Consider the following 72,089-nt stretch of genomic DNA (forward strand, 5'->3'; position numbering starts at 1 on the left):
GATGACGATTTTACTTATTTTTAATTATTGTGTAATTTTAGTTTGTAATTTGCCAGTAAAATAAAAGGTTCAAGAATATTAATTTAAGGAGCATTTTACAAAAATGGGATATGTATTTATTCCGCTTTAATATTTAAATTTTATATTATACAAATACATCTTTTCTTATACAGGGTGTTCGACAACTAGTGGGAAAAAATTTAAGGGATGATTCTTTGAGGCAAAATAAGACAAAAATGAAGAATAACGAAATTGCAAAAAATGTTTCGTTTGTTAGTTATAAGGGTTAAAAAATTGACCCAAATGACGGCAATCCGCGCGCACAGAGTGTCAGCGGATCACGGTTCGTCGGGGGCGTACAGTCACTTTAAAGACTCAACGACGTGCAGGGAAAGTCGGTGGAACTGCTGTCTACTTACCCCGTAGAAGATGTCGATAACTTGTGACCGTGGTATTTGAGTCGAATCCATTTGTATCGAATTAACTTTGATTACTCGATAAAATTCGCGAGAAATTAAAAAATCTTCTTAAGAATATTATCGAGTAGAGAGGGTTAATGCGCCCTCTAGATGTCACGTACAACAATTGTCCTATCCACGGGTATCCATGAAATTAATCCGCACATGCACGTACACCACAGAAGTCCGCAAAAAGTGTCCACACACACTGAGCGATTGTCCCGTCCGCGAAAAATGTCCATACACATTGCGCGATTGTCCCGACCGCGAAAAATGTACACACACTACGTGATTAATTAGACCCGCGAGCGGTTCCTCCGTTGGGTTTAACACTCTACACGTTATACAAAACTAACACTCAAAATAATTAATTCATAACTATTTAACACTAATGTTTAACCTACACTAATTAATTTATAACAACTATTTATACTAATTTTTAACACGCTATAATTAATAAAACCTACAATATTTAATAAAACCTGCAAAAATTAATAAAATCTACAATATTTACTAAAACCTGAAATAATTAAAAAAATCTACAATATTTAATAAAACCTACAATAATTAATAAAACCTACAATTATTAATTTGCACTATTTATAACGACGACATACGCGACACTACTAAATAATCACTACGTAATCGCTACATAAACTAAAACTTAGTTTTTCGAACATGAACTCTATTTGCTCGTAGAATGCAAAGGACACCATTCGGAAAGGACAACTGATATTGTTGAACTGATTCTCCCTCGTTAGGATCGATTTGGCGAATAGGTCGATCCTCACTCTTTCATGATCAATACTTTTTGGGAAGGAAGAGCTGCATGGGAAAGTGTCTTGGAGGTCGCGTTTCTTTTCGTATATGCTTAGAGCAACATCTGTATTTTTTTCTCATACACCATTCGGGGCCACTTGACCACAATGCCGAGGGTGTGCGAGTCTGGATATTATAAAACTGTTTCTTGTCTTCTGCAGTGCGATCACCTGCGGATTGCCTGCAACGTGTTGCTGCCATCGACGAAGACCTTGTCCATTGTGTTTTCGGCCGACCCTCTTGACATTAACTTGTAAAAAGAACTTTCAACGCCGAATGCAAACTCCATGTTAGAAACGGTTCATATTACACAGAATGTATGTGTGTTACAATATCCTTTATTTTATTTTATGTAGTTTCTTCATGCATCGTAGTGCAGGTGCGGCAAATTTCATCTTCGTTTCATTCTACTATCATTATAAGTTTTGTATGATCCATGTTAATTTCATATTATTTTTTTGCGGATACAAGAACCTCAAACGCTTGGAGTAAGAGCGAAGTGGTAATAAATTATGTAATGCACATAAAACATACAGTAAGTCAATATTCAATATGGTGTATGAGAAAAAAATACAGATGTTGCTCTAAGAATATACGAAAAGAAACGCGACCTCCAAGACACTTTCCCATGCAGCTCTTCCTTCCCAAAAAGTATTGACCATGCTAGTGGGGATCGACCTATTCGCCACATCGATCCTAACGAGGGAGAATCAGTTCAACAATATCAGTTGTCCTTTCCGAACGGTGTTCTTTGCATTCTACGAGCAAATAGAATTCATGTTCGGAAAACTAAGTTTTAATTTATTTAGCGATTACGTAGTGATTATTTAGTAGTGTCGCGTATGTCGTCGTTATAAATGGTGCAAATTAATTATTGTAGGTTTTATTAAGTATTGTAGATTTCATTAATTATTGCAGGTTTTTTAAATATTGTAGGTTTTATTAATTTTTGCAGGTTTTATTAAATATTGTAGGTTTTATTAATTATAGCATGTTAAAAATTAGTATAAATAGTTGTTATAAATTAATTAGTGTAGGTTAAACATTAGTGTTAGAGAGGGCATTAACCTTCTCTACTTGATAATATTCGTAAGCAGATATTTATATTTCTTGCGAATTTTATCGAGTAATCAGTATTAATGCGATACAAGTGGATTCGACTCAAATACCACACTCACAAGTTATCGACATCTTCTACGGGGTAAGTAGACAAGCTGTTCTACCTATTTTTCCTGCACGTCGTTGAGTCTTTAAAGTGACTGTACGCCCCTTGCGAACTGTGGTCCGCCGACACTCCGTGCGTGCGGATTGCCATCATTTGGGTGAATTTTATGAATGTTTGAAATAAAATGAATTTTCATTAAATTTTGTTTTACTGGAATAACATTTATCTATTCTCAACCACTATTCCTTACCTTACCTGTAAAACATCTGTGACACACGTCTATAAGACTTCTTGAAGCCATCTGTAAACCGTGTGTAACATATCTTTAATATGTCTATACGCCATAGCTAACACATCTATTAAACATCTATAAGACAGCCTTAACATGTCTACAAGATGTCTGTAACACATCTTCATTACCTACAAAGACGCCTCCTGAGACAGCTCCAACTTGTCTTTAAGATGGCCAGTTAGACCGTTTTAAGACATCTTCAAGACAACTCGGTTTTTCACAAGACACGCTCACAGGCTCTCGATAGGCTGTTCATAAGATATTACCAGACGTTTTTAAGATGACATGAACGTCTGAATACAAACATTTTCAAGACAGTCACAAGACGTACGTGTGCTATCTGTGTAGAAATACATTATTTTAAATGTGAATAATAACCTGTGTTTGTAATTTGTCAGAATCTAAATTGTAGCTTGTTTGGTCTCATTTCAATCAGAAAAATCTCACCAACATATTTATACCATTTTCATTAACAAGGAATCAAAAATGAAAGAACTTCATAGCAGCATTAGTTTTGCCTGACCAATACGCAAGCTTTTAATCTTTTTTGGCTGCCAAACTTCCAGTCGTCGGCTCATGAGAGGAAAATCGTAACACTAACGTGTTACATTATTCGTTTGACTGATTCCATGAAGGATCTCCCCCTCACTAGTGGAGATGAAGCAGAACTTTTAACGGACCAACTTGGCCCAGTCGGTATTATAGCGGAACATTAGTGCATGGACGCTTTAAGTTTCTCCGTATTTCCATTCTTCGCTTACGTTTTTATCTGCGTTTTTTTAATTGATTAAATATGAATGAGTAGACACTTGGCAAATATGTAATGATTTATGTAATCTCATTTACTGTTTACAGGTCAGGATGACGCTCTTACGTACTGCTGTTTTTCACTATGTATTATTCGAATAAAATTGTGCCCAACTGTGCTCTGTAATCATACACGCAAACCAGTGCCAGCTTTTCCCAAAAAAGAATAACACATCCGAAAGAGTATAATTGAGAGGAAAAAAAAATTCTGTTCAACTTGCGACCATGTTCTCTATGACACTGGCATTTATTTTAACTGATTCCGATATTAACATGAGTAGAAAAACAAAATTAAACCCAAGTGATTAGAATGTCATTCGGCCACGAAGGAAAAATATTCGATTTGACAATACTGTTAAGAACGAAGCGGAAGTGAAACAATACATAAGAGTATCTATAATTATACGTTAATTCGGTGCATCAGCATTTACATCTACAGGGTGTCCCGTAACTGGTGGTAAAACCAGATAGGGGGTGATTCTACATGAAAAAATAAGTCGAAAATATGGAATAACATATTTTTATTTAAGTGTGAATATTCATCTGTAACGTGTGTATTTGTGCTGGCAATAAGTAGAAACGGAATGCAATGAACAGACGCAGCAGCAGAGTCCTATGTATTCAATTGCACGCGTATCCAATAGATTTTCAAACATATTTTCCTCGAAAACAAAGCTTCTTATGAAAAAAATTTTATTCTACATTTTCGATTCAGTTTTACACGTAAAATCACCCCCTGCTCGATTGTACCGCCAGTTACGGGACACCTTGTATATTCCCCGGGGTTCTACGATAGTATATTTCAACGAGACCTACTAAAATTCATATATGTACACCTTCGATTGCAATCGTCAACCGAGACTCGGGTTACACTCACACTACACGTACACGCGATACACACACGCCGTTCACCATACAAAAGTCATGTAGGAAAATATAAAGGAAATTCAACTGTATATCTCTTTGTTTATCTTGAAATCTTTTTTCTCAGACTTTTGGGTTCGAAACAGTCGCACGTCTCTTCGAAGATCTTCTATTTTCTCACATCAGATCTCGCGCGTCCGAAGTTTATCTCATTTGTTCGTAGATATACTTATATCTATACGTACATATAGATATTCTTTTTTTGCCATTTTATATGCTTCCTTTTATTCATTTTTTTTTTTCGTTTACCATAGTACATTTGCTTTGCTCGCTCCATATTCTCGTACTACGTGTTAAATTGCCTAACCACGTTTTTTCCGTTAATAAAATAGAACAGTTTCGATTCTCTAGAATATAATATTATTTTCTTTGTCTCTGCATTTTTTTGTTTGCTCTGTTAAGTCATCCGCGTATTCTTACCTCGTAAAATATACAGGTTCGTATGTCTGATTTAATACTAATTATCGCATTAACATTACTGCCACGTGGTTTTTTTCGCGCGATCAATACAAATGGTAATCGCGTACGCAACGTGACAAAAAGTGAGTCCTCTTTTCGTGATGTTAAATCGACGAAATAGTCGCGTCTCCTCTTAAAAACAACAAGAAAAAAAGAAGAAAAACAAAGAAAAATGAAGCTACTGTGAACTTGACTGTTCAAGGCATAAAAAAAAGAAAACATAGTTTCAGACGTAAAATGTTTCGTTCGGTTTTTGGCTTCGTCGAACGCGGATATACGATCGTCTCGTCCATCCCTCAACCGACAAACTTACACTTACAAACTACCCTTACATAGCGGCTAGACTAGTTCCAACGGTATACGATTATCCCTTACAACATATCTCTCACCGAGCCTCGAATTTCGAATCTGTCGAAGCGAAGCAAACCGCGTGACGATTCTAATCCGATGGAAACATTGTCAATTCTCTCATCCTTGTACACGCAACACATCGAATCACTTCACCGATCGCAGACCTCTGAAACACGCCTCGATTAGATGGAAATTTAAAAAAGAGAGGAGCACGGGTGTGAAATGTCGGTATCTATGTCAGAAATTCATTCCGTGAATCGAGAGTATATACAATATGTTTAGAGGGAAAGGAACGTGCAAGAATGCCTCCATATATACATACACACTTTTATACGGTATGTACTACGTATCCACGCGAGAACAACTCTCGAATGTAACCGTTTCAAATCTATACGTAGCAGTAGTTCCGCTTGTTTGTTACGAGCGGATTTTGTTAAATGAAAACTGTAATATACCACAAACTGACCGAAACCATAACCGCATACGACGAAGGATACATTTTCCCCATGAATTGTTTCGTCGTTAAAACTACAGTAGTGTTTGGAAGCTCCAAGGACGAGCAATCTATATGAATATACCAATGTTACGAAAAATTTTTTAAAAATCATGGACACCTTGGTATTCAGTAAATTAAGATGTATATTAAATTGCACGTATGCCTTAATGAAAATTTGATTATAATGCTGAAAGGTGTGGAGAACCTTAAACTTTTGTTCGCGGGGCCATTTAGATATCGATTTTCACCATCTGTACTGATCTACACACTCTAGATACATACTTCCCTTCAATCGACGTCTTCGAAACCGATCGAACGACGAATAAAGGACAACGATTAATGAAGATGATATTGATAAGGATATATAAAAAAAAACCGATCGAAGACACCGACATTTCATTAGATTTACCTAATCTACATATTTACAAATCTACAAACGAACGTGCCTCATCTACGTTGTCTACGAGTAAGCACAATGTCGAAGCATCGAGAGAAAGTCATTGCAATGTAACCCCTAGGGGAAAGACAACTTCGCGTTACGAAATGTTGGCCTGTGAGCCGTTGTTCATTCCGACGGTCTACAAGCGTTTCTTTTCATTACTTTTTTCATTAAATTTGCCTCTGGATATATTATTTTTCTTCGAACGATTGGAAAAAATACGCTTGAGAGTGCGCTTCGGGGCTATTGGAAACCTCTGGTCAAATTACCAACAGCAAACGATTCCTGAATCAGCATTCTTTTTTTTCCTCGTGTTCGTTGCGCTTAATAGAAAAATACAATGAAATATATGTACAAATAATACTTAGTGCGCGCAATGGAACCGATCGCTCCTCATTAGATAGCGATTGTTATTGCCTTGAATGAACGACGAAGCTCGATTTCGTCGCGTTGTTGTGCATCTAACAATAATCGAACGTACACTAGAAGCCCTATTTATACACGCAAAAATCACACGCACTGCGATATAAGTACTTCCCTCCTTCATTGTGTTTATTCACCAACACCGAAAACGCACGGCCGATTATTGTAACTGCAATTTTGTAGTAAAATCGTGCCTCGTCTTGTTACGAGTGGGTATATTTCTGTGCTTGTTAGGTCCGTTCGCGTGAAAAACAAGAAACAAGTTTCGCATAAATAACACAAGCTTCGCTCGATAGTCGGTCAGGACTCGGATCAAGGGAGTACGGTTAATATTTTCCTCTTCAGAGGAACAAGCTCTGTCGGAATGAAGAAGAAAAGTCTCGGCAAATAAAGGAGAAAGCAAGCTCGCTGAAAATCGAACGTCGTGAAGTATAGAAAAAAAAAAAAAAAAAAATAATGCGCCAATAAAAAAAGGTCTTAATCCTAAAGAATTAAACGGCACCGTTTAATCCCGCGGCTCATTGAAATCAACGCTTAACGTGAACGCTTCAAACAACCGCTGAATCGACACATAGAAACAGTAACGCGCGCGTATCACACAAACAAATTATGTGTAGCACCTTGTCTCGTATCACCAGCGTACTTCTCCGTCGTGGACGCGACACCTCAAGCATCGAATCCACGGTGTCTCGGTTTGCATCGTTGAAAAATAAAAGAAAACGGACGCCTGCTCAAATCGATTCCTCCGACACGCTTCGGATCTTACGTAAAACGGACCAATACGTGGAACACAACAAAACTGTGATGGACGCGAGGGATAGACGCGAGCGGGCGATTCTTAACCTAAGTACACACACTGTAATCCCATTGTACGCGCGGGCGCAAGAGTATTGGAAATGAAGAGTCTCTACTCGGAAAGCTTGAAGTTCGAAATCTTGAACGATTTTCCACGATTTCTCCTGTTTAATTTATAGAGATCAGGTAGCAAGGCTTGCTCAGAATCTCTATTTGCTAACTGTTTGTTCTTACGGTTGGACGATAATAATAACACCGGTCTAATGATTAACAATCAGAGGCGAGTTTGATTATACTTAGAAGCGCGCGCACACACATTTCTCGCATCGTGTCGTAATGCCACACGTTATACTTATTGCATCTCTCCTGTACATAATAATGTAGCACGTATAGATTTGCATATATTTATATGTATCCGTTCTTTAACCGTCTGTCAACATCCGTCGAAATATAAGAGTGACAGAAATATCGATAACTGCAACCCGACTACAAGTTATAGCCACGTTTCTTTTTCTAACTCTGTTACACAAGGCACAAGCCTCCTCCTCCTCCTCCTCCTCCTCCTCTTCGTCGTCCTTCTCCTCCTCTTTCTCTTTCTCCTCCTATGACCAATTGAAATCCCTACAACGATTTTTTGCAAGAAAATATTGAAACCTCACCACCAAACGTCGTCTTACCGGTGTATCGTATAAATCTATCAACACCTGAACAATCTGGTATATCTCTTGAACAGTGAAACAACTTGTCATTGCACGTGTCTGAATAAGACGTTCACAATTATTGTTCGCTCATATCCCGCGAAATTCGGAAAACTATTGGTCACAACAGCAAAGAAGGATAGTCTCAAAATCTCGCGTCCATGAAGAAAGCGTTCCACCATTGGGAATTCATCGTTCAAACAAAAATTTCCGAAACTCGGATAAACAAAGTCCGCCTCATTTAATTTCTAACTATATAAAGAACGAGAGATGCTGGTTTCGACTGATTAATCAACAACCGTTTCTCGTGCCGAAAAAATGAATTCCAATCCACGTCGTATTCAATCAACACGATTAGAAGTAAATCAACGATCGTAACAATATATTATATTATATGATCGTAACCATTAAAAAAAGAAATGGATAGTAACGTAATTAAAACATATCCCATTTACTGTGATAATAAATCATGCCTGTGCCTTGAGATGATACATAACAAGTCTCGTCACGCGTTTCAACGCAAAACTTATTTTCTTCTGAAATCATCCAGTGACTTCGTGGTTCCGGCCAAAGCTTGATTGAGCCCAAGCTTGTCCTGTTGCAAATGACACGTTCGACCGTATAGCACCAGCGAGACCATGGTGCTTCAAGCTTATTTCGCGGATTTTCTTGGCTGACGACCATTAAGTAACGCCCGTTAACTTAATCGTCAGCTTTAGCTGTTCTCAAACAACCCCGGGTTGCATAGTCAATAAGTACGTGGTGGGGTCGTAGTAACCGGCCAAGTAATAAATATCATTGTTGTCGTAAATAGTTAGGTATCTGTGGGGCTCTTTGCCTAGCTTATCCGTGTACTCTGGAAGTGGTAGCACCTCGCACTTGTGAGAAATTGTTTGAACGTCGTTTTCGTCCATGTGTGGAGACTCGAAAAGGGCGCCCTAAATATTCATACAGAAAATATAATTAGTTAATAAGCGGCGAAAAGAATACGGTTGGGAAACGACAAGACTGCAATTTCACAGGTACATGCTACAAGTACTAAACAGTCGGCAAAATAGAATGGATGAACGTTTGATTCCATGCAGATTTTCTTGAAATTTGAGGAAACCATAAAGATTAAAATAATTATTTGCATTCTTACCGGATACTTTAAATTTGCTGGACATCCTACGGTCTCTTCCGGATGATAAAACCACTTGACTTTTACGATCATGTTGGAACTGGAAGTTTCCCACATGGACTCGATGCGTCCGATGTAAGGTCTGTCCGGTCTGCCGGTCGACAAAAATACTGCGCTATCACCTATCTGAATAGTTTCGCTTCCTCGTTGAATGGCCTTAAAGAATTGTTTTTTGGCTCTTCCTTTAGCTCCAGGTCGTCTGTAACCTTTCCCAGCCCATCCCCATAATTGTCTAGCTGGCAGAAAGGCTGCCATTTTACTTCGGCTTTCCACTGATTCCTGCCTCTCTCGCATTTTCGACTTCTTCTCTGATTTTTTGGGTTTCTCGAGTTTTTCCTCGCGTAGGGGTTCCTTAATCGGTTCCGGAACAATCTCTTCTTGCGATACTATTTCCTCCTCAACTTCTGCATCGTTATCCACTGTAGACACTACCTCCTTGGCCATTTCCTCTTCGCTTTTCTGGCCACAGGAACTCTCTCCACTGGTAAAAAACATTTCAAATAAACATTATGAATATTAAAAACGAGAATGATACCGTTTGTCAATTAGAAGAAACAAATCTTATGTTTAGACTAGCAGGTTCTGCAAATAGCAAGAGTTTATTAACTAAACGCTCAAAAGATACGATCACTATTTTATTTGAGGTAATAACTTCCAAAACTTTTACAAAACGAAAAGAATGATAACTCTTACAGATATACACATGTAGTTAAATCCGTCACTGTGATAACCACAATGATTAAACCAATATGATAAAATGCTTATTATAATGTTCTCCCTCCTAATTCTTTCACTCGAAGACGAAATTTAATGTAGGAAAACCATTATTCCATAATATTGTTATATGCTTTTCTCGTTACTATTGTATATAGAGTGTGTTACTTGTAATGAACATCTAAATTATTTCCGCTAGTACTGACAAGGGGGATACCGCGAAAGCTGACTCGCGGATTGGAATGCAACTTTGTGGGTTTATAGACTAATTCGAGACAAGAATAACGGCATGCGTTCATTCGTGCCTAATCGCTTTTTCACACTTGTTTTGACGTCGTCTAAAACGTCCCATCATAAAAGACAGAATGTAATGTGCAAAGAAAATTTTCGATGGCCTTGAAATGATAACTTTGGGGGGACTTTTTTTGTCATCACCAGATGCACGTCCTGAAATCGTATAAACTCTTCTTACTCTTGTTGTTCTCTTACTTTCAATACCAGTAGAAATAATTTAGACGTTCATTATGTATAATTGAGACACCCTATATAATTACTAGCTGACTATTTATAATTTCTGTAAGTCGAAAGAGGAGCCTACCTTACGTGACTTCCTTCGCTGTGGCTGCTATGGTGGCTGTGTTTGTGCTTGTGTTTACGGTGTTTCCTGTGTTTGTGCTTTCTGTGTTCCTCGCAACATTTGTGCCTTCTATGCTTTTTCTTTCCTTCCTGTGCCTCTTGCAACCTCTTCAACTTGTCTCTTCTTCTCTTCTTCATGCGTTTCCTCTCGCGATATTCTTCCAAATCTTTCGCGTCCATGTCGTCCGACTTATGTCGTTCCAGCGATTGTCCCTCAGACGACGAAACGTAACAACACGTTGTGGAGGTAACAGTGGGGATCGCATTATTTGTGTTCAACGAAGTCAATGGTTGATTGTTGCTCGATGAGCGTTTATCTTCCATCGACACCGACGTTTGCCTTCGACGCTTGCCCAGTGACAACAAAGGATTTGGATCGTACTCTGTAATTCGAAAGAAACTCACGTATACTAGAATAATAAGAATAACTAAAGACTGTATACAACAGCAATAATTATCGAATATTTCATTTGATTTCAATATCATAGCGTATCATACAGAATGTAGTACACGTTAATCATTACGTGAACGTTTGCCTACGTTGCTTTCGATAACAGAAAAAATTCCTTAAGGGGAGGTTACGGATCTTTTGGCTAAAAAATAGGCATTTTTAAGAAATTTGTTCAACAATGAAGCATTTCCATGTAGATGTTCGCCTTTTCAGATGATATTTACTTAAGTTTGAAGAAAAATTTCCAATACCATCAAGACAAAAAAACTGCATTATAGCCGAGTTAGAGCTGCTTGTTTGAGCGCGCCGCGCACGCCCGATTGGCGGGACAGATACAGACAAAACGGTATACGTGAAAAAGAAAATCGAGTTATTTTCTGAAAGTATATTAAATTTATTGGAGGATGAACTAAAAAAATCATGGTAAACTTCATCTTGTGCAAGGATTACGGCTTATCAAAGAAAAAGGGTTATGTTTAAGTAACGTTTTTTAAACTCTCGCGGGCCAGGAAAAATACTAATTTTGAATATTTTGTAAATATTTTTAGTTCATCCTCCAATAAAAACGATTAACTTTAAGAGGAAAAAATTCCGAAGTCGATAGCTTAATCGGTTGAAGAGTTATTTTTCCCGCCAATTCGAAAAATGTAGTTTCGAGAAAAACGCGTTTAAAGTTTTACTTAAATTTTTTTTGTATATAATAGTAATTTTTTTGAACTTAAGTCTAATCAGTTTCTGCAACCTCGTAGAATTCATGTTCTTCTCGATTTTGTGCATATCGGTCCATTCTTGCCTGTTTGCTGGAAGTTGACGCTCGTGACTCTGCTGCCGCTGTCCGCTGGAAATCTGTATTTATGGCGAAATTCTTCGCTTGAAAACCATTTCAATACCCAGAATTTCCATAACTTTCATCACGGGAGTGTATCCTTCGTTGAAGATACCAGCAGCTAAATATGTTGCCACTTCCACAGTCTTAGAGCCACAATGTAAATGTTTCGGAGCAAATAGCCAGACACACGCGTTGAAGCTCTCGTTACTATTTTGCGTGTTACCTCCAGTACATCATTCTAATAAATCCGGTTAAGATACCGCTTCGTAAACGGGTTTTATTGCTTTTTGAACCTCAGGAGCAAGTGGAGGATCATGTTCAAAAGAACGCAGTGTACCTCGTGCTTCTGCGACGCGCCACTTGCACTAGCTCTTTTCTCCTTCGGGGCAATGTACGTGTTCATATTTGTCGTTAGTGGAACATTTATGTAAAAACGTGGCCCAGATTGCTTTTCTCGTGTCCTCAGCAGAATCATGGTGTCTCTGAATTGCCAAGCCGTAAGAACTGCTCACAGTTGTTTGTTGTGTTATACATACACTCGACTGAACTATAACACAAGCCATAATTCTGAAAACTGACACTGACGCCAATTTTTTTACCGACTAACATGTTTCTAATACATCAGGTACTGCCATCTAAATGTTAGAATTCATATTTATACTTCACAATACCAATAAAAGTAGTTATGTGACCCTTGAAGCGGTTCTATACCAGCGCGTCAAATACAGCTAAATCTGGCCGGTGAAGCGTTACGCTTATGTCGCCATTTCCTGTTGAAATAATTCGACTTACGAAAAATCCTTTTAGAGGCGTATTGTAGACACTATAAGGATTCAAAATATATAAAAAAAAATCGATTTTTTGAACCAAAAGATCCGTAATCTCCCCTTAACACATTTCACCGTCGGACGTATTTCACCTGACCTTTCGTTCATGACTATAGAAATACTGTATATTAAAATGAAGGTTATACACGACTGATGAAAAGTAAACCGAAAACTCAGTGTGGTCATCGGTGACCGTCAGGACGGGGAATGTGTTAAAAAGGAATAAGCTCGTACAGCCTACAGTAATATGTACATATCTTTGAATGGTACGTATGTACCACCGAGTATCATGTGTAGCAATGTTACAGAAATCGCACGTTGAACAAACCCAGAAAAACCTACCAACAACAGGATAATCGGGTTGTAGTAATCTGATATCATCCAAGGCGATTCTGCCACTATCTCCGTCATCAAACTCCACGCTCACAAACTTTTCATCGAGCTCTGGGTCCGGTTCTGTCGGTTCGACAGAGGTGCCCGGATATAAGCACCGATACTGCTGGCTCCAGTAAGCACAGAGTCTTGTACCAGGCGGTAACTCTTTCGTCGAAGTAGGACATACTTCCACGATCTACGGCAATAGAACTTATAGAAATGAGGATTTACATCGATGAAGAAAACGTTAAGCAAACGAAACAACTAATGAATCGACATTAATTTACCGCGTCCCGTAGAATTTCCTCTCTGGAATGGATATGAGGTCTGTTGCCCCGTTCGCCGTCCAACGTAATCGCATAAACGTCAGGAGCTTGAACGGCGTTGAGTCTTCCCGCGTAAAATAGCCCACCCATCGCCGTAAGAACCCTCAGCTGGTCGATGGCCAAGTGTGCCGACGTTAATTTACACTTGTTAACGATTTCCGTCTTCTCGGCCTTTGCGGTTTTCGCGCATTCTCTGCACTCCTTGCATTCGAGCGATTTCCTTCGTTTCGATTCCTTTTTCTCGCGGTCGTTCGACTTGCGTCGCGACGGAGACGACGAACTGGACTTCCGTTTCTTCTTCTTCGACTTCTCGTGCCTACTCCTCTCGCATTCTTTTTCCACCGCCTCTGGTGTCTCAACGGGAATCTCCTAAAATATCAACGTATCATGTTACACATCTTGCGTAATAAATGGGCACAATTGATAACTAAAGTATCTCTGCCTCATTGTTAACCCGAGTTTTATAATAAATATTAAAGTTAATTTAATAAATATTAAACTCCGATTGGTTCCATTGATGATCCTTCAAATAATGTAATCTCTACCTACATCTCTACCCTGCCCTGTAATACATATGACGAAATTTCGTGTAATATCCTTTGAGGGTCTTCTTAAGAAATTTTTCGTGAAAAGAATATAACTGAGTAAACTCAGCATATCTTTCGTTACGTTACCTTTATTGGTTCCTGCACAGTAGATTCCGGCAACACACTCTCCGCAACACTACTCGATTCATCATCCTCCCATATTTTAACTTTCACCTCTGTTTTCAGTTTCGGCTTCGGTTTGCTCTGTTTCTCCAACTTGACGTCCTGACTCAGTTTCGCTTTTTCCGCGATTATCGAACTGATCACGTTCTTGTTATGCAGAGGTGTCTGTTTCGCGGGTTTGGATTTCGATTTCGTCGACTTATGATTCTTAGAGGACGATTTCATCAAGGACATTCCTCCGGTCTTGAAAGGCAACGGAGTGTACCCAGTTTTACCCACATACTACGGAGAAATTACAACATTTCCACCGTACCGAATCATGTTGATTATTAAACTGTTAAGTAGTTCACCTACCTTTGCTTGAAGATGTCTGTTCTTCGACGACAATAAATAGCCTACGAGGGAGCTCTTGCTTTTAGGTTTCTTTGCAACTATCGTTTCCGTCAGGTGTCTCACGTTTCCCGATGTGCACATCAGTTTCCTAGGCCGACCAACCTTTCGTTTTTTCGAAGCTGAACTGGAATTTGCTACGGTCGATGCAGGTGACGATGTGTCATATTCCAGCTAGAAATGATTTTGATAAAGTACATAAGACATTTAGGTAATCGTATTTATTCGATAACTACGACAGCACAATGTATGTAGGTACGCATAAATATTATTACATCAACTTATTCTATACATATATGTATGTATGTATGTATGTATACATAGTGTATACGTATAGATAGATATTATGATACAATGGTACGACTTTTATAGGAAATGTTAAAAATAAAAAATATTGAAAAACAATTGCACGCCGGTACAACGCCAACGAAATGTTGTTATATTAAAATACTTACCAAATGTGCGCATTGTATCGATAATGAAATTATCAGGTATTCCCATAATACACATACATACGTATAATGTTATACTTATAATACTTATAGGAATTATCTGACACGTTACCAAAAGAACGTGACCACGTGAGTCATGTGGTTTTTGCTTCTAAGAACTACGCGTAACCCGAATTAGAAATCATTCGAACCGGTCCAAGTTCCGCTTATCACGGCTTACAAGCAGCACTCTACTGTAATTGAAAGTGCAGCTCACCCTTCCTGTGCTTTTCTCATCGTCGTCCTGCGATGGTTTGTTCGATGGTGGAACAGTAATAGGTGAAGCGACCGGCGAAACGGGGATCGGAATGCTTGGTATACTATCCAACAGTTTAATGTGACTTCTTGGCTCACCCAGTTTCACCAAGTTCACGTTACACCGCGGCATGGCTAGGACAGTAGATGTCAATGGCGGTGGTGTTCCAGCAGGTGAATGCAAGGGGGATTTTTGTGGAGAAGGCGTAGGCTCTAACATTGGCGGCGACGCAAGAGGACCGTGATCAGAACTGTAAACATTGATTATAAAATATTAATTTCTTGCTGCTCGAACATTTGTGTTAGCTTCTCTTTGGAACTGACTTTAAACTAATTTTCTGCTAAATATTCCTTCTGTAAAAAAGAATGGTGCAAGAAGAATAATGGGGAACTACCATTACTTTAATCAAGCTGATGATCCTAAGAACTAAAATTCACAATATTTACCTCGATGAATGGCTCTTTTTGCGTGGCCTTCCAGGACTTTTCTTCTCATCTTTTTTCGGTGTTAACTTGAACAATTCCTTCTGTTTTTCTCTATATTGCCTCTGAATGTCAGCCAACCTGACTCTCATATCTAATTCCATGGCGTCCATGTTCGGCCAGTCTGCGTCATTGTCCGCGTGACCCTTTCGTGCAATAAATTTTTTTGCATCTAATTTTGCTTGTAAGTTTCTATAATCATGACAATCGCGATATTCTGCAGCAGACAGTTTTCTGTTTACGTCTCCATTGCTTTCTTCTATGGCTTGTGAAGCCAGATTTCGATTGTACGATTCCGTGTCAGAGTCCGACAGATTGTCTTCAGCAGACTCTTTTCGATAGCACGTACCGTTCGCTTGTTGATACTCAACGTAGCGATATTTGTATTCTTCGAAAGCTTCGCTCCTTTCGTAATCCGAGTCCTTGTACGGTCTGTTTTTGCCAGCAGATTTGTCCTTCGCCGTTTCCTCGTCACCATCAACTCTGACACCGTTCCTTTCAGAGAAGTCTATACTCCTTCTTGTCTTTCCCTTTGTCCTGAAGGTCGTTCCATTTTGCAATCTCTCTGCACACGGTTTACTAGTATCGTTCCTTTCATCATAGTTGAACGTGTCGCACTTTGATTCTTCGTCCTCGAACTCTACGTCGCTCTTAAATCTTTTCGAGTTCTCATTCTCTGTATCTGTCTGGGCATACTTTCGTTTGTGCGATTCTTTTCCTGCCTCCTTCTCGCGATGATTTCCTCTCCCCAAGTTCAGTAACAGTCTGCCAGCGTGAGATATCTCTTCAGAGCTTTCGAGGTTGAGCCTTCTGGGTACTTTGTCGCCTACTTCTTCCATAAACCTTTGCTCCGCGAGGGCGCACAACAAACCCAATGGGCTATCCACGTTGTTATTGTTATTACTCTCTCCTTGGGGAGAAATCAGCTTGGCTTTGATGGGTGATGTTTCAAGATCGGTTGATACGGCGACATTGTCCGTATCCGGCTTTAGATGTTCCAGTTGTTCGATGCTGTTCGAAAGAAGCTCCAGTCCGCTTATATCAACCGCAGGCTTTTGTTTGAAACTGACTCGTGACTTGGAACTTTGATTGTCCGGCGACGACGCATACGTCCCTTCTTCTACCTTTCGTTGCTTCTTAGGTGTTGCGGGGTCGTCGAAACATTTCACTTCTTCCACCTCGCGCACATCTACCGATAACGCTTTTTCATTCCTTAAATCCAAATCCTTCTTCTCGGTCACTTTAATATTGTTGTTGCTACTCCTAGTGTCGTTATTGTTATCGTTTAAAAAGAATTCTGCTGTTTCCAAACACTTGAGTCGATGATGCTGAGGCTCGTGTCCAGATCCCGTTGCCTCTGCCGAAGAAGAAACCTCAGGCACCCTTGGAATTTCATGTCTGTCGTCGAACAGCGTGTTCCCACAGGATCTGAGGATGTGCTTCTTCAAACCGCTCTCCAATGTCCTTGGCGTTGCATCTAAACGGTTCTTCGAGCACTGGATATCCGCGCCGTTGTCTTTCGGATCCTCGACCTTCTGAAGTACCGTCTCCTGCAAAGCCGCGGCCGCGTTCTTCTTCAATTTTTCCACCACATTCTCTATCCCAGGATGAAACTTCTCCACCGAGTGCCTCTTCGCCGAATCCTGACACTTTGTTGGCTTTTCTATCGCCGATGTCGCTTCACCATTGTACATGTAATCTTCGTACGCAGTCTCATCGACCTCTTGCTTTATTACTATTTTTTCGACCTCTTGGTCATCGCAATCGATGCTTGGCATGTCGAACGACTTCGCCGTGATCTGCGGACAAGCACTCGACTGATGAGTTAGCGAATAATCATCTCGATTCTTCCCCCAACTATTGCAATTCGAGGCAATCACTACCTTTGGTCCGTTTGATTCTTCCGTCTGCTTTTGCGCGACCTCAGGAATTTCTGTGGACGCGAAGATCGCGTGTCTGTGTACGTTCGCAGCTTTTCCGTCTTCGGTTTTAGGTAACTCAGTCTAGAAGATATTAAAGAAAAAGTGTTGTGGCTACGATCTGATAACGAATATCGAAATATCAATAAAAGAAATAGCACTAGGTGTCTTGGATGACTTTTCTCATTTATGAATGGTTAGACGACTTAGAGTAACAACTTAAAATATCTACGCGCATAAGTTACGTCGCGAATGAAGAAAATTTGGCTAAATGTTTACTTTTGATTGGCTCTGAAATTTGTTTTTTATCCAGAAGTAAATTTCATTTTAACCGGTTATAGGACCCTAAAAGTCAACTTTTTTTTCATAACTTTCGAGACTAAGGTCTTTAAAAATCTATGCATTTGGTTGTACACCAAAACTGGCTTTATTCGGCATATTATAGCCCGTTGTTACTTGTACTGCACAACTTGAGAGTCTTTAATTAAAGTATGCAATGTATTCAACATTGTAACAAATGTGTACTTTGCCAATATCTTTTAAGTAGATTGAAAATGAGTGACCAGACGCTATTTTGCTCACGAAATATTTTTCTTAAAACATCATTTTTAAAGTGGTGTACACCGTAACTACTAATCTTATTGTTAGTAGAAATAATATTTATATGATTCCACGTTGGGTTATGTGCAGCTTTTAAAATTGTTAATTTAGAAAAGTAGACAACACTACGCGAAAAGTGAACTTTCAACCAACAATCTAGTGTTCTCAAAAACAAGACACTGGAATGAATATGTATAATTCCATAATCCGATAATTATGAGTAAGGGGAGATGGGGCACTTTGATGTAACAGGGCACAACGAAACATCAATAGTTATCTCGAAATATCCATAAACGTTGTAAAGTTCAATATATGTATATAAGCACCTATACCCACATATGTACATATGTATATGCTATCCTATGGTCATATATTGGACATTTAAATGTTAATGGATATCGAAATACTATTGATGTTTCGTTGTGCTGTGGTGCATCAAAGTGACCAAACTCCCTCTACAAGTTATGATAAAACATTTGCTTCTATTACTTTACGTACGTTTTACAGGTCACAGAATGTTCACCGTACGGAGAGCCGAGATTAGAGGAGGCAACATTAACAACGTCAACTATTAATAGTTTTAGAGTTATGACTTGGTTGGTCATTAATAGCTTTAGATTATAAAGGTGAAAATGTTTGTCAAATGAACTTTTAAATGTAAAAATAAACAAGGTTATTTTGTAACATACGGTTTGTGTGCACTTTACTAACTCGCTATACTTTAACTGTCTTCTAGGGTCCTATACTCCCATAATCTACATATGTACACCGACGAGCAAACACGGCTTCCACTAGGGGAAAAAAAGACGTAGAAGAAAACTCTCCTATTACTTGGTAAATTTATCCTAGGTATTGAAATAAATGTTAAGTCAAATATTAATTTGGCATAAATTTCAGTAATTCCAAATACTAAATACCAAGAGGTAGGAGCATAGTAGGAGGCCCTTCTCTACATCCCTTTTCCCCTAGCGGAAGCCGAGTTTGCTCGCGAGGATACACATGTATTCCAAGTCAGTTCGTACAACTGGAGAATATGGTAACGCCACAAACATATTAGACATTATTAGGACGTTATACCGTACGTGTGTAAAATATCAATAAAAGTCCAAATTAAACAATACTGATTTGATCCTCACCTCACACTTCTCAACAGCCTTCGTGTCATCCTTAATTTCCTGATCAGTCAGAACAGACTCTGCAGCATAGATCCTCTTCCTGTCCCTGTGACGGTCCATCGAGTGATCTTTCCTCCTTCCGAAAAATTCCAGATTCTCATGAAAACTGTCACAATTTTCCTCGGTGATCTCAATGATCCTTGGTCCGCTTCTCATGTCCCTAGACGATAACCGGTCTTCTTCGTTCTTTTCGTTCTCCTCGACCGCGTGTCCTCTGTCGTCGTGTTGTCTGTCCGTCTGCTTGACCACGTGTTCTATGGTTCTGTCAATGGCCGTGACGCTCCTGCAGTCCTTCGTGATAGAGTATTTCGGACAGTCGGCCATATTAATAATAGTGTTTTCTGCTTTGTCCACTTTGCCAACGAAGCTGCAGACGGCCGGATTGACGGTGGTCGTCGTAGTTGTTATTCGAACTACGTTGCACACCTTGTCTGGCGAGGCGGCCACGATCTCGAAGTTAGTCAGGTTTGTCAGATTGGTAGTGGTCGTGGTCAAATTGTTTGAATTCTGTAGCTGACAAGGAGTAAAATTTTCTTCCTGCTTCACGCACGTATCTACCAGCGGTGGAGGGGGCGGTGGTGGTAGCGGTAGCGGTAGCGGTAGCGGTGGCGGTGGTGGTTCCTGATCCTCGGGTTCCGGCGCGTCTGTCTGGTTCGATGCATCTTGAACACCGACTATCGGCGCAACTTCCGGCGGCTCGACCGCGTGAATCGTTGTTACCTCGGGCGGCGGCGTCAAGCACGACACAGGGGAGGTCGCCTTCGACAAAAACGAATTTCGCTGCTACGCGCAGGATATTCAAGAGTCAAATACTGGCTAGTTAGGCGATGTCGAATTTCAACCAAGTTAAAGAAAGTAAGGAAAAAACTATCTTTAAACCGAACCGACTAATTATAAGAAGTCTTAAAGTGGGTCCTCATTGCCGCAGCTTTACCATGCGACAAGTAACGCGTTTTTAGATATTTCAGCACAGCCGACGTAATTATCATTAGATACATGTATTTCAGCATAGCGAAAGACACTTATGTTGTGCTGAAATGTTTAAAATGGCGTTGCCATAGATGCGGCAATGAAGACACACCTGTACAAGCAACACCGCCTAATCGGTAATCACCAGTCTTAATGACACATTACACGATAACAATGCACCGGCAAATATACGATATGTATTTTTATTGCCGAGGAGTCAAACCACCCTTGAAAAGCTTTTTTACACAAAGACAACTCCAAGCTAATGATAAAAAACAAGAGTACAGAGGAGGGGCCTTCAAGGCCACCTAGACAAACTGCAAGAACTAAATCAAGCGAGTAGAAGGCAAGGGACCACAGCTGTATACACGCAATAATAGACAGCAATAGCGAGGCGTTGCAGACTTGTACTATTTCGAACAAGATGGTAGTTCTGTTGTTGCGTTAGTCCGCGAATCTCCGTATTTGGATCGCAACTTGGATGCATTGCCTCTGACGAGACCTCGAAGTATAGGTACCAAAGAAAACTCGAAAATATAAGACTCGGCTTTTACCGACTTGGGATTACTTCGCTTGTTGTAACGATGTAGCTTGTAAGGAATTTGGAGGGTCGTGATTGACGCGCTTTTCGCAGTTTTTGATACGCGTGGTTATGCTTTTTAACTATTTCACACAGGGTTAGGTTGTTGGACGTTTACAAATAAGACAGTTGAAGGAGACGAATGTTTGTATAGAATAGGAGTTGAGCCGCGTATTTAGAGAAATTCTCTGATTATAAGTCATGTGCTTCACGAAGTTCTGATGATTAAACATGTGCTTTTCAAATGAGCGTTTTTGGCCACTCGAATATAGTAGGTATTGGATTGTGATATGTCTCAGGCAACATATGAGGCTATGTAGTCGGTATATCCGACCGTAGGTCCTCGAAAATCTCTTGACCAGGATCTGGATGACCATGTAATTTTATTGCGAACATTTTTCCGATAACAAAGGATGTGAACTGAAACAGAGGGAGATTCAAGGGAAACAAGGAAAACGAGAAGGTGCGGTGATCAACACGAACATGAAGAACGAAATGAAACGCAAAACAAAACGACACTGCGACAAAAATATGCCGATAAGAAACGTTCAATGTCAAAAGCATCAAAGAAACCACTGCGAGTTGGTTCATAATATGTATCTATGGATATAGCGATGCAAATCGGTTTGCGCGTGATCAATACAATCTGCCACAACACAACGTTTCCGCATTATGCGAACGGCTGGACCGCACTCTAAGCATGGCATAAATACCAGGGATGTGCGGGTACTCGAAATCATGGGATTCTCGAGACTCGGGTCGGGTCGGGACAACTCGCGCGAGAGCGGCCGGAATCCCGACAGTATAAATCGCATCGGGATCCCGACGGATGTCGGGTCCCGAATGATATTTTCAAGAACTTTTCCGTCTAACGGCAAAAAATTATACTATACGATACGATGCCATATTGAATCTTCAGGTTCATGATATGAACTATAAATGTTAAATAAGTTAACGAATCCAAATGGAATCCTCCGGTTGGACAGGGTTAATAATACAATCTTCAGTACACATTTCTTCGTACGTTATGTTTTTATTAAGTAAAATAAATAAAGTGGCAGTAGTAGGGACATTTAATCTATCATACAACATACAGGCATATATAATATTATTTTAAATTATAATGTAAAAAGCATAATTATTTCCGGACAATGTCGAGGAATGATGTTTTAATACATTATAATTTAAAATAATATTATACATGCCTGTATGTTGTATGATAGATTAAATGTCCCTAATACTGCCATTTTATTTATTTTACTTAATAAAAACATAACGCACGAAGAAATGTGTACTGAAGATTGTATTATTAACCCTGTCCAACCGGAGGATTCCATTTGGAATCGTCAACTTATTAGCATTTATAGTTCATATCATGAATCTGAAGATTCAATATGGCATCGTATCGTATAGTATAATTTTTTGCCGTTAGACGGAAAAGTTCTTGAAAATATCATTCGGGACCCGAAGATGTTACGGGACCCGAATATGTTTCGAGACCTGAATACGTTACGTGACCCGACATCTGTCGGGATGCGATTTATACTGTCGGCATCCCAGTCGTTCTCGCCCGACTTGTCCCGACCCGACCCGATCCCGAAATGTCGGGTACCCGCACACCCCTGATAAATACTATCGTCCCTGCACTTTGTTCGCGACGTTTGCGTTTCTCGCTATCGAAACAGGGAGTTGATTCATACGATCGACAAACATAGAGTGCACAGAGCAAATAAGAACAAAAAACCTGAAGGAAAAATGGCTTTACCTGCGATCTGCAATGCGTGGGCTCGGCCTGGCTAATTTGGACCAGTGCAGGTGCGTGAGGGTAATAGTGCAGTGTAGTCACCAGAGGTGTATCCGGCACGATGGCTCCTGTCATCGATGTTACAGTCTGCAAGGCTTTCGTTGATTCAGTCGACGCTGTGGATTTACGATTTTGACGTTATCTAGGGAACCATTCGCGTCATAGTTCATCGAATCTTGATACGCGAACGCTAATTAATCTCCGATTATTTACCATTTCTCGTTGGGCGTGCATCTTAACGGGTAGATTTTAGAGAAATGTGATAAGTGCCGATGCTGATAAATTATAATTTTAACATAACTTCAATTCACTCTGTTAGGAGCTATATATGTATCATTGCCACGTGTATGTATAACATTACAGTAAATATTAGGCTGAGTAATAATAAGTTCGTTCACTTTCCGATGACATGCCTATACGAGCCGTTCGCGGACCAAAGTGACCAAATAACTCCACTTTTCGGAATTTTCTCAAATTTTAGCGTCGAACCATTTGATTGACCCAAAACTTTTTTAAATGTATGTATGTGATTTGTAGAAAGATCTTCAAAGATGAACGCATGTATACAATGTTCATTTTTGTCACGTAATACAGTTTCATTTTCGGACTAAGACAAGTGTAAAAATAAGGAAAACTGTCATGTATATGGCCACAATACAATTAACAAGCGTTTTAATTTCGAACCGTTTAATGGTTCAGAAACAAAGACTTCTGTTCGAAAGGCAAGGAACGAACTGGTGAGTCAATAAAGATATGGAAATGTTTCAGAAAAATCAGATTCATTACGGTTAAACGAACTTACAGTAGAAGAAAAGCAGTACATGTCCATGTCCACCGTGATAACGACCGACCACACTCCACTTGGACGATACGACAAAAATGGTATCAATTTGATAAAAATTGTTAGCTCATTCATCATATTCACCGAACATTGTCCCGTCTAATTTTTATTTATTTCAAACTCTATCAAATTCTCTCAGTGGAAAATCACTAAAATATGCAGAAATTATTTCATAGATGGTACAAAATAACAGCACATCCAACGAAATGTGAAAGAACCTATTACTAAATCTAATACACATGTGTAATATGTAAATGACATTAAGTGTTATTTAAGGATAATACAATTTTGTACGAGCCATTCTCATTTCAGGAGGCCCACTGTCAAAGCGCCCTTTTTGATTATAATAATATTTAAAAAAAAAAAAAAAAAAAACATACAGTACTCACTGATTATGGCGGTAGGACTCGTGCCACAGTCGGCCTCTATCTTGACAATAGGTAGGGCACTTTGTTGCTTTCTCTTGCTTTCAGTGAGAACCAACCTTGCTCCGCCCATGTCGCTCAAAAGCTGAAGAGACGGCGGTGGCGGTGGTGGAAATAAAAGAGGTGGCGGCGCGATGTTTCCATTATTGTGATTCGAGTAATTTGGCCACACTACAGCTTGCTGCATTTGTTCTGCTGGTAAATAATTGCAAATACTTCTGATAACATTTTTTCAAATAATTATTTTTTATCGTGAAGAGAGCTATGTACTTCGGTGTACCTATACTACATAATATGTACATAGAATTCTGGTTTACTTCATTCTAATAAAGCAAAATAACTGTACGAGGTTGTTGTACATTTTTTTATACGATGTTCTTACTAGTATTGTAAATAAACAGGTAGAAAGTCTTTTATTTGTGAATATAATTACGCGCTGTTATGAAACACAAATACTCTACGCTGCACAAAAAGATGGTATAAGTTACACAGCTTTGATAACGATTGAAATACATGAAAATCTTCCGCTGTGCTTGTATGCTTTTGGAGTCTATGCATGTTTTATACATGAATTTTCGTACGTACCGGCGGCATGAATCAGAAGAAGATGACCCGTTGTTGGATCTCTGACCAACTGCAGACCACCTTGAAGTCCGACACCCATTTGTGGAAACCCAACTGGTTCCATTGGCATTGCTGTAACATCCATTTCATGAATGACAAAATTAATGTAGGTAAAGGATTAAGGTTTTCATGGTGAAACTTAATTTTCTAAATTCGAATGTTTAATTAGCATTGAACGAAACGTATCTTGCAGATTGTGTCGCGTAAATAAAATTAAAAAAAAAAAACAAATCGCGTTGATCCCGTACTTTTCACGGCTCTAAAATATTTTCTGACGATGAATCTGCTGACGGCGCGAGAATGGGCACCATTGTATATTAACCCTTTGCACTCGACTGTCACCTCTGAAGCGACAAAATGTATGGAAAATTAGAAATTCCGAGTGCAAAGGGTTAAAAATCACGTTTTTTTTTTTCAGATTCAGAACTCTCACGAAAGTATTCCCATGCTACTGCTGTTTCCTCGAATATGATGAAGGAACGGATAGATAGCTGAAATAAATACAACAAAGAGCTGAAAATCGACTATTCGAATGGAAGGATACATGAATGATTTAGGTAACCCGTGAATGCACGAATAACACGAATGTAGATCCTTGTTATTCGACTAAATGTTATTCGATCACCGAAGAGCTCGACCATCCTCGGATATAACGAACGAATACACAAAGAATGCATACTGATAAATCATTAATGCATAACTATCATTACAGAAAAAGATGTGGTTCAGATGGTTAACAATACCGAATGAATCACATACATAACTCGGCCATACCGAATAACTTCTAAATTGTATGTTCTACAAAAAAACATACATAGATGAGTTACACGGAATGGAGAGTAACATACGATGCAAAAACTATTTTTCTGAATAGCCTATTTTTATACAAGATTTTAAGGTGATCTTGAATTAGGATGCTGAACTTTTGCATAAAATATTTTATTTAGTATTTCAATTTGTATATTCATCAAAGTCGCTTGAATTTTCTCCGATATTTCTAACCGATTATCTCATTTAAAGAGTATCCGAAAACTCCGAACATACTATGCAGAGCTGGATACATGATTACTGTAACGGCACAGAGGCAAGAGGGGTATTCCGTTCGCTCTGCGACGGACCCACCGACCAACAGTTAAGTAACTGATTGTCAGACGCTGCGGCATTACATATCTACCTACTTTGAAGTTCGACGGATCGCTCGCGTTATCGCTCTATCCCACTCTGTTTCGATGTGTCCGGTTCGCTACCTACGCCACGCGGACTTATATGATCCGATTGTGCGAATGACCAATAGTAACTTAGGCTAAAAGATCGCTAGAGCCGAAAATGCGTATGAAACGAGATCATATTTCCATCTCTGCAAAATACACATACATACTGACAAACTTGCAAAGGAATGTGCAGTATGTATCCAGAGACTTAGTGACGTCGGAAGACTAGTAACTTTGTTGATTGTTCAGACAGTGGGCAAATATATCAAAAGCAATTTCTTAAGGTCTAATGTTTGATGAAAACGCTAAAAGAACGGCAATTATTTTACCTTAAAGGGTAGAAGTGTTGAGAAACGGAACACCAAAGAAACATTTTTTTTTTTCCGTAGAAAATGGACAGTGTTTACTCAACGCGACGAAAAGACGGAACAAAGAAAAACCAGGAATGGGACTCACCTGCAGCTGCAGCTGCAGCGGCCGCGGCCGCCGCGGGGTACTGCCATAAGGTAGGCGGCCATGCGGTCGTGGCAGCGGTGGCTGCGCTCGCCGCGGCTCCGATGCTACCCAGCGTGGAATTTAGGCTGGAATTCAGGCTCGAGCCGAGAGTAGCGTTCAAGGAGGGTGCTAGAGCTCCCGAAGGAATGGCAAGGTGGGCCGGACGATCCTCCCCTCCAGGTCCTCCGCAATGCATCAGGGTCGCACCGCCTACTGTCATGGCCGTGCTTGAACCTAAGAACAGGTTCGGTGTAGACACCTAATGTATTCCGCCTTTATGATAGAATTAGAACATTGTCCACTGATGCATCAACGTTTAACCGCCAGTTTAAAAACATACTATAGTCTGCTACTCGGTTTTGCAGCTGCCCAACTATATAAGTTTAACCGAAATCGGTCAATTTAGACTGTCAGTTTAGACTCGAGAATAAAAATATGAATGGTAACCATCCTTTGCTTGCCCAGGACCAACCAACCATGCTTCGGTATACCTAAATCTTCCCAAGTCTACTATTGTAGGAATAATATTAAGTGGTGGTTGTATTTGGTAGAAATAAAAGGTTTATTCTAAAATATGTATAAAGAATTCGTTAGGACACGCTTGCAACAGTCTAGCTCTTAAGACACACCCGTTCTGACTAACTTCCCTCTTATATATCCCCTTTCATACATGGTCACACTCGGTCATAGGTTCACACACGCATTCACGCATTCTCGCCTCGTGTCGATTTTCGATCACGACGTTCGACGCAGTTCCTTTCATTCAATCTTATCTAGCACGCACTCTCGTTCGAACAAAACTGTCATACGGCCTAAACACTCTTCACTCGCACCGCACTCGCTCGATCTAAAACTAAACTCACGCATCTCACACCCTACACTATCAATGCAATTCTAGACCAAGTAATCGTCAGTAACTGGCATCAGTTTCCAAAAATACAGATCACTTGCTGCACGCAAATGGTGGATAGCGATAGAATACTATGGCAGCTCTACTATTTTCTACCAAAATAGTCCTACATCGCAGAAAACTTCAGATACGAATATACATACATATAGTATATCTACCTGCCAATCGCGATTCATGTAGAAAATCATGCACGTTTCCGAAATTCTTGGTGCAGGTCTCTCATCTGGCTACCATTCTCGGCCAAATGGTCCGTTATCGTGTGTTGATCGCGCGAAAAACTATCGACACATGTACACCGACGAGTAAACTCGGCTTCGACCAAGGGGAAAAAGTGACGTAGAGAAAAGACCTTCTGCCACTTGGTTTCGGGAATTATTGAAATTTATGTCAAGTTAACATTCAATTTAACATTTATTTCAGTAATTGGAATAAGTTTACCAAGTGGTAGGAGATCCTTCTCCTACGTCATTTTTTGCCCTAGCGGAAGCCGAGTTTGCTCGCGAGGCTACACTCGCAGTGCAGAAGGGCCTTCTATCGCTTGGTCTCGGGAATTATTGAAATTTATGTCAAATTAACATTCAATTTAACATTTATTTCGGTACTTGAAATAAATTTACCAAGTGGTAGGAGGCGTTTCTCTTACGCCACTTTTTCCCCTAGCGGAAGCCGAGTTTGCTCGTGGGTGTACATACCGTGTTACGATTGGACATCCTCCGATAGGGAATCGATCGCAATGGAAACGATCGCGAGGGAAACGCAATAATTACGACAGCACGATCTGGTCGCCGTAAAGGAACTCGAGGCGGCAACGAGCGATGATTATGAATAGAAGCTCGCTCTTCTCCGTGATGTGCCAAATCATTTGTATGAGGTATATGTATGTACATATGTATACTATATTCGTGACCGCGTGTTTCTCGAAGGATCGTTCGAGGCAACGTGAAGTTACGAGACGCATCAGAGGCCAAGGTACACCGACGAGCATACTCGCTTCCGCTAGGGGAAAATGTGAGGTTGGCGAAAGACCTCCTACCATTTAGTTTTGGGAGTTATTGAAATTTATGCCAAATTAATATTCGCTTCAACATTTATTTCTGTACTTGAAATTAATTTACGAAGTGGTAGAAGACGTTTCTTCTGCGCCACTTGTTCCTCTAGCGGAAGCCGAGTTTGCTCGTGGGGGTACATATCGCGAAATACCGACAAATATCGATTCCCTTCCACGTCGCTTGCTTCAGCGATTCGGTGACAAGTGTTTTTAATATTCTATCGGTAATTTTTCTCTTTCTAACCGCAGCCAAAAAGACAGTTCGAAAGGCAGTCGCGATCGAACATTGGTATGGCAAAGACACGGATTCGAAGATCCAGGAAGTATCAATTTTCCAAGGTCCTCATCAGCGGCAACAGATCCAGAAGGATAGAGGACTTCGTAGCTAGAAACAGAAATAACATCGACTTACCAAGACTGTCAGGCTGGAAGTGATGATAGCTCGCATGATGCGAGGTGTGATGACTCAGGGAAAGATTGCGCATCGAAGTCGAAGTTTCTTGATGCTGTAATCTCTGCCTTGCCACAGCGATTCCAACTGGTACACCACCGGCCCCTGCGTTCGATACCACGATTCCTGAAAGACAGATATGAACATGCAGAGAGATGTCGAGTTTCATTACTGGTGTTCATTCTTTGCCGTGCATAGTTCGCATTCTTCGCTCTTTCCTTGTCGTCGATGAAAAGAAAATGACAAACTGTAGGTAATACAAGCGTGGCGCTACCTACGCTGGCTAATTCGGATGAATGGGAGCAAATATTCGATGTTTCAACATAATAATATGTCTGATTATGGGGTCAATGTGATCGAAATCATTTGTCCATGTTTTGCATCGTCCCCGAGTGACTAAAATATACGAATGGGAGAATTGAACGAAGGAATTCCGATCACAGGCTGGCATCGGATCTACAATATGATTTCTCATGACGGCTCACCCAGCCTCCGCCGCGTTCACGTTTTCCTCGTTACTTGCCGCGCGATTCGCATGACGTAACCGCGTACGGACAAGCGTAGGCCGGTGATCGTTCCATTCGCGAGTGTACTTACAAGTATGTATATGTATATACCTGCATACTTTGGTGTATATCGGGGATAGACATAGGGTCGAGACTCTTTCGAGCCACGCCTTGTGTTTGCGTCGCCATGCGTGCCACGCACCTCCTACTCAACGAGCCTGTTTCCTCTCTACCCACCCGACTTCAACCACTGTTTTCTTTTTCGTTATCCCCCTACCTCGCCGCTGCCTGTTGTGTAGCCTGTATAAGCGCTCCCGTTTCTGACTTCCTTAATTCCTTCTCACCTTTCATCGTTTTCGTTTTGCTCCTCCTTTTTACACCTTCCTCGCCGTGTCCAGCTTTTCTCCTTAAAACGATTACGACATCTTATGCGACGTATTGTAACGATCGGGACAATTGTTTCCGGTTGTAATCGACGATTTCGACGTTGTTAGCGCAAGGCTATTTCAATTTCATCCATTCGTTGTCCCCAAGACCGTACACCGTTCGCAATGTTCAGAAATATCAACACAAGTTGCAGTAGTCAGAAATAAATATCCACGACACCCAAGTACGTATTCAGCGTTAGTAAGCATTTACAAGGAACGTTCAAAATCGAGTTTCTTCGAAACGAAGTTCCGTACAAAGTAAAGCCTAAAATGGCGAATGTTGAACAATAATTTTCCAGTTTCTCACTTTTATTAAATATAAATTTACTGTTCTCTTCTAGGCGCCGGATCAAGGGAGGGGCTACGGGACGGCTGTAGTCCCGGGCCCCGCTTTCTAGGGGGCCCCCTTCTAAGCCTTCCATTTCGTTATGATTAAATGTGATTTAATTTTATTTAGAATAACTTTTTATTTTTTAAGATATTTATGTACTTTATTGTATTTTTCATTACAAAAATGTATCCCCTCCACCGTCAACCAAGGGGGCCCTAGAAGGTTAGATAGCCTCGGGCCCCAAAAATCTTAATCCAGGCCTGACTCTTTTCAAACGATTTTCGTAATGACCTGGTAAATGATTACTTTACCGGTACACTTTCGTTCGAAGAAAATAAAACTAAAAAAAAAAAAAACATTTACATAAATGTGTTACGTTCACGATTATATTTTTGCATTTTACCCGTGTTTATTGTAATTTTTTAATGGCTTTCAGGATAAATGGTTATTAGTTTCTGATTCGATAGAGCAAAATCATCCATGGTGAAAGAGTTTTTCTACTCCAATGACTCTCAAAATTCACTAATTTTACCATAGTCCCTGATCATTCTGCGTTCCATTTCCGTTGTACCACGAATTAAAGCTCATTTAGAATAATGTATACTTAATATCGATCTTGAATATGTTCAACGTTTCAAATTTAGGGGGGTAAAGCTTGTTTGTTCAATTCGCTATGCATATTCGCTTGTATTTTATATGTATTTATCTTCCTACCAATTAACGTCAACGTCAACTACCTTCTGCCTAGAATTATTAATGATCCACAAATTCTTCGAATGTTAGTAACGGACTATATTTAACTCTTCATGATCATTACAGTCACGGTGATCGAGCTTCAACTTTTCTCCAATGCACAGCAAAACACGTTATGTATTTTCAATGAACATAACGGCTCCATTCTTCTGTACCTATACAAAAGGTATTCAATTGCGTGAAATACTTTTTGGTACTGGCTATGCCAAATAAATTACTAATAATTCAATTCAATTTGAACGATGCAAAACAAACTCGTCAAAGTTTTTAAGACATTCACACATTTCAGAAATTCTTTATGATAGTTTTTCGGTGACACTTGGAGTGACAAGGAAAATCTTGAATCAGGACAAACGGTTTTTTTTAGAAAACTGGTGTAAAATGTCGAGCAAGTTACGTATAAACAAAACTTCGAATACTACATAACTGCTAACGCTTATCTGCCTTTATAAAAAATAACTTGAAAAATTTGAATATTTTGCAATTGTTCACTTACCACCTCTAGAAAGGAGAGGAATTCACAACTTTATTTATATCCACGGTAAATTACTCGCATATGTATCCGCCCACTCTATTGGTATTACATATAATTTGATTAATACACTTCCTGATTAACCTAAGACTAGGTTAAAATGAAAATTTAATGTTCTCTGTTGCTCGATACGGCAACAAAATTCACATGCTAAATTTCTTTAAAAAAAAATAATTCAATCACCGCATATAACAGATTAAAACATAGTAATATCACGAGGACATCCTACAAAATATTAATTTATTGTAAATACGTTTGTATAAAGTAAATAGTGATCGTAGATGGATACTTTCGTGCACGTTCGTTTGTTACTTCCACTGATTACAAATTCTAACTTACAATAGAACTTTCTTAAATAAGTTATGTATTACTTCTCAATTGAATGCATCCTGGCCTAAAGTATGTGTTAATCAAAGTTCATACTACTGCAAAGTATAAGCAATATTTCGAACTTTAACACTGACTATATCTGCAAAGGTTCATAGGTTATCGTTCCTATATTTGCAGATTTTTAAACCATGGTTTTCCCAGGGACAGAAAATTTTGTCTGGGCGAATATCAGGCTAGTTTTTGGTTTTGATGGGTCCACGGTAATTTTACTATCAACAATTATTCCCACGAAACCAAAGGCCTGTTTCTTCATGAAAAAGAATTATTTATGTTATATAGAGTGTTAAATGTTAAATTCTAAATGTATTTGAGCCTTAAAAGAGGAGGAGGGGGAAGTGTTACGTGTTACCCGATAGGTAGCACGTATTGTATAATGTTAAAGCGAGAGACTTCAGGTTAGCGACGTCGATTTGGTAACAACGCCAAAACAGAGACAGAGTAGAGTCGTGATACGACTGTAGAATAGAAAAGACGTGTTAAGATAAGTACTCCTCCTCTCCAAATAAATAATTCTTCCCTTTTATTAATATTGCCTTTATTTATTCGGGAGTCATGCCGCGTCCACGCAACAATATGTTATAGGTACAATAAGTATGAGATACGCGGATACTTTTACGTGTGTGTACCTATCTGTAAGTTGTTGGGTCTTGAACTACCGTCCACGAGGAGCGGGTTTGAATCCCGGCAGAAATGTATAATTTTATTTTATTATTTACCGTAAGGAGTGCAGAGAAAACGAAACTGTAAATTGAATAGTTCCAGAAACTTGGGCAAACTCACCGTTTTCCGATTTCGGTGGAACTGGCTCGATTTTCACAGAAGTGGTGGTTGCATGAAGGGACGTTGAGACCTCGGCGACCTGACACGGCACCGAAGCCAAGGGCTCCCTTTTCACCAAGTTACCGCCGCCATTCACGTTGTTATTGCAACTCGAATCTTGCCCGTTCCAGGACGAGGCAACCGGCAACGTCCTGCTGCAGCCCGCATCGGAATGTACAGTCTTTGTCTTCCCTGAAATTGATGAGACCGATTCGATCAATCAGAGTTACTGTTATTCAACGTGCTGCGATTCTCAGGACCCTTCTGTGTTCACCGACCATGTTAATTTTGCCAAATTTCCAACCGGGGTTGCGGTACCAAAGTGTTTACTCTATCGATCCGAACGTCTCAGGAACGATTATCAGGGCAAAAGGGACTCGCAACGAGGTCAATTGCTGCGTGAATACAGCCGACATCAATTCCACAGCCGACTACTATAGTAATCGGGGGAAAAAGGACGATCCAGACTTTATCGTCTGTACTGTGAACATTTATGCTGTCGAGCGTGGCTACGCGCACAACTTGCGGAAACATTCGACGTACAATGTAAACCGTGCGCGTTCGTAGATCGCCAAATAACAATGAAAACGTTTATATCATCCAGCACTTCGTGACACAAAGTACAGAGAATTATTATATATGACCAACGAACATCCTTTCCGCCATAGCTATCCGTGAACTTGACTGTATTCCTACACAAACTCTTTGTATTCCACTGAAACGATCAGTATGATCAATAACAACTTCGCGAATGGAACGAGACTTTTACGAGTACTCTGCAATTTCATGAAGCTTTCATGAAACTCTGTTACATTTTTTATGAAACCGTGATAAAAGCTCCTGCACGTTGAATTGTGCTTTATTCGAGTTTTGGGAAACTGTTCGGTCTCCGAATCCTTCGGATTCTGGTGATACTGTTGACACTAGATATGGCGTGAACTGCTATTTGTGAATCACTCGCGATTCGATCACGTACGTTTCCAATCACGGTGATTTTTCACAGTGATTCGTGATTTCTCGTGATCGTTTCTGATTGGTGGAGAAACCTAACAGTTCTTTACACGCGACACATAATCTGTATATTTTATATTAACGACATCAAAACAAAAATTCGAGTTATATCGTATAAAGTGAAGAAATAATTAAAAACAATGAAGAATAATGAATAAATTAATGATTATAAATTATAATCTACATGTTACCTAGCAAATCATTCTTTATAGAATTTCTTGTTTTTTCTACTGATTTTTACAAACACGAATAGTAATGTAATTCATCGTAAAATCATATTGAATACGTTTTTCTGTTTAAAGATCAAGGAATTACGATCGCAGTGAGCAAATTCACTCAAGATAAAAAAATCGCAATCACTGTCGTAAATGAAGTTAAATCACGACCGTGATCGTGATTCGGCGATCACTGTGATAAATCACCGTTAGTGATTTTGCACGCCATCTCTAGTTGACACGTTTACAAATTGAAAGATGCGTATTCTAACTGAGGAGTATTTAGGAAATATGAAGTATCTTCGAATCGTTATGAAACGAGCAGTTGCATCTTGAATAATGTTTTACAAAGTTGTCACAGTCAAGTTGTTCACAATTAATCGCAATTCTAAACATTTGGGAAACGTTTCTTATACGCCTTTTAAGGCATTATATACCATAGGGTTTTTAAAAACTTTTCAAACGTTCCCAAAAAGTACAGAGAATGTTACTTTCACACATTCGAAAAATGTTCTGAGAATGTTGGAAACACAGGACGTCCTCAGGGCGGTCGAATTTTGTAAATACATATGTAGGAGCTTCCTACGACATTCGAAGATCTTAACGAAGACGTAGAGGCGGGGTGTGCACATGTGGACCTTTTCGGGACATCCTCCGAATGTACCGAACGTCTGGAACGTACGTTCTCCGGACGTACATATGACGTTTTTGTGCTATTTGGGAATGATGTATTTTACATATTTAATTGATGTTGATGATGATGTCAAAATTATCAATTAACATTGATAGTATTATAAACACTTTAGATTTGAATGCATTCAACCAAGAAGTTGTACTATTATTACTGCTGGAAATGATAAAAAAATGAACACACCGGAGTCCAGAAAAAAGAAACTGATACAATCTATGTATGCGTAAAAAATTAAAACCTTGTAGGATCCCGAACGACAACCGACAAAATATTAATTTATTAAATTATTTTTATACAAGATTATTCTGAAAAAAAAAAAATAATAATAAAAATGAACACTGTATAGACACATCGAAAGAAACACTGCACTTGAATCAATCCTAGCTGAAAAATTAGACTTTATAAACAGTTACAGTTATGTATGTATATATTTATAACACGTAGAAAAAGTGAATACGATAGTTTTTTAACGAGGTCAGAGATTGATTATGACCGGTAACGAGGACAAGTTGGTTCCACGATATTTACGTAACACCGCAGAGAAATTATTGGTCAGTCTCTGTTGCTCGAAATCACGCGAAGAGCATCGTTTTCTCGGTATTCCGTGCAATTTACTCATTGTCAGCGGCGTTCCGGTAACGAGTCTCAGCCAGCAAGACTCGTCGCGGTCGTTCTCCCGAATAAGTAGCCCCGTCGTGGGAAGTCGACTGGGGAATCGACTGGGCCACGTGGTGGAAAGAAATGAATCACGAAAACGAACCGTAAAACTGACGTCGGGGGTACCGAGGAGAAACCGGTGGAGTAGCCAGTCGACTCTTACAGTAATTATAGAAGCGGCAGAATCTTGCGTAAGCTTGTCCCTCTTTCTCTCTCTTTTCTCATTTTCGTATCGCCTCTTCCTCCGCATGTCTGTTCATCGGTTATCCTTTCCTCCTGTGTTTGCTGACTTTTCAGACTTTTTTTCAAAAACCTTCTTTCCTCTCAACTGCGTCTTTTTTCCTGCCGTCTTAATCGTTTTTTGCTTCTCCCCCGTTTCTTTCTCCTATAAACACGCACACCATCCTCCTTCTCCTCCTCGTCCTCCCTCTCCTTGTCTCCCTTCGACTTTACGATTCTTTTTACGAAACGACTCTACGCTTCTTGTTCCTCCTCCGTTGTTTCATCAGCGTTCTCGGTTATTTCCCCCGCTTCTCTTCTGTGCCTGTCTCACACCATCATTCTCCGTCAGTGTTACCCACTCCGGGTCCTGAACGACCAATCCACGTTGGCTTCTCTCCTTCTGACTGAAGCGATCGACACATTTTCGCGTTGCGGAATGCCCGAAAGGAATCGCTGCAAGATCGGCAATTGTATCAACGACGGTAGCCGATCGGAAGCTTCCTACTTCTTTCACGCGCGCGACATTACGGAGGTCGTTGGGTCGAGCAACAGAAGGATATTACATATTACGGAAATGCGGTCAGAAGTGTATTCTATAATGTACGCTACTATAGAATCCGATTGGGTCTCTCCTGTGATCGAGAAGTACGGAAATAAGTATGTGAAAAGTTTCGTATTAGGATCTCTAAAATCGAATTATGTACCTAGAGACAATGAGCAAGATTTTCCCTTTCTTGTGACGCGACGGACAACATTGCATTTTATCGTTCTACCTAATCTAATTTTGTATCATAACGGTCAGTTCGGTACCTAATTACCGATTACTCGAGTACCTACCTCTCAAGTACTGCTCGTACTAAATCGATCAAAGGTGCTCGAGAATCATTACTTATTAAATTCTGAACGAATGATCACACAGCATCTCTAAACTCCGTATCGGAGTCCGAAAAATCACTTGATACACAGGACACGTACAACATGAAGTATCCAGCCGAGAGTCATTCCCAAAGGATCCTTTTCTTTTTTTACCCATAAATCCAAAAATACACAGTCTCATCTTTAATAGTTGTAAACATCGACCAATCTATCGAAAACTTTCATAGTGAGTCCGTTCTTGAGCTCATTTGAAGGAAGCACCTTTAAACGGTTCGTTTAGATTCGGGACCTGAACATAATCCTCGCCTAAGATCGTTAAAAAGCACCACACGGTCGCGTCGAGCAGATAGACGAACAAAAAAAAAAGAGAGGAAAAGAACAGAGTGAAGAAGAGAGAAAAGGAAAGACGTACCGGTGTTTCTGCAAACGCAGGGCTGCCTAGGCGATTTGTTCTCCAGTTTCACCGGCTGACCTTGACTCGGCAGGAAGGCCTCTCGTTTCTTGCTGGTGGTCTGAACGACCTGGTTGCCAGTGGTCTGCTCTCCGCCCTGCATCACCATCGTGCTCGTCGTTGAGCTCGTCGGGCACGAGGTGCCGTTCACGGTGACCGAGCATCCGGTAGTCGAACCTGTCGGCGACTGATACTCTTGAAGTAGCACTCCCGTTGTTGGTACCACGTTCCCCGTCGAATTTGGCGACGAGAAACTGTTAATCGTCAACGTGGGAGTGTTCCCGGTGACCAAAGACAGTTGCGGTGAGAAAGTGTTTTGATGAAGACCTCCTGTTTATAAATATAGTCTCATCAATCCTTTTATCTGTAGCTACGAAATCATGCGATATTATCATCATACGCGGTGCGGACTTAATTCTATAGGTACTGGTCCCAGATAGCACCATACATCCTAAGTACGTCCGTTTCATGTCCAGTTTATATCCGAATGTCCTACGTCCATTTTGGACATCCCTAGGACGTTCGTAAGACTTAAATTTCGGATGATCTAGAAACGTCCGTCCCAAAAGTCCTACGGATGTTCTCAAGATTTAAATTTCGGATGTTCTAGAAACGTCCATCCCAAAAATCCTACGGATGTTCTCAAGACTTAAATTTTTGATGGTTTCGTTTAGTATTTTTGCCAATGTCGTTCCGTGCAAGGTGATGAAACCCCATGAAGAAGGTGTCAGTCTTTAAAGAATCAATAGAGAAGTGTAACGACACTAGTGGTTTTGTGCGAAAACCTCAAGAAAGTTGAAAAAACATGTTTTTTCTTAAACCGTATCTAACCAACACCAAATTAGAGTTTTGCTGTGAAAATAGAAATAAACACAATATACTTGGAGATCATAATCCTCAGACCTATATTTTCATTATAATTCCTTGCAGGAAATTTAACCTTTTATTTATTAACAGGAACTAACTAGATCTAATTTCTACTAAGTGTGGAAATCGCCGAAAAGTTAATCTTTTATTTGTGAAAAAACAAACTAACCTAACCTAACTCCTGTCATCTTGCACAGAATGAAACCTAACCGCAATTTTAAACATTTGGGAAACGTTTCTTATACGTCTTTTAAGACATTACCATAGCGTTTTTAAAATCTCTTTAAGCGTTCCCAAAACGTACAGGGAATGTTACTTTTACACATTCGAGAAACGTTCAGAGAATGTTGACACAGGACGTCCTCAGGACGTTCCAGTTTCTAAATAGGACCTTCTTACGACATTTAAAGATCTTAATGAGGACCTAACAGGAAGATATGGACTTTTTCGGGACATCCTCCGAATCTACAGAACGTACGGAACGTACGTCCATCGGACGTACATACGACGTTTTTTGTGCTATTTGGGGTAGGTACATGGTTAACATATTTATTGGGTTGTTCGGAAAGTAATTTCGTTTTGTTCAGTTAGATGTCGTTAATCGTATTTATTCTAACCTATAAAATCATCACATATTTTGACAACTGACATTTACACGTGATGAATTAGTTCCAAGTACATCAAAAGCTATCCATCAAAAGAAGGTGATGCTATCTGTTTGGTGGGATTGGAAAGGGATTCTTTTTTTTTTTTCTTTTTTTGAGTTCCTATCAAACAACCAAAGAATTAATTCGAATATGTACTGTCACCAATTGAACAAAGTGAATGATTCCATCAAGCACAAGAGACCGGGAATTGCTGAACAGGAAAGGTGTAGTGTTTCTTCACTTCTCACGCAAAACGTTTGGTTCAAATGAAGGTGTGAAAAACCACTTACTTCAGTTTTTTGCCAATAAGTTCTAGGAGCGCGGAATTGCTTCATTACCTGAAAGGTGGCAAAATGTGTTGGAACAAAATAGTCAATATATAACTGTTTAATAAAACTGTTCCTTTCAATGAAAAAGAATCGTCTTTCATTTCCATGGAATAAACGAAATTACTTTCCGACTAACGCAACAGTTAACGTAGTCGATTGCTATAGCCATCGCCATCGCGTTTACACATTCTTCGAAAGAACCATCGAATAATATCAGTCATCTGCCAAACTGATCAAAGATTATTCCAATGTTTACTTCGAGTTACGCGGCCATCGTACGGCGATTAAACTCCTCGAACTTGTTGAATGCGTAACCTTAATTCGACTGTATCAAATCGATCGATAAAGTTAAACGAGAAAAGTTTGCTGGCATCGAGATATCCGATATCATATTTAGATCGATGACATGGACGCTGGAAAACACCGGGAGAAACTTTGTCCTACGTCTCCCATTCGCATTCCATTTATTATTTACGACTCTGCAATATGTTCGTGATATCTTGGTTCGCTTAATTTAAATACACTTTACATGGAATTATAAATAAAGTTAACTCCAAGTAGAGAATTGTTCGGTTTGAAGAGGCAAAAATTCTAAAGGATAATAACGCTAGGTATACATGTTCGACAAACATTACAGCGTACTCACCATGATGAAGATGATGAAGACCAGTTAGGTTCAGTGTATGTTGTGTATGTTGGGTATGTTGGGCGTGATGCAAACTGCCGACGTTCACACCGACACCTTGAAGACTAAGCGCCTGTTGACCCGAAGGAGCTAAACTGGCCAAATTCTTGGCCAGTAGTTCGAGCTGCGTCACAGGAACTGGGCTGTACGGTGATCCAGGAGGTGGCGTGGGAGCACCCCAGGTATAACCACCCACTCCAACCCCAACGGCGGCAGAAAACACGCTCTCTGAAACTACAGAATCCAGCGCTTAATCGATCAGCTTTTCCTCTAACCCTCTAATCGGAACCAAGCGCCTATGTGGTGACAATGGAACTTTCTTCCAAGTTAATGCTTCCTATGGGAACAACGCGTATTGACTCAAACATTTGCTCGTATAAGGCAGTTATACAGTCTTGTCCAAACTGTACGCATAATCGTAGGTTTTACGTTAAACATATGTAAGTAAATTGGATAAGAAATAACTATAAAAAAATTGACGCAGAGTTTTCCGTTTACGTCTTGTTGGTCACCTGTCATTTTAATATACGATGATCCTCTTTGGGGTGAACGTAATGTCGGATGAAAAATGTCTCGTGGTCTGTGTGAAAAGTAGTGATCGCAAGAAGTAGTCGTTTTGTATTTAACACTACGCATGAACGAAGTTCCATGGTATCGGTTAAATTTTCATACACGATTACAATAGCAAATAAAAGTGCGAGAACTATCTCGTTTTACTGGAAAAACGTGAAAGAGTATAGCCAATGAGTGGACGGTGTCGTGCCACGACCATCCCGACTTAAACTTTCGATCGTAAATCAGCATTCTCGTTGGGAGCACCAGCAGTTCAGGTCTCTGTGTATAGTACATACCTACATATATGTAGTACTCTGTACGCTTGCACGGAGAGGCTCTGTAACGCTCACGGCTCACGGCTTAAGCCGCTTGCGTTTTCTGATTTCACAAATGACGATGCGTCCGAGCCCTGACTCCAACAAATACACTCCGAAGCTGTATGAATATTAAAGTTGCCGAATGACGCGTTGCCCGATGAGCTTATTGAAATTTATCGCATTAGTTCTCCGTCGTTTTCGATAAATATGCAATAAACGGACGGTAGACGGATAAATGGAAAATCCATGCAAATTCATTTAAATCGGTCACGGCACTCTCGCCAACGAAAACATAGAAACAGGGAAAGAAGTCCGATGCTTTGTTATCCGTTCACTTCGATCCAGGAAACGAGACACTTCTGAAATCGTTCGAACGCTTTCCGTCGTCAGTCGACTCGAAATATGGAAACTTTAATCTATAACCACTTAACGTGTAAGCTCGTGTATCCGCATCGTTCAATCAACAATTAAAAAGAGAATTAGGAAAGGGTATATTTTCCATTGACACGGTGACTTTTAGTGAGACATGTATGAAACACGTGAATCGTAGATTTATATATTTTCATGGTATACACTCACCTGTTCGTTCTGCGAACAATCAGCAGCATGGAAGGGAAACGATATTAGAAACTTTACGAACTGAATCGAACGATATGCATTATTGTTTACTTGTAAACGCGCGTTTCAAGCTGGAGGAATGATCGGTAAGGAAAATAAAGTGAGTGGGGTGAATAGATACGCGGGACACGCGGAACCCGCAAACCAGACACAATCGTATCGCGGTTTGCATTTCGGAGGTAATAAGTGAAAACCCGCCCGTGACTAGCGCCTCCAGACTCGATTTTAGACAAGTGGCTCGGCACGGCATTAACGGGGGAATCGATCCAATCCGACTCGCACTCTACAGGGTGTAACAAAAATGTTGTCCGACCCGGGAATGGGGCACTCGGGGGGGGGGGGGGGGAATTGAAACAAGTTTTTCCTCAGCAACAATGTAATCTGAAGCTTCGTTCCGGAGATATTAACGAAAAACTCCGACCAATCAGAGCGCGAGTTTACCAGCCGAGTTCCCGCGGCAACGCTGCGTACCAGTCGCAGTGCGTAGCCACCGCTAGCGCGGGAGCTCGGCTGGCATACTCGCGCTCTGATTGGTCGCGGTTTTTCGTTAATATCTCCGTAACGAAGCCTCAGATTACATTGTTGCTAAGGACAAACTTGTTCCAATTCACCCCCCGAGTGTCCCATTTCCGGGTCGGACAACATTTTTGTTATACCCTGTATAATATACGTACTTTTAGCCGACAACAATGCCCCGTACCGACATACCAACCCGTTTCACCGCCTCCTTCTCCCCCTTCCACCGACTCCACGCCTCCTTACTCGCGGTACTTCTCACGCGGACCATGCGGTCCTCGCGTATGGCGTTTTGGATTACTTCTCGGACAATGAAATCGTTTGGGGCCGAACGAAACAGGTAGAAAGTAAAAAGGCGAGACATATCTCCACCCTCGCGTTTCGAGCATGACCGCCATCACCATACCCTCCTCCCGCTTGAAATTCGTCCCTTCGTTTTTCGATGGCTCACGAACTGGCCAAGACACTGCGTGCACGTACGACGGAATTCTATTTGGCAGAGCATTTTCTACCCCTCGCTGACCGAGCCTCTCATTCACCCGCTTCAATTGCATAATTACGCCATTGTGCCCACACGGACAGGGGGTCCGTGAAAGGCCAGTTCCTCTCGGCCACTGAGGGCAGATACCGAGGTGAGAAAAAGCGTTCAGGGGACTCCCTCTATACGATGGGGTTCGCCAGGTAGCAAGCAAGCCGAGGATTTCGACGTGCTGTGCCCGATCCAGGATTCACATTTACCGCAAGTTTAATTAGTTGATAGGTATGCAGAGTGATCGGTTGCAGCGATCGGTCATATTCATTGCGATAACTGAGATGAACATAACATATGTATCTATGGTTTCCGCATATGGTAAACCTTTGTACGAAAATTTTCCGATCTTGTATTATTGTTTAATTACGATGTTCAGCTACATGCACGGAATAATGTCATTAAATTATAGTCTCTTATTAATAAATTATATAGACTTCTCCTATCCTATATTACAGCTTGAAAAACAGCTTATTTTTGAAGAATATGACTACATGGAGTAAACGACCCGTATGAAAATTTGTCGCTAAAAATCGGAAACATTTCACGACGGTATTGCCCTTTCCTCGGCATTTGCATCTCCGCACTTCGTTTTCCTTTTACACATGTATGTACACACGCAACCGTCTCGGTCCCTTCGACCGCTGCTGTTTCGGTTGACTCTAGATTACGATACGAATATTTTAAAACCAGGAAAAAAAGGTATCTATTGTCCTTTCGAGCGCAGTGTCGAGAGAGGAACAATTAGCGTCAACCATGTCCGATCGTTCCGTCCCGTGCGTCGGAAACTCCGGCAAGGGTCGCGGTCTATGATGATATTGTCCTGCATCGCGAGGTGCTATACGATGCTTACATTCTGTGTATATGTATAACATGAACCATTTCTAGCTTCGAGTTAGCATTCGACGTTATATACACAGGGTGTAACAAAAATGTTGTCCGACCCGGAAATGGGGCACTCGGGGGGTGAATGGGAATAAGTTTTTCCTTAGCAACAATGTAATCTGAGGCTTCGTTACCGAGATATTAACGAAAAACCCCGACCAATGAGAGCGCGAGTTTACCAGCCGAGTTCCCGCGGTAACGCTGCCTACCAGTCGCAGTGCGTAGCCACCGCTCGCGCGGGAACTCGGCTGACAAACTCGCGCTCTGATTGGTCGCGGTTTTTCGTTAATATCTCGGTAACGAAGCCTCAGATTACATTGTTGCTAAGGAAAAACTTATTCCCATTCACCCCCCGAGTGCCCCATTTCCGGGTCGGACAACATTTTTGCTACACCCTGTATACGTTCTTTTTACAAGTTCATTTCAAGGAGGACAGCCGGAAACATAATAGCAAGGCCTTTGTCGCAAGCAAGGAGGTGAGGAGGTGGAAGGGGGAGGAGGAGGCGGTGAAACGGGCTGGTATGATGTCGGTACAGAGCATCGTTACCGGCCAAAAGTACATACATACATATATTAACGAGTACGAGTTAGATCGGATCGATTCCTCCCTTAACGCAATGCCAAACCGCGGGTGGTCACACTGCAGAAGACAAGTGAGAGTATTATAATGTCCTCACACACCCTCCGCATCGTGGCCGAGTGGCGTACACCCGAATGGTGTAGAAAAAAACATACAGCAACAGATGTTGCTGTAAGAATAATTCGGTGAGAAATGCGACCTCGAAAACAATTTCCCCATGCAGCTTTTCCTTCGAAAAAGTATTGATCATAGAAGACTGGGGATCGACCTACTACGACACATCGATCCTAACGAGGGAGGATCAGTTCAACATTTTCAGTTGGCCTTTCCACACGGAGCCTCTTGCATTCTTCGAGCAAATAGAGTTCATGTTCGGAAAACTAAGTTTTAGTTTCTTTAGTGATCACGTCGTAATTATTTACTAGTTCGGATACTTAGTTATTATAAATAGTGTAAATGAATTATTGTAGGTTAAAAGTTAGACGGGACAATCGCGCAGTGTGTGTGTGTATGTATGTGTGAGTGTGTGGACACTTTTCGCGGCTTCTGTGGTGTATGTGCATGTGTGAATTAATTTCATGGATACTCGTGGACAGGACAATCGCTGTACGTGACAACTAGAGGGGTATTGGACCTTCCCTATTAGATAGACAATATTCGTAAAAAGATAGATAGATTTCCTTTGAATTTTATCGAGTAATCAGGGTTAATGCGATACAAGTGGATTCGAATCAAATACCGCCGTCACAAGTTACTGACATCTTCTACCGGGTAAGTATTGTAGATAGCTATTCTACATACTTTTCCTGCATGTCGTTGAGTCTTTAGAGTTTATAGTGACTATACGCCTCTTACCAACCCTGCCCTGCTGACAGTCCGTGCCATGTGGATTGCCATCATTTAGGGCTACTTTTAAACGCTTATAACTAACAAACGAAGCATTTGTTGAAATTTCGTTACTCTTGATTTTTGTCTTATTTTGCTCCCAAGAATCACCCCTGAAATTTTTTGCCACTGATGGTCGAACACACTGTACGTATACGTACATCTAGACCAAAATATGTATATCTGTGGTAAATACATCTGGCGTTTTGTAAAAACTATCAGTTTTGCCGTCTTAGCCCCAGTCTAAAAGAACCTTTATCTGCACATAAAGTATCGGCGTGGCGTATTGTCTACATACACGCCCGTAGTGCGGACCTCTCAATAATTAAACGCTGTTATCTATCAAATGGTTGGAAACAAAAAAAAATGCTATAAACAGAAATTGTAGAAAACTAAATGCTCTTTTAATATTGTTTGAACAACGTTTCGATACGAGTTATCATTTTTGAGAAATTCTTTAAAATCTCCGAAGACAAGGACAATTTTAAGGCCTGGTCGGCAGGCACCTTTTCCGGTTGTCTGAATGCAATAAACTTTTTGAGGGATTATTTTCTTATGAAATGGAATCATTCTAGGAAATGAGAGCAAAGAAATACAAAAAAACATTTTCATCAAGTATAAATAAGGGCTACCCTATTGTTCAATAGGCTGACAATGCATGACACATGATCAGTCCGAAAACCTGTTATTTTCTGGTCGAAAAGATTTAATAGCCAGTGTCGTGAACGGAGCCGAATAAGACGTTTATGTAGTTATTCCTAATAATTATTTAATGTGGCATACGCGGGCGTCGCTCTTCAAACTAATTTGCGAGAGAACGATATATTCTGGGGAAATAAATTAAAGACGCGACCAGCTGTTCCGATCGCGGTGCCAGGAGTCCCGATCGCCGAACTTGGAACAACTTCCAAGCCGCTTGATGCCTGGCGACTCTTTGAACACGCGCGTGGCAATAATTTGTCCGGCGCGATGCAATCTAAATGAAATAATACACGTTCGACAATAACGATTGCCTGACACAGGCTGCGCCTCACCTGCTGCAGCTGCTTACGGAATAATGGGAAATTTCGGGAGGAAATTAAAGACAACGCTCGTTGCTCTCGATTCTACAAACCAAGAAATTTTTCCGTACGATGAGCAACTTTCTACCGGCTGGGTTTAACTTTCCTAAAAAAAACTTGTAGCAAATGTTATTGTTACATTGGGTGAGTGCAGAAGCTTTAAGTGTACCTGCTACAAAAGCATAGCCTGTATCATTTTAATAAAAATTATTTATTTAATTCATTAGATAATCGCCATTGCTTTCAATAACATTTGACCTTTGTTCTGGTAGCATATTCGAATTTACTACAAGGAGTAAAATTTTGAAATTTATACAATTAAATTAAATTCATAAATTTATATTTTATCCCATATTGGGATCAATACAGCAGCTTCTCCAAACAGATCTGGAATGTTTGTTACGGTGTTTATAATAATTATTCCGCTGCAAAACTTGCAAGTCACTCTGACACGTCAATTTTTGTTCAATCATCAACAGAATTATTTACTGTTTCCACAAAACCATGACGATCGAACCATTTACAGAAAATCCATCAAAATTTTAGCACTGACCCAATACATACATGTATATAGTTCGTACCTCTGATGAGAATGTAGAATAATTTATCTTAACTACACACTTCTATGAATGTTGTATTCTGCACTCATAGGTTAATTATACAGAAATAATGAATCAAGGTGGAAAATTTCGAAATTAGTTGAACGAAGATTAAATAAAATTCAAACAAATTCATAATATTATATCTACAGAAAATTTCAGAATGCCGAAATTCGAAGCACACAAGTGTGTAGTAAAGGCCCAGGCAGCCAAGCCTGCAAAGCCAAATTCTGGCCAATGCCTCTTATAAAGTTAGAGTTACAAGTTTGATGCAAGATTTGCTACATATAAATAACGCACGCACATTGGCAGCAACATAGTATGCAGCAAATTGGCTTGCGCAAACCTTGTTCCTATTTTGCCCTCAATTTGACATAACTACATAGCTCACGTTGCAAGACTTTCTGCCAAATCATTTGAATGAGAGATAAAAGTTTAACAGTTTTTTTGATACGTTAAGAGTTACGAGTACACTCGAATTCATACTTATTTAAATACCGATAAAATAATACGTATACGACAAGTAGTAAGAAGTATGGTCGGGGGATAAAACGGGGTAAGAGTTAAATACAGCAATGACAAAAGGCAGGGAATAGAATAATGTATAAATCGTGTTCTAAACTTACCCTTGTGTGTTGTCGCGTGATAAGCTCGTGCTGGTGTAGGCGGTCCTGGGGTGGCGGGAGTGGCCGCGACGTAACTACCCCCGCCACCCCCGGGGAATAAAGAGTACAGCCCGTAACGACTCACACCTATAACATCGTTTAAACAGAATATTTATTTTTCACACTCATCGATTAACTGTAATTGGTATAGGTATACTACTACTAACAAAAATAAACAGCATTAACACTAGAACTACCAAAGCAGTCAAAATGACTGGTTAGTAGAATATTCTAACGATGATTAAAATGTTACCAAAATAAACTTTCTCAGATCTTTCAGTAGTTTAATTACTCGTATAATATGAAAATGAAGAAATTGATTAATTCAAGAATTTAAATATATTTAAAAGGTTCTCATGATTACAGATCCGACGGAAATAAATATACGTTCATCGTCGGTAGTTCTAGTGTTAAATAACAATAATGTTTAAATAATAATATTATGAAACAAAAAAAATCGAACTTATACTATTTTAAAAAATAACATCACATATATTTTATAACTAAAACTGTATGTATGAGTTTCAGTGTTGAAACTAACTCGGCATTTGTAACGAAAACTACATTCTTTCACTAGAAAAAATATTTGGTAAAGTGATATACATTTCTAAATGAATAAAAGAAATAAAACATTTATTGAAACAAAAATACAAAACATCGGGGAAACCATTGCGACAGACCTATTTCCTAGATTAAATAAAACAATCATTAGAACAGAAAAAAAAAACAATTTAATGATCATCGAATTATAAATTAAAAATAACAAGAAAATTCAGGGAACAACTGAAGGAAAGAATTATAAAAAAAAACAGCTTAATGATTTCAGCGGATTTATACAGCTATTACTGAGAAAAATATTAATTCATTACTAACAAAAATATCATTTTACAGAAAAATATAATCGGAACAATTGCAATTCGAACATAGAAACAATTAAATGGAAAAAAAACGCTTTGCCGAAACCAAGGATTGAACCGTGGTCATTTAGTTCTTTCAGTCTAGACGCTCTGCCAACTGAGCTGTTTCGGCTCTTGCGGAACAGGCTTTAAATGACGGTATTCCACAGAAATTCACTTGTAACGATCGGCACAATTACATAAAAAGTGTTTATAGAAACCACTGCAAGAGCCAAAATTAAAAAATTTTGTCTTTTTATTGAAAAATGTTCTACGTGCCGATGGAAATACTATAATGTAGAATTTAAGTGCAGTTTCCGTTTGTAAATACTTAGTTATCAATATTGCGAAAACATGGTATCACTGGTACGATCAACGTCGCTTCTGTAGAAAACAATGTAAACGCCAATTTTAAGCGTTATATTTTTAATTTTCTATCAAAACAATCTCGGAAAATAGAATTGGTACTTACAGTGTTTGGAAATTTAAATGAATGGCACATTGAAGCTGTCTCTACAAGTAATTGTAAAAGGTGGTACACAACGGGGATTTTGTACAAATAGAATCTTCTTGTTCATGAATTTAGACAACATTGATGCAGAAACTCAAAAATTTTGTAATGCATTTGGGTTATTGTATTTTTAGTCACATATAGCAATAAAACCAATTTTTTGTGTGAACTACTTATTTCGTAAATAATTTAAAGTCGGATAAGTTTTTTCTGCCTCCTGAAAAATTTGATTTTTGGCACTTGCAGTGTTGTTTACAAGCACTTGTCAATTATAAATTGAACGTAGAAAAAATTAAAGTGGAAAAAAAATACTTTGCCGAAACCCGGGATTGAACCGGGGACATTTAGATCTTCAGTCTAACGCTCTCCCAACTGAGCTATTTCGGCTCTTGCAAAGCGCTGTTTTATATGTAAATATTCTGGAGAAATTCACTTGTAGCGATCGAAATAATTATAAACTGAACGTAGAAAAAATTAAAATGGTAAAAAAACGCTTTGCCGAAACCCGAGATTGAACCGGGGACATTTAGATCTTCAGTCTAACGCTATCCCAACTGAGCTATTTCGGGTCTTGCAAAGCGCTGCTTTATATGTCAATATTCTGGAGAAATTCACTTGTAGCGATCGAAATACATAATTATAAACTGAACGTAAAAAAAATTAAAATGGTAAAAAAAACGCTTTGCCGAAACCCGGGATTGAACCGGGGACATTTAGATCTTCAGTCTAACGCTCTCCCAACTGAGCTATTTCGGCTCTGCAGAATCTAGTATTACAGTTGACATTAATACAGAAAGGCTAAATTTTATTTTCCTGGCCCAAAAATTGACTTGTTTTTTATATCCTCTAATAATATTCGTCGAGCGGAATCTAAAAATTTGTAAGTACTAGTAAAATTGTGAATAGGTTAAACATAAACCTATTCACACGTAATCAATCTTTTGTTTTGAATCAGTAGTTTTCTTTTCTTAAACTAGATTTAACTAATTTAGAATCAGTCTTTTATGTTTTGAATTCAACTTTTCTAACGCAGATCTAACCCATGTGCAATATGTGCATCTTTTTATAACCGCGCTGACTCCACTCATTGGACGAATTATGAATAGACACTAATATCTCGTTAAACTAACATGTAATGTACACCCACGAGCAAACTCGACTTCCACTAGGAGAAACAGTGGCGTAGGATAAGGACCTACTACCACTTGGTAAATTTATTCCAGGTACTGAATTAATGTTAAATTCAGTGATAATTTGGTATAATTTCAATAATTCCCAATACCAAGTGGTAGGAGTCCTTTTCCTTAATTCGTTACTTTTTCCCCTAGTGGAAGCCGCGTTTGCTCGCGGGTATAGACCTGAGTGTTTTTTTACACGTTTCACTTTTACAGTTTTTCTTTTGCACGGTTTATTCACATTTGCATGATTTCTTTTGCACAGTTTATTCACATTTGCATGATTTCTTTTGTACGTTTTACTTATTTTTACACAATTGCATTGAAAATGCACACTAAATCATTCGCAAAAAATGTCAACAGAATCATGCGTATCCCATACAAATATTTCAAATTCTTCCTTCGATTCATGCCGACTTGCTTGTTCGTAGTAGAAGCGCAGCGCGTAGTCAACCCTACCGTGGGAACTCAACCGGCAGACTCAGGCTTATGCTCTGATTGATCGGGGTTTTTCGTTAGTATCTCGTTAAGAAAGCCTCAGAGAACTTTTTCGCTAAGGAAAAAGCTGTTTCAAATGACTCCAGGAATCACTCGTGTCAAGGATTTACACCTATTTTGGGACACCCTGTATTGTTGAATATGAAATTGTTTTAGAGATTATTTGTATAGAAAACAGATATTACCTTGGCTATGAGCCGGTGCGGGGGTCGCGGCCAAGGGTGGTATACCTTGCGACTGTTGGCTGGGAACCTGATTGGATTGCGCAGGTGCCAAGGGCCATAGGGTTGCTGCCGCGGCAGGGCCGGACGTCTGTTGGGCCCGAGTGCCCGTGTCGCCTACAGCACGATCCCCAGTTTGGGCCACGGGAGGGACCAACATCGGACCTCCCCCTCCCGAGGCTGAAAACAAAGCGAACAATAATTTGGATTTTTAAATATGACTTGTCTCATATTGCCTCATGGCAGTGCTGTCCAGTTTGTCTCTTTAGAGACGAGAGACGTGCCCCATCATTGTCCGCCACTACATAGCGGGGAGATGCGCGGCCAGTATGATTTACAAATATCCACGATTGTTTGCCGCGAAAGGAATCACATTGTCTTTTGTGTTACGACTCAGGTAATTGATGGCCGCGTGTTTGTAGATTTTGAGAAGTAGATTTTAAAATGTAGATTTTGAGCTGGCTTTTCTGAGGAGCAATTTATAAAATGAAAAAAAGATGGAAAATAAAATATTCGCGGGCAATTGTAATCATCGCGTTGTTATTAGTCGTGGGCATTACTAATAAATACACGTGCCGCGCGTGGCGTTCTGAGCTACCTTTATTACGGTAACGCTAGCTTGTCGTGTGCGGCCTTCTCCTCCGCGAAATAAAGGGGCAAAGGGAAACAGGCGCGCGGGTGGCCCCATCCGAGAAACAGGCTGGACAGCATTGCCTTATGGCCTTGTGAAATTACTTAATTCGCTTAAAGAAAAAAGAACTAGCCGTAAACTTAAAAATGAGATGATTACAACCGTGAAAAAAGCGTAAGGGAAATCAAGGAAAGCAGGATAACTTGCTAGGACTTCGATCCGCAACTTCACCGAAACGAAACAGAAGCAGAAGCAAACTGTACGCGGAACAATAACTAAAAGATATAGATTATAGATTAACGCATTAGATTAAGCTGAACGAACCACTGTGTCCACATGAAAAATATGAAGTCTGAAGAAGAGACGACGACAGACAGCTCGCAGACCAAAATACAGAACGTTTTCAATAAGCTGAACGAACGCGAGCGAGATCCATTTCCAAGCAGGGGGTGAATCACCGAATAAGGGATAGCCGTATTGGGCTGAGAAGTGAAAATGGAGGAGGGTGTAGCAACAGGTCGGCAAACATAACGTAGTTTCTTATGTATACGCGCACTCACGTGCATACACACATATGTCGTGAAGTTCGATGCACAGATTTTCAGCCAGTGTACGGTTTTTTTCTCGTTTAAGTAGACGACTTGAAAATTTATGTCTTGGATTTTTCGAACGTTCTCGTTGACAACGGTATACTATATGTAGGGGAGAGGTGGGATGAAAGGGACGCGTGTTGAAAGGGACATTATAAATTTTCTGAAGTTGGAAGGTCTGCCCAGGACGATCGTCTTTTTGTTTTCTAGCGACATTTATGCATATGCCTTCGCGTTTAGTTTGAAGTCGTCGTTTCAAGCAAGGCAGTAACGTACGATTGAACTTTTTCGACATCAAAAGTAAAACTTCTGATAGTTTTTCAAAACGTTTTTACGAAGTGTTGTTATTACCGACTATGTAACTTCTTTCTTACTACATGTGAACAGGTATTTATTCAAGAACAGTAACATGAAGTGTCCGGTATCTTTTGTTTAATACTCTGCTAATTGTTGGTTAGGTTTTCAAATTTGTTGCCAAATTTATGAAAGGGACACAACGAAAGTTTATGAATGGGACATCCCTTTCATAACTGTCCCTTTCAAAACTTTACTATGATTAGGAACATTCACCGTTTTTATATTAAACAACTCTTATTGCGAATATTTTTCCTCACTTTTTACAGTTTAAATATGCCACCTAAAAAACGAGATCGTGTTAATGCGGACAAAATAGAAGAAGCGGTATAAAAGGCGTATTTAATTTCTTTTGTTCATTATGGTATTAAATGATTAATATTGTGTTATTCTGTTAATTTTGATTAATATAAGAATTTTATTGTATTTTTGATCGAAAAATTATTTTTTCTTCTTTAATTTGAGGATTATTTTTGTTTCATAAGTAATGTAACTTTAATCTAAATTTTGCTACATATATGTCGGTAGTAGTATAGTATTTATATTGTTGAAGAATCAAATCGATAATATTGTGATTTTGGTAGCTGCAGAAATAATAATGAAAGTATTAGTATTGATATTATTCTCTTTTATCACACTGTTCCATTCATAAATATCGATGTCCCATTCAATGCAACCAATTTATGAAAGGGACAAAATACATTCTTTTAAAAAGTGAAAAATAAAATAGGCATATGTAGAGCCAGATTAATATCACAACGTATAGTTATAACCAGGTTGCTAAACTTTCCAAAATTATCAATTAGAAGTAGAATATTCTTTTAGCCTTTTTTATATTTTCTTCAAAACAAAAATGTCCCTTTCATACCACCTCTCCCCCATATGTATGTATGTATATGTATACCAATACAGACCGAAGCTATCAAAGAATCTGGGAGACTCCTGGTTACTCTCGTTCTGACTGGAAAACGTTATAATCTTCGGTTACTGAAGTATTCCGATTCTATAATACTGACATGAATCTGCTCGTGCAGTGTTTCGGCGCCTAAAACTAATGACCCGTTCGAGACGACCCGACGGTACTTACGGGAGAATCGGTTTAGTGCGACGACCCGAAATGCAACAACATTTCCAGATGAAACGGTCGGCGACATCGTGTCGCATGTCGAGACAGGCTGCGTGCGCGAGTCAATCAATTGCGGGAACTTCAATGCGCGAAGGAGCACGTACATATATGTAAGTACGTGAAAACAAATATTTGGAATCCTCGTTAACCAGTCCCGTAATAACCATCGATAACTTGTCAATCGGCAGATATGTACCTACGTATACAGGCTGCGTCACGCAATTCGGCCAAGATATACAGGGTGAGGCACTTAAAACCGGGCCATCTGAATAACTTGGCTGCTATTGGTGAAAGGAAAATTATTTGATATCGAGGGGCTGATCATTCGATGTTACTAGTTTTTTGATAGGTAAAGGTATTAAGGAGATATGAAGGTCATCTCTGTTTTTTTTTAAATGGAACGGTATGTTCTTTTACTTACATTCTGATAGAGTATTTCAAGACGAATACAATGACCTATTGGAAAGGTCATTCGTGGTCTGGGTTAAGCCAATTGTGATGGAAAATAATTTACTTTGAGGAAATGATCAAGCACCGTTGATTTATTTATCTAACAGTAATACACGACTAATACAAGTGTTGAAAATGGTGAGCTTGAACATTGATGCATGCTCTAAAGCATTGCTTGACGGATAATACGGCATGTTGAATTTCAATTGTGTTTATTGCGGGACAAGCTCTCCTTATACGCTCTTTCATATCTTCCTTGGTTGTTGGTATTTCCTTATACACTTGCTGCTTTAATTTTCCCCACAAATAGAAGTCCAGAGGTGTTAAATCTGGAGAACGTGCGGGCCATTTATGATTTCCTGCACGACCAATCCAACGATCTCCGAAAGTCACGTTGAGGAATTGAGTAATTATCCGTGCAGAATGAGCAGGGCATTCATCTTGTTGGAACCACATAGTTTGCCATATGTGAAGCGGAATATTTTCCAGCAGGTGTGGCAAAATTTCCGTTAAAATGTCTTTATATCTCGAAGTATTTAATGTGCCATCGATAAAATAAGAACCAATTATTACACCGTTAAGAAGTCCGCACCAAACGTTTACAGACTAAGATCTTTGTTTATCCACTTCTCGCAGCCACCGTGGATTTTCTATTGACCAATAATGCATAGTATGACGATTGACTTGGCCACAGTTTGTAAATGTGGCTGCGTCCGTAAACAAAACTTTAGTTAAAAACAGCTTATCACTCTGTAATTTCTTCAGACCCCATTCACAAAAATTTACACGGTTTTGAAAATCATTCCCATGTAATTCTTGGTGAAATGAAACATGAAAAGCGTGAAATTTATTTAAATGTAATATTCGCAAAACACTTCGTTGACTGATGCCACTTTCACGTGCTAGCTGCCTTGCACTAGCATGGGGATTTTGTGTTACAGTTGCTAAAATGTTCACTGTATTTCGATCATCAGTTGCTGCCTTGGATCTTCTTCGTATTTTGTTATCTACACGTCCAGTTTCTTGAAAACTTTTAATAACATTCGTAAATGCAGATCGTGAAGGTGTAACACGTTCGGGGAAACCGTTCAGCATACAAACGGACTGCATCTCTTACAATTTGGCGACATTCCCCATAAACAAACACCATATCTACTTTCACCGCTATTGAATAACGCATTTTGGAAACTTGAGATACACTTCGTTCGGCAGAGATTCTCATAAACGACTAATCATAGTATGTACAGATGAAGCATACAGCGTGATTGAATGTTTATTTCCATTCAACGACCCATAACAAGAGATTACGAGACTGAGATGAAGTAATAATATCAACAACCAGAGACGGTAAGGAAGTGTTCGACCATTTCCTCAAAGTAAATTATTTTCCATCACAATTGGCTGAACCTAGACCACGAATGACCTTTCTAATAAGTCATTGTATTCGTCTTGAAATACTCTATCAGAATGTAAGTAAAAAAACATACCGTTCCATTTAAAAAAACAGAGATGACCTTCATATCTCCTGGAGGCCTCCACCTATCAAAAAACTAGTAACATGGGATGATCAGCCCCTCGATACCAAATAATTTTGGCCTGATGCATTTATTCCTATCACCAATAGCAGCGAAGTTATTCAGGTGGCCGGTTTTAAGTGGTTCACCCTGTATAGTATCTCGAATTTGGTAAGTGATAGAAAAAACTCTGTAGAAGGAAAACTTGAATGGCAATGATATGATAATGTCTATTCCTCTACGACTTCACTTTATTCACAAATGCAACGATGCACCCGAAAAATGCAAATACATTTTTTTTTTAATTCGTATCAATTCCTCCGAACATTCTGCGTAAAAAAATGTGTATTAGGGTATAATGTTTAAAAACTCAAAGTTTCGTGAGATATCTCACATTTCTAATGAGTGATGGTAAACGCTTGTGAACGTAAGACATATCAGTAATCAACAACATTCGACTTGTGAGATATCTCACGAAATATTGATTCTTTAAACATTGCACCCAAATACATTTAGTACTATAAATTGATACGAGTAAAAAGAAATCATAGAAAGATGAACATTATCATATATGTACATATCAGTTCAACTTTTCCCTCTACAGTTTTTTTTTCTATCTCTTACCAAATTCGAGATATAAATTCATTCGTCCCACTTGCGTGACGCACCCTGCAATATATGTACACATCTGATAATGATTGCACGTATTTCTTTGAAATTGTTAATTGTCAGTTCATGAAATTCAACTTTCAAGTCTGTGTGATGTGTTCTACATAATGGTATGTAGAAAATTATTATTGCGTTCAATAGTATTGCTTATATCGTTAGGCGCAAACTATGCATGACAGATTCCGTATCTGAGAATTATTTTCCAATGGAAGGTAAGAAAAGTCGAAAACGTCAGATTTTTACGAGCACCTGTTCACCATTTTCCAGCCGTAAAGGGGCCAGCTCCGCGTCGTCAGGTAGTCACAATTCTTCCCGGCCCTTCTCGTATCGTACCGACCTGAAAACCTGTTCTACTATCCCTCCCCCGCCCCACAACCTTTTCTCTCTCTTTCACTCCATTCGAACAGCAGAAGCGAGGGAAATTAAGAATTAGGCCGTTGTCGCGACCATCGAGCTTTGCGTCTCTTCAATTCGAATTTGCGACTGTGTTTTACACCAACCATCTAAATAAACTATTCCAATCAAAGAAAATTGGAAACTGGTTGGCCCAGCGACATTCGTTTGTAGCTTCTGTTTCAGCCTTCAGCGTAAACGAATCTATCACTGTTTTCGCATGGATAGTGTTCAAACCAAACGTATGTATATAAGTACCTATGTAGGCAAATACATATGTACACAAATATCTACATATAAAACTTCCCGAAAACATGGATCTGTATTGATCAAAAACTACCAAAGACCGGTCTGGGTTAGGTTCCACCGTTTATACCGCATCACAAAAACAGCGCATTTCGTTCATCTAGCTAGAAAACAGCCACTATCGTTTCGCGATTAACTCAAAGAGTTATTGGGATCGGACAGTCTATTCCAGGGGTGTCCAACCTTTTGGCTTCCTTGGGCCACATTTGAAGAAAAAAAAATTATCCCGGGCCGTAACATGAAATATCCTAATTCTATAGTTGTTAAGCAGCGAAGTTATAATGTATAATTATGGCATCCACCATGACAAATAAGCAAAAATGTCTGGGTTAGCATAATAATATTTGACTTCTTAACGTTTAAAATTTTTTTACAAATCTGAATATTTCTAGGAAGTTTACGATTGTATGTTGGATCGCGGGTTGGACAACCCTGGTCCACTCCCAGGTGAATTATATTTTCAGCTGATTGACCAGCGTTTCAAACGCTACGCTCGTTTGGCACCGGTCAATAAAAATTTAACCAATGGCAAGCGAAAATGTTAGCGGCTCGTAAGACTACGTGAAAACGACGATGTGTATGCTTCTTTCGCCTTATTCCCGAATTCTTAACTTATCGCGCAGCTTCTTTTCCCTCAATTTACCGGGTTACCGCGCTCACGCAATTTTCTGCAACCCCATTTCCAAGCACGCGCCCCGACCCGCCGGTGTATACTTCTATGCTGCACACAGAGACGCGTGTATATCGATTTTTGGTCCTCTTTCCCCCCTAACTCCGGTTGTGATTTGATTTACCTTTGTTAGATTTCGTATTAAATACCAGTGGCTTCTAAAACATATTACTTATACGAGAACATTTCGTTCCATCACTCCTCCGGTTAATGAAATTTATCATTACGGAAAATCATCTTTTACTTTCAATCAGTGGTTTTTTTTTTTTCTTAAATTAGCTCTAACTAACTTAGAATCAATTTTATGCATTAAATTCAACTTTTCTACCGTATACCGATCTAATCCACGTGCATCTTTTTACGATTATCTATTGGACGAATTATGGATAGAAACCAATATAACGTTAAAGTAACATATAAAGTATACCTGAGTATTTTTTTACCCGGTTTTTTCACACGATTCACTTTTACACAGTTTCTCATTTGCATGATTTATTTTGGACGTTATACTTATTTTTACACAATTTCATTAAAAATGCACACTAAATCGTTTGCAGGAAGTATTTAAATTCTTCTCTTCTTAAAGTTCTAATTTCTTCATTCTTTCAGTCTATGTATATGTACCTACATTACATACTTGGTTATCGCTATACACATGTAATATAAACGAGTAATCGTTCTAAGAAATCGACACAAAATTTAGAATTCCTCCCCCGAATGAGAACGAAGTTGGCCTTTCTTTTGCATACACGTATCGAATGAAATCTGATAATCCGTCAGTCTTGAAAGATTCAATCCTCGGACTTCCATCCTTCGAAGACATGAGTCATACAGTAATTGTCCGTTAACATAAATAATTAAAAACTGACTAATCTGTCCTTACCTATGTAGGACCGAGAAAGTTTTCGAGAGCAAACAGTAATTAGAAAGGGCTGAGTAGCGAGCGGCGTTAAATAATTAATTACCCTATCCCGGAAAAAGCTGGCTACTGGGGGAGAAGTTTGGGAAGCAACGCAAAGTATAGAGAGTATCGGAGCATTAATTACCGGCGTTCTTGCGGTCACGGCGATACATTTTCGGGATAACCGACGGAACGACGGCGACGACTCGCGTACGTATGTATTGGGTTGGCAAGAAAGTAATTTCAGTTTTGTAGTGTGAAATAAAACTCATTTTTTTTATACAAAGAATAAACTTTAATCGATTATATATTTTCCATTTTGTTCAATGACCTTTTGCCATCTTTCTTGCCATGCTTCATGATTCCGCGCTCATAGAATTTCTTGTCCTTATCAGCAAAAAACTGAACCAAGTGCGACTTAAGGTCATCGTCATTTGTAAAAGTTTTACCATTCAAAGAGTTTTGCAAACTTCGAAATAAATGGTAATCAGATGGTGCCAGATCAGGGCTGTATGAGGGATGCGACATCGCTTCCCAACCAAACTCCAATAATTTCCCACGAGTTACCAAAGACGTGTGGGGCCTTGCATTATCATGGTGGAACACAATTCCTTTACGATTTGCTAATTCTGGCCGTGTTTCTTTTATTGCTTCATCCAGTTTCAGTAGTTGTTGACAGTAAACATCTGAATTGATCGTCTGGTTTCTTGGAAGCAACTCAAAATACACAACACCTTTGTAGTCCTACCAAATTGACAGCATGACCTTTTTTTCATGCAATTCAGGTTTAGATGTGGATGTTAGTTCCTGTAGAATGATGTTACTGTACATGACCCATTTTTCATCACCAGCGATGATACGTTTCAAAAAAGGATCGGCTTCATAGCGCTTGAGATGCATATCGAAAATATTGATTCGTTGTGTTAAATGAATCTCTTTCAATATATGCGGAACCCAAATATTGAGCTTCTTAGCGAGTCCAAGACATTTTAAGTAATTTTCAATTGTTGTGTGCGATACATTTAACCTCTCTGTAATCTCTCGAACAGTTATGTGACGATCCTCTTCAATTATGACTTTGATTTGGTCACCATCAACTTCAGTAGGTCGACCAGAACGTTGGTCATCTTTGAGTGAAAAATCTCCAGAACGGAATTTTTTAAACCAATTCTGACGCGTGCGATCTGTTATGCAATCAGCATCATAAACTTCACATATCTATTTGTGGGCCTCAGCAGCTTTCTTTCCTTTACGAAAATAAAAAAATAAAATATACCGAAAATGTTCGCTTTTGCACTCCACGTTAAAATTGACCCTGAACTAACAGCCACAAACAAAAATTCGCACAACTTGCTTCTTAAGTAACCTAAATGGGACTGATATCAAATGTCAAAAGGAAAAAACCATAACACGGACAGGAGTTCTTCAAAATACTTACAACGTCATCTATGTGTCACAACCGAAAATACTTTGTTGCCAACCCAATATGTATGTACCTACATGTTCGAGAAGGGCACGACCAGTCGTGGAGAAAAAGAGAGAAAAGTTTAGGCTGCAAATCGCACCGGTTGTGAGCGGCCGAATCTTTCTCCTTCCTCCGGGCTTCTCGGCCGTTCAAGCCGCACCCTCGAGCACTTGAATTTACTACACCATTCACGTTCGCGTCTACATAAATCGTTACGTCGAACCTGCACGTGCGCCTCGCCGAGCGTGTGCACGCGCGTACGGTCCACCGTGTTTCGAGTTTCGCAGTTAGAACGCCGCAAGTACACATTGGCACACACAGTATGTAGTTACATACTCGCAACGCAGCGTGTGCCTTCTTTTGGTTTTCTCGCGAATTACGAGCCACCGTGTATGGATGAGATGACTGTAAAATAAATATTTATGAACTCTAAAAGTCAGTTATCTATGAGTCGTTTCATGATTTCTTCAAACGGTAATGCGGTTGGAATTTTCTGGAGCAATAAAAGCATTCAGATTCCTTCTTTCAAAGAAAAATAAATAAAATAAAAAAAAAATTTTAAAACCGTGCAGTTATCGTGCCTAGCGTATTTTCGGAGAGAAACTGAGAGCGATATGCCTCTTAAGAATGACAAATATTCCGTTTTCCCTCATCGATACATTCTTTCGCAGAGACACTGATGCCGAATACGGTAGGTAACAGTGACTGTCGTAGCACAAAACGGATACGCATTTCCCAATATAAATACGGGCCAACCACCGAGCCAGCTATAACGATAAATTCCAATAGCATCGCGCGCCTTAAACTTTTCAATATCGATCCTCAAACAGTTTATGCTCTCCGTTCGGTTTTATGGAACTTTCAATATTTCCTCTTTCCAGTTTCTCAGTCTCCGTCTTAATTTTATATTTATTATTTACTTATGTAGAAAATGTTAATAATTCATATTCTTTCTAGCCTCTTTGTCTCTCTACGAAGGCACAAGGCGCGAAAGAACGATCGGAAGGGGAAGCAGGCGCGCGAGTGGCCCCTATACTGCCCAGCGCTGATATAAATTGTCCTAGATTTACTGAAACCGCAATAGCTTGTCCCTTTCCCGTCGCACTCTAGAGTACCGATATGTAGGTATACTTTTCGACAGAAATATATCTGTAATACAATCTAGCGTTTTGAAAAAACTATAAATTTTCTCGTGTTAGACGCAGTCTAAAAGTACCTTTATCTTCGCATAAAGTATCGGTACGGTGTATTGTCTATACGCACGTAGTGCGGACCTCTCAATATTCAAACGCTATTATCTAAAAAATGGTTGGAAACACAAAAACCATTATATAAACAGAAATTGTAGAAATCTGAATGCTCTTTTAATATTGTTGAAACAAAATTTCGATACGAGTTATCACTTTGGAGAAATTCTTTAAAAACTCCACAGACATATGGACACGTTAAAAACTTTAAGGCCTAGTTGGCACTTTCCTGTTGTTCGATTGCAATTAACTTTTTCAGGGATTATTTTCTTATAAGATGAAACCATTCTAGGGGTGAGAGCAAAGGAATATGGAAAAAAGAATTTTCATCGTGTATAAACAAGAGCCACCCTAGTGCAGGATACGTGTAACGATGAAAAGATTTCCCTCTTTTCTTTTTTTGTTGTTGCGGTTGAACGAGACCTTGGTCCGAAAAGGTGTTCCTTATACGAGAAGAACCTCCGTTTCGCGAGGATGAGTCACGCAGTAGGAACGTAATCGATCGTGGCTGATTGCGAGCTCTGCCTTTTCCTCGTGGACAGATCGGGAGCCTCCAGGCTCCTCATACTCGTGCTCTCTCGACCAGGGAACAGGTGGGATTGACAATACGCAGGATTCGAGGATAGTGTTTCTGAGATCGTAATTCAATCGTGGTACTGCCGAGTGTGTTCAGAAAATCGGAAGCAACTTCTGTGAAGATCTTTCGGCATAAAGCGAGGAGTGAAACGTGTATACATACAGGGTGATTCTAGCAACTGGGCCGGGCTATAGCTCTGTTTCAAGCAGGACTCTCCGATATTATACCGGGAGTTTTCGGTTGTACCTTTGTAATCCTTATAGAAACCGAAATACGAAAATACCGGTATATTTACCTTTTACCGGTAATTTCTTCGGTTTTCCTACAATAATACAATTTTCAAGATAATTATAAGCAGTTATTTAAAGCCGATATTATGTTAACAATGTTAGATCGAAACCGATATGGTACTGCAATCACTGTAGTACCCAGAAACCAATGTAATTACCAACATTTTTCTGGTACTATGTATAGTGTGATCGCGAATGTAAAAGAATACGGTAGTTGTCCCAATTTTCGGTCAGTTAGTAAGAAGTCGACATTTTTTTAATGAAAAAATGAAAAATAAATCTTTTTGATTTTAACAGTTAATTTTAACTCTAATATAGATCATAGCAAAGTAAAAAATTAGATTCTATGTATATTTATATGTGGAAGATAGAACTGAGAATAAAAATGTTGATGACCTAGACGTCGATCACTAATTTACGGTTGGAACATGTCGATCAATAATTGTTCTAGTAATCGATCCAGTCGATCAAGAAAAAGGGAGTTATAAAGAAAGCTTGAAGCACACAAACGGGTAGAAAATAATTCTGAATCTAAAATGCTATTAAACTCACAATATTTATAAAAATGATCGAGAACTGGGTCTTGATCGACAACTGGGACAATTACCTTACAATGTTACAAAAGTTACAATCGTCGGAACGTGGCACAGTGGGCCTGATGGAAGAATTAGCTGTTCACAACTGTCTTAACGTTATTTCAAGACTTAAGGAGAATAATATATATGTAGGTCGTTGAATTCGTCTTGATGTCAGCTATAATATTATTAAGTAACAAATATATAGTGACCATAAAAGAATCAAGGTAATCTTATCTTTTATATGTATAAAAAAAAAATTTTTTTTTTTTTTTAATTTTTTTTATTGGAATTTGTAGAACAGGAAGTGCTGACTAATCTCTGCTCGAAACATTATTTTGTCAGGGAATCAAAAATGCCTGAAAAATCATGTTGACGTGTGAATAATAAATTATAATTGAAAACTAGCTGTTCAGGCTTCTCAAACAAATAGAATAATCTATAATTCTTGAATCAATGAATTTTATTACATTTAATCAGCCAAGAGGAATGTGTGATTATTTTCTTCTTTGGAAAAAATTTAAAATATTCAAACAAGAATAATTGTTATATTTTAGCAAATTAGTGAATATAATAAATTAACCATACGGATTTTCGGGTTATAAAGAAATAAAGCATTGTCATTTTTATTATTCTTTATTAATAAATTTGTACTCACTATTTGTCTATTAATAAACAAAAATCTATGCAATTTTTCTTATTAACAATGATAATAAACTTTTTACTAGAGCTTTACAATGTATTAATTTATTTATCTAAAATTTATTATCTATAATGAATCGTCATCGTCTTGGAGGTCTTCTAACATTAATCCGTGTAAGTAGTGGTCTGCAACGGGTCTCGTGCAACGCGACTCGCCGCTGAAGTGCGTGTCACGCGATGCTTTAAACTTTAAACAATAATAACTTATGGAGTGGGACGAAGGGAAGTGAGTCTTGCATGATTTTATAGAGAAATAACGCCTGAAAATATTCCACTTTGACAGAACACATAGCTCTTTAAAATTTTAAAGATACCCCTTGTTAAAGGTGAAAAGCTTCGACGATTCTCTTTACTTCACTGAGTATTATTTGTTTCAACAAATTATGAACAATAACTTTTTAATCCAGGTGCGTTCTCAATATAGACATATACTATTCATAAAAAAAACATGGTTTTTCGGGACATCAATACGAAAAAAGTAATGTTTTCGGTGAAAAATGGTATTTATAAAAGTTTGATCTTTAAATGTTTGTTCTAACTACAATTTTTAATATATCTCATTACTTTCACCATTTTCGAATGTGACACACATTTAGAAAGCAATATACATTAGTTAAACATCAATATGAAGAATTTTATGTTTTGGCAAATGAACAGCTAACTCTTCGATCTAGCCCACTGTGGCGATGCATCGATCCGAAACACCAAGGTCGCGAAATCAATCGGTACCGCCTTAGACGTTAGTTATATGGTGCGTTTAGGCCAAACGAAAGAATGTTCGTTAAAAAGCGGTAGGGGAAAGGGATTTTGTAATGAAGTATGCAATAAAATATATAAATCTTCAAAATTGAAATTATTCTAAATAAAATTAAAAAACATTTAATCATATCGTACGAAGAATAATGATTCACAAATAAATATTGTTAAAAGACAAACATCAAAAAGGTATTTTAAAATAAACTTTCACTTGATATGTTTTTTCTTGACTTTAATTTTGTAAAATCTTGTATCAAATCTTTTAAATCGATAGATTTTAGTCATTCAGATTCAATTGCTAAAGGTGCTAAAGATGACAGAAACTCAGACGACGAAGGAGTCTATGATAAGTGAAACATTCAGGAAGAAGGTGAAAAGCATCGAAGATTATGTATTTTCATATTGACGTTTATATGATGTACACAATTTTTAGAAAATCAAATGCAACCAAACAAAGAAGTGAACAGGTTATTCAAGGCGATACAAAAAAGTCAATTATAAACTGTCCTACCTAATGGCATTTCATATCTACTATGTTGGAATGTCTCACTGAACGAAGGGTATCCTCTGATCAAAATTTTTGAAAAAAATCTATTTTTTTGCATATTTTCATCATATAGCATCTCAAGAATGCTATGTTAAAGTTTCAGTCAAAAATTCGCAAGAGTATAGATTCTACAAGCATATTTACAACACGGTCATTTAACCCTTACTTACAGCATAAAGTGACTAAACAAAAATACTCGCACAAGCCTCCATTGAATCTGGAAATACAGGAAATTGTAAAACCAGTATACAAAAGCTTGACTTCTAAAGAACTTTTAAGACGTTGTATAGGAAAAAATACTCAGAACAATAACGAAGCATTCAATAACTCTATATGGCAGCTCGCTCTGAAACTCCGGAACACATGTTTTGTAGATGAAACGTTCTTGAAATTTCGGCCTAGGTTTCGGTATGCGTGTTTAACGAAGGACGCGAACCTTTACTAACAATTATGGACTTATTGGGAGTTAATATCGGTCGCTACGCTAAAAATTTTGCCGTTAAGAGAGACCTAGGACGCATCGCGGAAGCCAACCGTCGTAGTACGAGCGCGTCAAAAGAAGATAAAGTAGCTCGAAAAAAAGAAAAAAGCGAGTTGGAAGTGGAATATGAAGTCACAGAAGGGTTGTTGTATGGTGCAGTAAGCTACCTTTTAGCTGATTAAAGGTGAAAACCTTTAACATTGATCTATGTACGTATGGTTAATTCGAGAATGAAAAATAAACTTTAAATCCGTTTTTCTCGGAATGCGTTTTTTTTCCACGGGCGCTACGGTAAAAAGTTTAATTGTAGGCCGATTTTAAAAATTCTTGCGACATTTTGTTCACAATTCACGTCGCTATCGCGTTACTTACGACGATTAACTTTGGATCACTTATTTTTGTTTATAGACCTTATGCATGAAAAAGTCCGTTTTTTTTTGTAACATTCTGTTTAAACACGTGCCAAAGATCGCCGGATTGTTTTTTTGGATTGAGGATAGGTAAGGTGATAGCCATTAACATGTATTTTAAGAGTATTCTTGCTTTTTTGACTTGAGACAATCCTATCATGAATTGCGATGGCACCCCTCAAGATCTCCAATTTGTTCAGTAGTACATTGAGTGCTAATATTTTATGGCAACATTGTTAAAATTTAAACAATAAAATTTTTTTTAAATTCTTCAAATATGTTGGAACAAGGATCAAACTGGTTTTTTTACTATATGTTGTTCCATTGTCTATTTATAAATTCATGAAAATCACGAACTTTTCGAGCGTTTTGACCGGAGGGTACCCTTAAAAGAATACTGCACCGAGACAAATAAGGACCAATATGCACATCCACAGGCATCGTTCGAAGTTGGCAATATTGTACGTTCTTTAATTCTTTCATGCACATAGGTACATTCTTCGACATTGATGTTTTAAGTTTTGCGTTGTACAAATATAATAAAAGATATCTTCAAAAATGTAATGAACTGAAAAAATTACGAGTAAATATCGGTAAATATACCGGTAGTTTTATACAGCTGTATAATATCATATCGGTATTTTCGTAATTTGATTTCTATTAGGATTTTGAAGGTACAACCGAAAAATATCGATATAATTGCGACGCAAAGTGATGATCGGTCAGGTTCAACCGTTCGGATGTGTCTCGCTCTCAGAGTAAACTAAAGGCCTACTGTCCACTAAGGCGTCTCGTCATAGACGCTTCATAGACATTTGACGCTTGCAGGACGCTTCCATGTAGCGACCAATGTAAAACAATGGGCGTGTGTCCACATACGCTTCAGCGTCGCGTTTTCGTCGCTGCATGCATTTGACATGAAGCACGTCCGTCAACGATGTCTGCCGCTGGGCGTATCGAAGGACGCAAAATTTTCATTTGTCTTTGAGTGTGAAATATGTTAGCCGTGAAATTCGTACAGATTGTTGAAAAGTTACCCATGAAATATAAAAAAAATAGAAAAAATAGAAAAAATGCCCATATTTGTACATGGCTAACACAACATCGCATTTTAGTGTCTTGTTTTTCGATTCGCGGAGCTACCAAACGCACAAAATTTTTGTACGTATTTTTATTCATTCTATAGAAAGGATGAAATACATGATCATTTATGTTCTATTCCAAGTAAGGATGTAGGGTAAGTGTGGGTATTACTGCGAATGCCCCGATTACTGCGGTTATTTATAAAACGAATAATATTTAATGTTGAAAAGTATATAAGCTCTTAAGGATTAATGATAAAATTATTTTAAACTTTATTACAAATCATTATTGCTAAATATGTAGAGCAAAGTTGTTATTAATTCTTTTATCGTTGTTTGAAATTCGTCAAGACGAAGCTTTGATCAATTTCCCAATATGACGGTCCTGAACTCCTATTTAAAAAATATTTATATCTCTGTTTTCAACAATAGTACATGTAACGTAGCGTTATTACTTCATAGAGTAAGAGTTATTTTTTCACAAAAACAGTACATCATTCATTTAGTGTTTATTTTTAATTTTTATTTTTCACCGCAGGATTAGATGCAGTACTTTACACCACGTGTGTTTATTACTGCGGACAGGTGACAGCGTAACCTAACCTATTTTCGACCGCATTTACTCATTTAAACAATAAAGCTACGGAATTAATGTCATTGAAAAAGAAATCAGAATAAAATAATTTGGAGTTTCCTTTAAAAAGTGTATTACTATTATTTTTTTTATTATTAATGTACATATTGTACTAAGGCTTAATATAATACTATAAATATCTAATAAATTAATACTTTCTCTCTTGTATATTATATCACAACATTCTTATAAATAAAATTAAATAATTTTTCTATTTACAGGATATAGGTATTTCTACTAATACTTTGCTTAATACAAATCCGCAGTAATAGGTATTTCGTTAGTAACCAGGTACACAGTAAAACATGTATGTCCGCAGTAATTCCTACAATGAGACGTGATTTTAATTTCTTTCATTTCTATAATATCCATCTATTAGGTACCCCGTTTTCATTTTTTTATGGAATTAATGTCATCCAACTTTTTTTAAAAACAAAAAGCAAGGATCTTCATTCATTTGAACGCTTTATTGAGCATTCTAAAGTTAACCTATCCGAAAAGTCCGTAGTAATACCCACATCTACTCTAACCAATATCTTTTCCACCTTTTACGTTGTCGAATATAATTACGAGATAAGGCGATAAGGTCCTCTTCGTCGCCCGACATCTTTGTGAATGAGGAAAATGAAACTTTCTGTACGCTTCCTATACGCTTCCAATACGCTCAAGTGGACAGAAACTCAAGCATAGCGTAATCGTCATGTTATACGCTACGCTGACGTGTCTATGACGAGATGCCTTAGTGGACAGTAGGCCTAATACTCTGAGCGGAGGATCGAAGAGATGACGAATATTAAATATATTTGCTGTACTAATGAGTTCTTTATTCTACAAGACGTAAAATACAGGGTGTAACAAAAATGTTGTCCGACCCGGAAATAGGGCACTCGGGGGGGTGAATTGGAACAAGTTTTTCCTTAGCAACAATGTAATTTGAGGCTTCGTTACCGAGATATTAACGAAAAACCCCGACCAATCAGAGCGCGAGTTTGCCAGCCGAGTTCCCGCTCTAGCGGTAGCTACGTGCTGTGATTTGTAGCCAAGACTACTGCGGGAACTCGGCTGGCAAACTCGCGCTTTGATTGGTCAGAGTCTTTCGTTAATATCTCAGTAACGAAGCCTCAGATTACATTGTTTCTAAGGAAAAACTTGTTCCAATTCACCCCCCGAGTGCCCAATTTCCGGGTCGGACAACATTTTTGTTACACCCTGTATATCGAGTTATAACACTGATTGTGTTGTGAACGTGTTGGTTGTTATGTGAGTTCCCTCTCGTCTGTCGAAGTTCTGTCTTTATATACCGAATGCAGTGTGTATTGGACAGGGTGTGTTTGAGTATGATTTATCGTGTCAGTTGGTGTGTGTGTGTGTTTGTGTGTGTGTGGCGAAATTTGGCACGATGGTAGAAAAAGACGGATTGTCATTTTTTTCTCCTTTTCTAAGGGCGTCCTGAGATTCCTAGAAATTAGCTGCTGAAACCGATGTAATTAGGGTATCTACAGGTAAGAAACACGAGTTTTTCAGCCGTCCCAAAAATCCCAGGTTATGACCATTAACCGCTAGTAAAGTTAATGTCGAGTTACAATGGGCCCGCGTGCCTCGATCGATGTATTGTTGTACTAGGGTGCATTGGTCATAAACGCGCCTCCGATTTCTTAAACCTAAATTGCTTTATACAAATTTAACGCTCAACAATACCAAAGGTATACCGAAACCGATATTTCGATTTTCGGTAATATATCGGTTTCGGTATACCTTTACTGGCATAATACCGGTATCAAAGTCATACCGGTTTTAAGCCCTTGGGCATAATACCGGTATCAAATTCATACCGGTTTTAAGTCCCTGGTTTCAAGTGAAGTTAGAAAAACATCGTAGAGGGAAATTTTTCATTGTTTAACGAGCTCTATCATTCGACTGTATTATTTTTTCACAACTGCATCGGTGTACTTTGCAAACTGCATAATTTGCATAAATTGATTCCGTGTGTCATTCTGCATGTGAAAGGTATAAGGTAAAGCCATTGAAAACATAATACTTTACGAGATACTTATTTCATTTGTTTAAAAAACAGTTAACCGGCCGTCGATATTAATATAATTTAAACCCTGCAATGTCTCGGAACTCTTAATGATTATGTATACGTGCTCTACGACAAAACCCTCACTTGTACCGTAAACGACAACTCGCACATCTGGATGCGAAATTCTGCCAAACTCTAAACTCTTCAGGAAAGACACAACAATAAACCACACGACACTGGGATAGGTACGTAAAATTGCATTAGAGGGTGGACTGGACACTGACATCGGTGCATAGCTTTCCAAGGGAAGTACTTTGAAGGCGACAGTGGCCACTGATGTACAGTTCCGAATGTTTGTTTTTACATGTACATTCCGAGGATTAAATTGTCGCACCTTGTAGGTAATATATATTTGTTTTGTTAAACCGGAATTCCAATTCCAAGTTCCTTCACTTCCAACTGCATGATTTCAATCAAGAATCTCGATATTAATTTGCCGTGAGAGCAGTTCGATTATCGTGGACTCGATCGAAGCATCATCGTGTCGCGAGTTTGTACCGGAAGTACTGGGTCCATACTACGACTAAAATAGTAATATTAGAGCAGAACAAAAGACCGTATCATTGTCGTGTTTTACTCGATAGTTGTTCACAAATGAATTTTATCACATTCCGATTAACTAATACTTTACACTTAATAGGTAGGTACATAAACGTAAATTAAATATTCCTGCTTCCGGAATAAGTAATAGGCGTAATGTAACAAGAAGTAAGCTCAGTTCGGCCATAAGATCTAGAGATAAAAAACTTTCGGCGAATGTTTAATTTCTAAAAATGCACAGGATAATGTTTTTTTCACTTATTTACCACGATTCCGTATACATAATTATGTACTGACTGCAGACGTAGAGAAAATGTTTCGACAGATTCTAATACATCTCGAAGACGCAATACATGTGCATATCAAAAGGATATTGTTATCTCGAAGTAAAACTGAGAGCATTAGGACCTTCCAGCTAAATACCGTTACATACAGTACCACTGCTACCCCGTTTTTAGCTGTTCGTTGCGTACAACAATTAGTCAAAGATAAAGGAAGGGCTTTTCTATTGTCAGCAGCCGTTCTAAAGAGAGATTTTTACATGAACAATTTACTTACCGGTGCTCCCACACTAGAGCCAGCTCTAGAGTTGCGAGACAAATTAGTTAAATTAACACGATTAGGTGGCTTCAAACGTGCCGCAGACAATTATTAATGATTTAAAACAATCTTTAAATTCTGATCTTTAGATTCAAATTCCGAGTCAGACAAGAAACACAGTACACTTTGTAACGCTAAAAACGATACAATTAATATGGGTTGGGGATCCAGTCGAATATACCGCCGAAAAGTCGCTACTAGCGGAAGCGCCATATTCGAGGCTCGAGAAGACGCAGCAGTCAGTCTCTGCGTCCACCTCGTAGGATTAAGACACATGTTGTAAACGTTCGTGGTCCTTAATAAATGTTAACCTCAATAGCGATTAACCATCGCGTGTTATTCAATACCCCTCGCGAAAGACTCAACAATTACCAAACGATCTATCCTATCTCGAATAAGTAGCTCAACTATTCGATTCATTACACATGCTAGGTTTAGTAATAATAAATGTAAAAATATTAATGCAGAAACTATGGAAGGAGAAAATTGGATGGGGTGAATCTACATATTCCGCATTTCTTGTACTTAGAATGGGAAATTATCGACAAGCACTTTCAACGTTAAATAATTTCAAGGTACGCCGAAATATTGCAAACGAAACCATAACAATACAATTGGATGGATTTTGTAAGGCTTAAAAGCGGCATTCTTAGTCCGTCTTGAATTATGTACAGCAACAGCACTGACTAGATTATATTGTATAACATAAATCGAGCAGCTCTTATTCACAATTTTTCAAGTGTACTTTTTTGGACGAATTCCATTATTACTTTGCAGTGGATTAAAACTCATTGCCACATAAATTAAAAACATTTGTAGCCAATCGTGTTGCAGAAATACAGAATAGCAGAAATCCGGAAACTTAGTCACATGTTTCGTCGTTACAACTCCGCAGATTTTATTTCAAAAGGTCAACTGCCAACAGATTTTCTTAATAACACAATGTGGTTACGAGGCCCGAATTTGCTTACTAGACCGAACTCTCCCTGGCTCAAACAATTCATTTACCGCAGGGGAACCTCCGGAGTAATGCACAACAATATGTTTACATAACAACATTCTATCAAATAGGGAATTCAGAATCAGATACTCTAAATTTATCGGACTTCGAAGGGTGCATATTGTTTAGGATTTACAAAAATATCGCTCGTAGAAGGGACAAATTAACAAGCACACATTCGTATAATTAAATTAGTTCGAGAGAATGCCATTTCCTATAGAATTAAAATGGTTACGACTAAACAAAGACGTACTATCTACAAATAAAATACTACCCTCAAATCCCTTTATGTATTAATAGCCATGGTATTCATCGGGTAGAAGGCCATTTAAAGAATACAACAATAGGATTTGCACACAAATATCCGATTTTGCTTTCAAAGGAAGATAAAATAACGCATTTATTGATTCAGCGAGAGCACGAGCGGCATACATATGCATGCCGGTGTTCAAGGAACATTGAATGCAGTTAGACAATACATATTATTAGCCAGTTGACGACAAGAATACCGCTCGTTTTATTATTCAGCCAACCCCCGTAGAACACGGCATTCTCATAACACGATTTCGGTCTAACATGGTTCAAGAATCGTGTAGAATAGTGTGATGTTGTTAGTTTTGTGGAATCTAGCCCTGTTTGTCTGGATATATGTAGGTATGTACTTTGCAGAGATCGTAAGTTGTCAAATACAATTGAGAGTTGCTTAGTTGGCCGCGCTCCAACGAACTGCACGGCACAGGGGCAAGAGAGGAGGTCGTATGCTCCACCTAATCTCTTCCAGTTGTCACACTGCATAGAATCTGCGTATTCGCGGGGAATAAATTACGTTGTTTAGAGGAGGTCTAGGAATCCGATTGGTCATATCCATCTAAGCTTGCCTTCTTTAACTGCTAAAAGCTGCTTCGTTTTGAAAATGTACAAGGAATATGAAGGAAAGTCATCAAAATTGCGTTGGCAAAGAGAGGCGATTGTGTAGCGGATAAACCAGAGGTCCTACGAGGGATTCCCGGTAACCAACACATTTTTTTTCACTTACAAACTTTATTGTGGCAACAGCGTACATAATGCTTAAATTAATTTATGGGCTGTATGTAAATTATAAAATATTAATGCAACGAAAAAAACGTATGTCACCCCCATCGACTTAACGTCACCGTGCCAGGCTCGAACCGACGCACAGTGGGGTATTTCACCCGAAAAGCTGACCAAAACCCCAAATTTTATCTTTGCTCAAAATGAATGAAACTTTGTCCCTATGTTTCTAAGAATGAATAAAAGTAAACTGCTATCTTGGTTTTTCGAAAACAGCAGTATTTAGCAACAAATTGAGGCTTGAAAGTCAACAATTTTTGTGCTCGCAGAAAATGCCAAGAAATCTATATTAAGAAAGTGATTTATTACAAGTGTAGTGTTAAGGAAGTGCAATAACAACATATATAGGATGTAGAGGAAGGTATGTAGAGTGATTGGGCACCTTGTTTTCTTCACTTTTTTGTGTGGTTTTGATTTTGATAAAATAACAATTTGAAAACAGTGTTTTTTTTTCGTAAAATCAAGTATAAAACATTGAATTACTTTTTTGCACCCTAAAGCACCCCTTTACTTTTGATATATTTTTATCCTTGGACATTGCTTTATATATTTCTTGACAAATTAGGTGCTAAGGGGTGCTAAAACTACAGTTCTGTTCAAAAATATCTCCTCACTTGTGCACTAGTGAAAAATTATTG

At 38.9% G+C, this 72,089-nt stretch overlaps 1 protein-coding gene and 3 non-coding genes across 4 annotated transcripts; all 4 read right to left on the reverse strand.

Moving 5' to 3' along the window:
- Window positions 1-8,851: 8,851 nt before the first annotated feature.
- Window positions 8,852-49,926, reverse strand: LOC107191999. Its single transcript, XM_015581169.1, has 22 exons — window positions 49,731-49,926; window positions 46,427-46,552; window positions 39,217-39,489; window positions 36,689-37,057; window positions 32,566-32,796; window positions 28,807-28,971; window positions 26,398-26,670; window positions 24,692-24,802; window positions 24,071-24,298; window positions 22,802-22,956; window positions 19,737-20,246; window positions 19,449-19,685; window positions 17,677-17,796; window positions 15,758-17,592; window positions 15,273-15,561; window positions 14,529-14,738; window positions 14,139-14,456; window positions 13,426-13,833; window positions 13,106-13,334; window positions 10,619-11,039; window positions 9,268-9,787; window positions 8,852-9,064 (listed from the first exon to the last, which is right to left on the reverse strand). Exons 1-22 carry the CDS (start codon window positions 49,924-49,926, stop codon window positions 8,852-8,854), a joined length of 7,437 nt encoding a protein of 2,478 aa, XP_015436655.1.
- Window positions 48,187-48,259, reverse strand: Trnaf-gaa. Its single transcript has one exon. It is a non-coding gene; the product is annotated as a tRNA-Phe (tRNA).
- Window positions 48,369-48,441, reverse strand: Trnaf-gaa. Its single transcript has one exon. It is a non-coding gene; the product is annotated as a tRNA-Phe (tRNA).
- On the reverse strand, window positions 48,556-48,628 carry Trnaf-gaa. The gene has a single exon. It is a non-coding gene; the product is annotated as a tRNA-Phe (tRNA).
- Window positions 49,927-72,089: the final 22,163 nt, after the last annotated feature.

This window comes from Dufourea novaeangliae, unplaced genomic scaffold, assembly GCF_001272555.1.
Source record: "Dufourea novaeangliae isolate 0120121106 unplaced genomic scaffold, ASM127255v1 scaffold277, whole genome shotgun sequence".
In the NCBI taxonomy this organism is placed as follows: domain Eukaryota; kingdom Metazoa; phylum Arthropoda; class Insecta; order Hymenoptera; family Halictidae; genus Dufourea; species Dufourea novaeangliae.

Coding starts and splice junctions, on each gene's coding strand:
- LOC107191999 (XM_015581169.1), bottom strand. CDS start 49,926: ATGTTGGTCCCTCCCGTGGCCCAAACTGGGGATCGTGCTGTAGGCGAC. Junction 19,686..19,736: donor TTGACAGAACCATAGAACAC/GTGGTCAAGCAG, acceptor CACGCGGTCGAG/GAGAACGAAAAGAACGAAGA. Junction 17,797..19,448: donor AGGCTGTTGAGAAGTGTGAG/GTGAGGATCAAA, acceptor AATATCTTCTAG/ACTGAGTTACCTAAAACCGA.